Source organism: Dermacentor andersoni, chromosome 1 (assembly GCF_023375885.2).
Source record: "Dermacentor andersoni chromosome 1, qqDerAnde1_hic_scaffold, whole genome shotgun sequence".
Taxonomy (NCBI): Eukaryota; Metazoa; Arthropoda; class Arachnida; order Ixodida; family Ixodidae; genus Dermacentor; species Dermacentor andersoni.
The window spans coordinates 23,341,646-23,402,593 of NC_092814.1; the positions used below are offsets into that span (position 1 = coordinate 23,341,646).

At 44.1% G+C, this 60,948-nt stretch overlaps 1 long non-coding RNA gene across 1 annotated transcript; it reads left to right on the forward strand.

Moving 5' to 3' along the window:
- Positions 1-30,439: 30,439 nt before the first annotated feature.
- Positions 30,440-47,681, forward strand: LOC129380410 (uncharacterized). The gene is made up of 3 exons (XR_008608419.2): positions 30,440-31,411; positions 34,677-34,871; positions 46,072-47,681. It is a non-coding gene; the product is annotated as an uncharacterized lncRNA (long non-coding RNA).
- The last annotated feature ends 13,267 nt before the right edge of the window (positions 47,682-60,948 follow it).

The following is a 60,948-nucleotide window of genomic DNA, read 5'->3' on the forward strand; positions in this document are numbered from 1 at the left end:
TCACATAACACGTTTGTTCAGACTTCATGATGCGCTCAGCAGTTTAACAGTAAGAATTCCCTCATATGCATTACTGATCCTAGGCGACTTTAATTACCTACATTAAATGGTGTACTGATTCTCCCTCAGTAGTTAATTGTTCGTCCGAGTTCTCATCTTTCATCAATATTTGTTTGGACTTAACGCAGTTAGCTCTTAAACCAAATTTGATGCACAACAGATTCTGCTAATATCTTGGATTTAATCCTGGCGACAGCGCCCGACTTTGTTTCCACTATAACTTACCTGCCAGGTCTAAGTGGTCATTGTAAAATGCAGTTTGATTTACGCGCGTCTGTTCCTTCTATTAAATAGTCCAAACAAATTCGCGATTACAAAAATGCTGACTTCGATGCTATTAACCAAGCGTTAGAATTGTTTATCACTGACTATTTTCCTAACTTCCACTCCAAAATAATTGAAGGAAACAGGTGCCAATTTAAGCAGGAAATACGTTCGCTCATTCATCGATTCATTTCAATTAGACGCGTCATCTCTAACTCATAGGCACCATGGTTCAATGCACGTCTTAAACGTCTGCTAAATAGAAAGGAGATACTTCTTTGGCGCACCAAGACAGCCAATAATGCAGAGCGTTGGCACGCCTATGTCACTGCTGACTGCGAATACAAGCAAGCTATCGCACTTTCTAAGAGCGAATTTTATCAAGTTGCTCTGCCTTCAATTCTTCATGATAACCCGCGGAAATTTTGGAATATAATCAGTGGCAAGAAGTCATCTTCGATTGAATTGTCTGAGGAAAATGGTGTTACTATAGCCCCCGATGACTGCTGCGAAGTATTAAGCAATGTATTCGTATCATTCTTTTCTGCGATGTCACCCCATGCTTATCCTGGCATCCCGTTTGCTGATTACATCCCTATGAACCCTGTTTCTTTTGATGCTGTTGGTATTGCTAGATTGATTACAAAGCTAAAAATATCTTCTTGTGCAGGAATCGATCATATCAATTCCAAGTGTCTTAAAAAGACGGTGATGTATTCTTTTTTAGTACTGTCGCACATTTTTGCTCAGTCACTAGAATTATCCACCTTGCCTAATGATTGGAAGCAGGCGAAGGTGGTTCCGCTGCATAAATCAGGACCCACTGACTTTCCATTTAATTATAGGCCCGTATCATTAACCAGCGTACCCTGTTAGCTCGTGGAACATGTAATTTGCTCGCATATTATTACTTTTCTGGAATAAAACTCGTTTTTCACTATCAGCATGGCTTTAGAAAAAATTTCTCATGCGGCACTCAGCCCTTGGTTTTTACTAGTGATCTATATAGTGTTGCAGACAAAGGACTAGCAACTGATTGTATATTCTTGGATTTCGCGAAAGCTTTCGACTCTGTCTCTCACAAATTGCTTTTCGTTAAGTTGCGTAAACTTAATATCGATGCTAATATCTTGCGCTGGATTCAATGCTTCCTTTGTGACCGCCTGCAACAAGTATCTGCTAACGGACATGACTCTTCCATCGCTTATGTGCAGTCTGGTGTAGCTCTGGGGTCTGTTTTGGGTTTACTACTCTAATATTTATTAATGGCCTCCCCAAATTCGCTACTTCTTCTCTAAAACTTTTCGCCGATGACTGCCTAGATTACCGCGTCATCACTAACGCCTCTGATCATGCTGCCCTGCAATCCAACATTACCGCCATATCTTCTTGGTGCACTGATTCTTTAATGACTCTTAATATTAGTAAATGTAAAAGCATGCGTGTCTCACGGACTTCCACTTGCCCTGTTTCTCTCTACTATACCTTTAATAACACACCATTAGCTTCTGTAGCATCTTACAAATGTCTTGGTATACATATCACTAGTAATCCCTCGTAGAACGTACATCTTCAATACATATTTAATAACGCTAACCACATGCTCGGTTTCATACGTCGCAATTTTACCAGTGCGACTGTTCACTCCAGTCACAACTTTATAAAACATTGGTACGTCCCAAGCTCGAATATGCCTGCTCCATTTGGGACCCTGGTCAAGTTAAGCTAACAAATCTTGAATCACTTCAGAACAAGGGCGCCCGTTTCACTTTATCAAATTATGCACGTCGCGCAAGCGTATCTTCAATGAAACTGACGCTCGGTTTGCCAGACCTCGCAGTACGTCGTAACTTTATGCGCTTATGCCCCTTTCAGAAGATTTACGGCACGAACCCGACGACGACGCTCGACGCCATGCTGCCGCACGTCACTGATGAAGAGAATGTTGACGTCGCCACATATCTCCAGCGCGCCGAAGAAGCCCGACAGCCGACACTACAACCTCCGACGATGCTACGTTCAGTACCAGCCTGGCGACCGTGTTTGGGTTTGGACCCCGATACGCCGACGAGGACTCAGTGAGAAACTATTGCGACGCTATTTCGGACCCTACAAGGTCAGATGACGTATTGGCGCACTGGACTATGAGGTCGTGCCAGACGGCATTTCGCATTCACAGCGGCGCCGCGCACGACCTCATGTGGTCCATGTGGTGCGTCTTAAACCCTTTTACGCACGCTGACGAATTTCCTTATTTTGTTGCTTCTTTGCTATTGGTGCTTTTGTTTATTACTTTCGTTGGTTTGCAGCATCGGGTCGATGCTTTTTAAGAGGGGGGTATTGACACGTGTACTTGTTTATCTTTTCCGGGTGACTGCTTCTCACCGCCTAACAAATGTTATCGCACAGCGCAGGACGCGCCTGCATGCATCGCAAGTTTCTGGAATGTTATCGATGGTTCCATGCGCTGTCTGTGACCGAACCTTGAGTAATTTGATTGCATGTGTGCGCGACGCGAATAATATAGAACTTTGTGGAAGGCACGCGATTACTATGGAACATTCGACGACTGATGTATAAAAGCCGACGCGCTTGACCCGCTGATTAGATTTTCGACGATCGCCGACTGTGTTCGCCATTTTCGTTGAGCATTGAGTGTAGCCTGTTTTTTTTTTTTTCTGGGCACAGGTTCGCCCAATAAAGTTAGTATTGCCATTCACAGTTTTGTTGCTGTGTCCTCAACCGTCACACCACGTGACTATAACCCGAGCATGATTGACAGTTGGGATTAAGTATTTATTTATTTATTTATTTAGTTACATACCCTCAAGGCCCGAGGGCATGACAGCGAGAAGTGGTGAGTACATATGAAGTCGTTGTCAATCTTTAAATTTGTGGTGTCACAAATGCCAGCGATGGAGGCGGCAGTAAGGTTCCAGTTGTCGGCCGTGCATGGTATAAATGATTGAAAGTAAGAGTTGGAGTTGCATGGTGGTACCCCCACCTCCATTTGGTGATGGATGCGAGGTGATATGTAGGATGGGTGAAGGAACAACGCATCTTTAAGAAAGGGATTAGTGTATCTTAAACAGCGTCATCTGTGTTGTTTCTTGCACTGCCGTGTTGTAAGCGAACGTTACGTACGGCAGGACGGCATCCCAGGTCTTGTGTTCGACGTCGACGTACATTGCTAGCATGTCGGCGAGGGTCTTATTCAGGCACTCCGTAAGACCATTTGTCGGTGGGTGGTAGGCAGTTGTCCTCCTGTGCCTTGTCTGACTACTGCAGAATGGCTTGGGTGAGCTCTGCTGTGAAGGCCGTTCCTCTGTCGGTGAAGAGGACTTCTGGGGTGCCATGTCGCAGCAGGATGTCCTCGACAAAGAATTTCGCCACTTCGGCTGCGCTACCTTTCGGCAGAGCCTTCGTTTCAGCGAAGCGGGTGAGATAGTCCGTCGCCACGGCGATCCACTTATTTCCGCTTGTTGACGTCGGAAAGGGTCCCAACAAGTCCATCCCGATCTGCTGGAATGGTCGGCAAGGAGGCTCGATTGGCTGCAGTAATCCCGCTGGCCTTGTCGGTGGCGTCTTGCGTCGCTAACAGTCTCGGGATGTTCCGACATAACGGGCGACGTCAGCGGTCAGGGGTGGCCAATAATACGTTTCCTGTATCGGCGATAGTATCCGGGAGAATCCGAGGTGTCCAGTGGTCGGATCGTCATGTAGGGCGTGCAATACTTCTGGACGCAGCCCTGACGGAACAAGAAGGTAGTTGGCGCGGACTGGTGAGAAGTTCTTTACGAGTAGGTTGTTTTGAAGTGAGAAGGAAGACAATCCTCGCTTAAATGCCTAGGACAATGTTGGTATGCCCTTCGAAATACGCGACGAGGTTTTTCAACTTCGCGTCTGTTCGTAGCTGTTCAGCGAACTCTTCCGCTCTTAATATGCCAAGGAAGGAGTCGTCATCCTCGTCATCTTGCAGCGGCGAGTCAATGGGGGTGCGTGATAGGCAATCGGCATCAGAGTGTTTTCGTCCGGACTTGTAGGTTACGTGATATCTTATTCTTGTAGTCTTAGGCTCCACCGCGCCAGCCGCCCTGAAGGGTCCTTTAAATTGGCTAGCCAACACAAGGCGTGATGGTCACTGACGACTTTGAATGGCCTGCAATATAGGTAAGAGTGAGATTTCACTGTAGCCCAAACGATGGCGAGGCATTCCTTTTCGGTTGTAGAATAATTGTCTTCCGCTTTTGACAACGACCGGCTAGCGTAAACTATCACACGTTCAAGTATATCTTTTCTATAGACTAGGACGGCACCGAGGCCTAGGCTACTGGTGTCAGTGTGGATTTCGGTATCGGCGTCCTCGTCGAAGTGCGCAAGTACTCGGGGCTACTGCATGCGTCATTTGAGTTCTTGAAATGCGTCGGCCTGCGGAATATCCCACTTGAACTCCACATCACATTTTGTTAGATGTGTCAACGGCTCAGCGATTCGTGAAAAGTCATTGACAAAGCGCCTGTAGTAGGCACACATGCCAAGGAACCTACGCACTGCCCTCTTGTCAATGGGCTCCTGGAACTTTGCGATGGAGGCTCTCTTCTGCGGGTCGGGGCGGACTCCAGACTTGCTGATGACATGGTCTAGCAACAGAAGCTCATCGTAATCGAAGCGGCATTTTTCTGGCTTCAGAGTGAGCCCTGATGACTTGATGGCCTCTAGTACTGTCGCAAGCCGCCTTAGGTGATGGTCGAAATTTTCGGCGAAGACCACGACGTCATCCAAGTAAACAAGACAGGTCTGTCACTTCAATCCTGCTAACACCGTGTCCATGACACGCTGGACCATTGCAAGAGCCGGGCAAAGTCCGAACTGCATGACCTTGAACTCGCAGAGGCCGTCTGGCCTGATGAAGGCGGTTTTTTCGCGATCTCTCTCGTCGACTTCTATTTGCCAGTAGCCAGACTTGAGATCCATCGACGAGAAGTATTTTGCGTTGCATAGCCGATCTAATGCGTCGTCTATCCGTGGTAGGGGATATACATCCTTCTTTGTGATCTTGTTCAGTCAACGATAATCGACGCAGAAACGTAAGGTTCCGCCTTTTCCTTCACCAAGACAACAGGGAATGCCCACGGGCTTTTCGACGGCTGGATGATGTCGTCGCGCAGCATTTCGTCGACTTGTTCTCTTATAGCTTCACGTTCTCACGTTGAAACTCGGTAAAGGCTCTGGCGAAGTGGTCGAGCGCACTCTTCGGAAATTATGCGATGCTTTGCGACTGGTGTTTGTAGAATCCTCGATGACGTTCGAAAAGCAGTCTTTGTATTGTCGGAACAGATTTCTGAGCTGTTGCTGCTTAATCATGGGGAGACTTGGATTTATGTCGAAGTCTGGTTCAGGAACTATGGTCGTCGGGGTAGATGCGGCAGAATCCGAGATGACAAACGTATTGCTGGTTTCCAGAATTTCCTCAATGTACGCGACCTTCGTGCCCTTGTTGATGTGCTTGAACTCCTGGCTGACGTTTGTCAGCTCCACTTTAGTTTTTCTTCATGCAGTCAAGCGATCCCTCTTGCGACGCCTTCTACGTCGGCAAGTGTTTTGGTACCAATGGAAATGACAATGCTGGAGCGGGGCGGGATGCTGACTTGACTTGCGAGCACGCCCAAGGCATGGGGACTACGAGAGCTCTCTAGCAGTATCGCGTGATCTTCGACTTCGACTTCGACTTCGACTTCGACTTCACGTCGATGATTGCGCCATGTTGGTTCAGGAAGTCCATGCCGAGAATGACGTCTCGTGAACACTGTTCGAGGATAACGAAGGTTGCATGGTAAGTCCAGTCATTAATGGTGACTCTTGCCGTGCAGATTCCAGTTGGCGCGATGAGGTGTCCTCCAGCGATCCGAATTTGAGGGCCTTCTCATGCAGTCTTAACTTTCTTCAACTGGGCCGCGTTGGGCCCACTCATGACGGAGTAATTGACTCCTGTGTCTACTAAGGCGGTGACTGTGTGACCGTCGAGAAGCACGTCGAGGTCGGTGGTTCTTTGTCTTGCGTTACAGTTAGGTCTTCGCGTCGGATCACGGCTGCCTCGCGTTGACCTGTGGCTGGAATGTGGCGTCGTCAGGTCGTCTTTCGTCGCGCATTATTTACTTCCAGACTTCGTCGTGACGGCGGCGTGTCGTTATGTCGTCGAGGTAGTCTCTTCAGCGTTTTCGTCGGTGGCGGAGGATCTTCGTCAGTTCGACGAACAGTAACCGCACCCTCATCAGTTGCTGCTTTTAGTTTTCCGGATATGGGCTCGCAGACCGGTCCCGAGCAGGGCCAGTGTATGGTAGGCGCTGCGGCGACAGGTAGCGGTCTGGTGACGACGAACGGGATGGTCGTCGAGGGCTCCACTGTGTGGCGGCGAGGTAGTCGGCGATATCACGAAGTCGTTCGCCAAGCTGTGGTCGCGGTGCGTTAACGGCGAACCCTCGCAGTGCCGTGTCCCGGTATGGGCATCGGTGGTAGACGTGACCCGCTTGTCCGCAGTGGTAACAGAGCGGGTGGTGGTCAGTAGTGCGCCAAATGTCCTTCCTCGCGTAGCTGCGCTGGGCGACGGGTGGGCGTGCTGGCGGCGGTGGCGGTGGACGACGGAATTGTGGCGTTAAAGGGCCCTGGCGCAGCCGCGCAGTGGGGCCTTGACGTCGGGCGACGGTGGTGCTGCGGTCATTCTGGTTGCACCTCAGGCACTCCAAGGAATCGCTGAACCACATCTTGGACGATTTCTGCGATTGAGGCCACTTCAGGCTGCGACCTCGGGTACAACTTCTGCAGCTCTTCCCGTACGACCACTATGATAGTCTCGCGCAGATCGTCGATGGCCAGTGATTGAATTCCTGCGTAGTTTGTAGAGTTCGTGCGGCAGTTGAATTGCCGGTTCGGCATTTCGAGTGTCTTCTCGATGCTGGTGGCCTCGCTAAGGAACTCTTCTACGGTCTTCGGTGGGCTTCGTGCCATTGCGCCGAAAAGTTCTTGCTTCACACCACGCATGAGTAGGCGGACTTTCTTGTCCTCGAGCATATCCGGGTTGGCGTGGTAGAACAGACGGCTCATTTATTCCGTAAAAATGGCAACGTTCTCCTTAGGTAGCTGCACTCGGGCGTCCAGCATAGCTTCGGCCCTTTCCTTGCGCACGACGCTAGTAAAGGTGCGCAGGAAGCCACTACGGAACAGGTCCCAGGTCGACTCCCGGTTCTCAAACCACGTTCTGGCGGCGTCTTCTAAGGCGAAGTATACATGCCGCAGCTTGTCGTCTGAGTCCCAGTTGTTGAAAGTCGCGATTCGTGCGTAGATCTCCAGCCAGGATTCCGGATTTTCAGTCGAGGCTCCATGGAAGGTCGGTGGGTCCCGAGGTTGTTGCAGGATAACGGGGGACGCTGGGGCAGCCATTGGGGTTGTCTTGGCCACGTTCTTCTTTGTCGTCTCAGGTAGAAGTCCGTGTTCCGGGGGTAGCTGTTGCAGTCGGCGACTTGCTCGATGATCCGGGACGACGTATGTTTTGTCTTTGCAGTCAGGGCTTGGATCACGGCTTTGTGCGGGCGTCCGGTACATGAACGCAAAGCGCTTCCACCAGTTGTCACGTGGTAGTGACGTTTGAGGACACAGCAACAGAACTGTGAATGGCAATACTAACTTTATTGCGCGAACCTGTGCCCAGAAAAAAACAGGCTACACTCAATGCTCAACGAAAACGGCGAACACAGTGGGCGATCGTCGAAAATCTGATCAGCGGGTCAAGCGTGTTGGCTTTTATACATCAGTCCTCGAACGTTCCAGAGTAATCGCTGTGACCCGCGTGCCGTCCACGAAGTTCTACATTATTCGCGACGCGTGCACATGCAATCATATTACACAAGGTTCGGTCACAGACAGCGGATGGAAGCATCGATAACATTCCAGAAACTTCCGATACATGCAGGCGCGTCCTGCGCTGTGCGATAACATTTGTCAGGCGGAGAAACTTGTCGCCCGATAAATACAAAAAAGTGCACGTGTCAATATCAACTGCTTATTTAGCTACGTTTCTCTTATTTAGTCCATGTTCCAACAAGCCGGGACACTTCTCGTTTTTCCACTTTGAAGGATCATATATTTTCCTCGTCATCTTCTGATTCTATCACTGGAGTAATTGATTATTCCATTACTGACCACTATCCTCTGCTCTTCTGTTTAGGTGTCGGAAAGCGTACGCAGTGTCACCAATATACCTAACTACTTCAATGAAACATTATTTATACAGTAGCTGCAAGGCACATTTTGGAACAGCGCTTTTCAAGAAAACTGTCGTGAGATGGCATATTGGATATTTTTACTAACAATAACGAACTATATTAATGACTATACATCTCATGTGTCCTTTAAGCATAGATTCTCGTCTCCTAGAAATTCATAAATTAAAAATGCGTTGCACCGCTCTATAATAAAAAAACAATAATCCTCAGATAGGGATGAAATTGCAGCCATTCAACACAGCTTTGCGAACTAGAGTTAGGAATTATGGCAACATCCTTTCTGGCATTCTTAAAGGTGCCAAACGGGACCATTATGAAAGAAGGATAATTCATAGCGGAACGAATACCAGACATATTGGGAGATTATTAAACAATTTGTTAATATTACAGAGTCTGAAACGGGCACAAAAATAATTTACAACAATGTGGAATGCACTAACGAGACTGACATATCAAATGTTATTAGTGATTGTTTTGCCGCTTGCCAGAACACGCTGTCGCCTAGTGTTCTACGCCATCTCCCACGTAGCCCTCAGTCATGTTTCCTTCGTCCGGTTCCTTTAGAAGATTTAAAGATAATTTGTTCTCTTAATGCTACTGAATCAGGCACGTACCCAGGGGGGGGGGGGGGGGCGAGGAGGACCCGTCTCCCCCCGAAATTAGGTGGCATAACCCCCACCCCCCGCCCACGCCACCACCTCTCACACGCATTCCTAAAGCGCCGCCAAATCAATCTTGAGGCTTAAATTGACAGCTATTCGGCGTTTAACATTTCGCTGCCTTTTATCTCCTTTAGGATGGCAGTAGTTGTCGGCATCTCCTGGGACGTGAAGGTCAGTTTTCTCACCGATTCGGTGCCTGCGAGAATAAGGCGAGATGCGTTCAGTTGTCACCATCTATTGCAACGGTCACGCGCATCACTGTTGCTTTGTTAGTCCAACGTTCTTTGTTTAGACTGATCCAGGGACCCGGAAACAGATTCAGTTCGTAGTGAACTGGGCTGTAGGGGGCCGGAGAGAACGCCAGTTGCATTTTACTTTTCCTTATGCTTCATTATTTCCTCGAGTGACGGCTCGCCGCTACGCTGACAGTTCCTCGGAACCATATACCCGAGATATAAATTAGACAAGGTGGAAAATAAAATAATGCCACACAGCGTCCATCCTCGAACACTGTATTAACTATTAAACCCACAAGCAATATGAATGTAACCCGTTACCTCGTCTGGTTATCCCCGAATTGCATGGCACTTTTCGTGCAACATTGGCAACTGGAAACAAGAGTTGCAAGAAGTTGACAAATTTAGCGATCTACTAAGGGAGAGAGCCAAGGCAACAGCCACACAGAAAGTAAAAGCGAAAATGAGCAAATTTAACCGTTGTTTGAAAATAATTATGGATCAACTTATTTTTATTTAAAATGGAAGTAGAGAAAACGCCGCCGGAAGTGGAGAACAATTCCGTGTGTTTTGAATGACGCTTCTACAGTTATCAGTCGAGCCGCCTGACGTAGCCACTTCTCTGCCGTGTTTATGTGGGTGTTTTTATAACCTTCCGCGTGGGCGCAGTACGTCTAGAACCGCAGCGTCCTGCGATCTAAGCGGTTGTGCGGGACTGGGGGCCACGTACCGTTACACAACTTCCCAAATAACAACACGAGTTGGTTTTGGCACTTAACTTAGTAGAGCAGTAAACGAGGGATCCAAAAGAACTGTGATTGTTGCGCAAATATGTATTTTTGTATAATTCTTCCAGATGTAATTCAAAAAACGCTACTAAAGTCTTTATTTTACGCTTTCGCTCGATTACTTGTTCTTTGAAGTGTTCTTCCTTCGCTTCTTTCCTGCGCGAGTCCATTTGAAGTGGTTCTTGTTTGTCAAGTAAAGGATAGGTGTATCTCACAGGCGTACCTGTGAGATACACCTTATTTCATTTCTCTTTTGCGGTCTTACGCGTCTTTATGACGAACGGCGGGCATTATTCACATTTATGCGAGTAAAAGCAACCCCCCCCTCCTTATCATTTTCATAGAAAGAGAGAGAGAGAGAATGAAAAGGAAAGGCAGGGAGGTTAACCAGATATGAGTCTCCGGTTTGCTACCCTACACTGGGGATGGGGGATAGGGGTTAGAAAGATGACAGAGAGGAAAACGCTAAAAAATAGGAAAAAAAACACGCACACATGGAGGCACACACACAAGAGGCGTTCCAGTTAAAGTCGTTCACACAGGCCGGTAGATCGCAAAAAGCGCAATAGCGCCTGCACGGCCTTCTTCTGTGACGGTAGGTCCTTTCGATGTTGTAGAATTCTTTTCTCAGATAGCGCTTGGTCGTCCAGTTGGTCAAGTTCGTGGCGAAGGCATGCCCTCTGTGTACTGTACTGCGGGCAGGCACACAAAATATGGCCAATTGATTCTTCATGGCCGCAGTGGTCACAGGTTGGGCTGTCGGTCATCCCTATTCGGAATGCATAGGCTTTAGTAAAGGCAACGCCCAACCAAAGTCGATATAAAAGCGTGGCGTCTCTACGGCGAAGCAGTGATGGCGCTCGAAGACTTACTGTTGGATCAAGTGAGTACAGTCGCGTGTTTCTTAAATGTGGCTCCTTCCATTGCGATGCGGTGCACTGCCGAGCAAGTAGGCGGAGCTTCCGTGCTGCGTCAGTTCTAGAATGAGGAATTGGGACGTGGCGCTCCTCAGTATGGGCTGAGCGGGCAGCGTGATCCGCCCGTTCATTGCCGATAATCCCGCAGTGACTTGGAAGCCACTGAAAGGTTATCTCATGGCCTGCTTCACTTATATGTTGCAACGTCTCTGTAATTTGGAATATTAGTTGTTCGTGTGGTCCGCGTCGTAAAGGTGACAGTAGAGACTGCAGTGCCGCCTTCGAATCGCAGAATATTGTCCATTTATGTGGTGGTTCATCACCAATGTGATGAAGGGCAGTAAAGAGCGCTGCGAGCTCTGCTGCCGTCGATGTTGTCGCGTGGGTCGTCTTAAATTTGATTGTTGTAGCTTTCGCTGGTATGATGATTGCCGCCGCGGAGCTACTTGGAAGGACAGATCCATCAGTGTAAATATGCGTAGAATCACGGTAGTTCTCGTACAAATGTAGTAGCGTGAGCTGTCTAAGGGCTGGCGATGATAGATCAGCTTTTTTCGAGATACCAGGTATTGTGAGGTTGATTTTTGGCTGAGCGAGGCACCATGGAGGAATCGAAGGTCTCGCAGCCGGGGTGAAACAAGCTGGCAATGATTCATCATATGCGGTTATCGTCCTGCTGAAAGATGTGTGTGGTCTGTCCGCTGTTAGGGAGGCCAAGTGGTGACGAGGAGTCCTGGTCAGATGCCTTATATGTGTCCTGAGTACTTCAATTTCAATGTGGGTCCTGACAAGGTGATCTCCAGCGATTGCTATCGTAGCCACTGTTGAAGCACTCTGAGGCAGTCCTAGACAGATCCGGAGCACTTGACCCTGAAGACTTTGTATTGTGCGTAGATTTGTTTTACCTGTGTTGTTTATTGCTGGCAAGCTGTATCGCAGAAATCCTAGGAAAAGCACCCTGTACAGTTGCAACATCGCACTTGGCGACATTCCCCAGGTCTTGCCAGCGAAAAACTTGAGGAGGTGACAGATGCCTGTCAACCGTTTTTTCATGTATGATACGTGTGGGCTCCATGACAAGTCCCTGTCGATTATGACACCTAGGAACTTGTACGATCGGACCCGTCGTATTATTTGGCCATTTATCATTACACTGTAGTTGGCCATGGGTTTGCGCGTAAATGGCACTAGTGCGCATTTCTCTGAGGAAATTTCCAGGCCTCGATTACGAAGGTAGAGAACAGTTTGTGTGGCGGCTCTCTGAATTCTCGCTCGCAGCTGTAGGCGTGTTACTGCAGACGTCCATATGCAGATGTCATGCGCGTACATTGATAGCCTGACTGTACACTGTAAACGGAAATGAGCCGAAAAAGGCATTTTAAGGGAGGTGACCTCCCTTGAGACTACGTGCCTGAAAACCGTGCTCCCTTAGAGTGGTGTAGAAATGCTCAGCGTCCTCCATTTCTCTCCCTCGCAAAATGCGGATGAAAGAAGGAGACAGAACCTCAATTCTACATCCTTTTTAAGAGGGAGTTTAGAGGATACAGGCCTCCCTTTAGCGTAAACGGAGTTCTGTTTCTTATTTTATGCTTTGTTTTCTTTTCTTTTACACATCTGTGAGAAGGAAACGAGAAAGGAGAGATATATTGTCCAAGTGGTTCTTTTTCTTTTTTTTTCTTTCTGCAAATTTATACATTTCCGGAGTGCAAGCCAACTTATTTAGGGCGATATAATAGACGCTTTGTTCGCCTCGTCGACCACAATGTCCTGTCGCGCTGCCAGAACCCCCGGTCGGCATCTGACGAGCTGTCTTCGGAAGCGAGACCATGCAAAACTTCGACGGCTTAGGCCGCAGAATGTCCTCGCTTCTGTTCGTCTTCCCATCAACTAAAAGTGAAACTGCTGAAGGCAAAGCCCGCAAAGCGCCACTGTCGTCGGCGCCGGTGACGGCACCTGTTTTGCTCATCGTAGTTCTGCGTGTGTGTCTATATGCGTGCTTACGAGGTAATTTTGGCGGCCGTCGGAGAGTGTTTCGTGTAGTGTGGAACCTCACAAGAAAGCTACCTGCCCCACTGCACAGCACGGCGGTGATCGGCCACCGCGTAGTCATCGCTTTGACGTGATCTGTGTACTACAATACACTTTTGTGGTTCGCGCGGCCGTGCTCGGGTATTCCCTCCTGCGCCACGATATGACAGCGGCTAGTGAAACCTCACCCACAGTCCTCACAAAATCGGACCGCGTACGGTGTCGACTGCTTTGGAAACGGCGCGTTTCGGATTACCGCTTGCCCAGTTGCCTCATGTTTGACGCGGCTTTTTCAAGCTGCGGTGGTGAGTAAACGGCGCTGAAGCATTGCGCTATGCGCATAATGCTCACACCTTTTATGTCGCGGTGTTGAGACTTACCGGTCCTTTCAATAAAACTCAAGAAGCCAGTGCCGCACAAAAAGGAGACGTTTCAACTTTTTTCTTTCTCTTTTTCGATTTAATTGTCGTGTTTTACGTGTCAGAACCATGATCTGTTCCTGTGACCTCGTGCTTAATACTAAGCACAACTCCAAGGACGCTTATAGCAACCACGGCGGGTCAAAGAGTATTGGAGTTTCGTCATCAGGTGTGTTTGATAACCACTTCGCCTTAAGTGTCGATATAGGTTGTGACAGCCCACTTGAAAAACACAACAGGAAATTTTAGTCTGTCGGTCTGTTGTCCGTAGTGTGACGTCCTGTAGTTCTTGATCAATATTCAATTAAATATTGACAGAGACCTCTTTAAGGCTATGTAAATTTGTTTGTAGAAAAAAGAAAAAATAAAGGGAAAAAAAAACCGCCCCGCAGGGGATTCGAACTCCGGACTCAAGCATCCAGAGCCCAGCATCTTACCACTACGCCACGCCAAATATGCGCCTTGGTGCATATTTCAGCTATACAAACACTTTACGTTTATGTTTATATTTGCATTTTAAGAGTCAACATGCGCTTTCATTCCACCGCGTCAACTGCCGCATCTCTAGAAAAGTAAAAGTGTTCTTACCATCGACAGGTACATTGTGTAGTGCTGGAACATCGATTTTGCTGTAGGATATACATATTAAATAAGAAATACAGGAATAGACAACGGTGACCGGGGACACTGTTAGGTTGTTACTGCTAATTTCGACAGTTGTCTCTCGCTCTGCACTTTTGAGCGCGCATATAATTCTGTGTTCAATGCAAGATAGCTACATAAACATTCGTGGATGATTGTTCATTCTGACAGCATACTGGCATCTCTCGGCAGCGCTGTACCAGAATAATGAGACCCGAGCGAGACAGCTTTTCACGCAACTTTGTGGAACAACCCAAAACTTCTTTTTCGCTTTGTAAAAGCTTATGCAATATTTCTGGGAAGTTAACAGTGTCAGTTTAACGGCACATGTAAGTCCACAGGCCTGTGTGCCACATCTTACCAAATAACACAAAACGGATACGCAGCCATTCCCGCAGATGATATGATTTTCATCAGCGGCCGATTTTGAGGAGGCCGGTAGGGCATTTATGGTGCTTCGTCGTCACGGCACAATTATAACAATTGGCCACGTCGACTTTGATACCGGTGTCTGTGCTATCAGCATTGCCGGCTTCAGAGAAGCACGATTGAATACCGCGCAAGAGAAAAGTACAGGGTACACCACCGATGCGAAATTGACATACAATTTTAAAGCGTCGCGACTGAAAGCGCTTCTGTCGCGGCGTCAGAAATTATGTCGCTGCGACAGAAAGTGGCACATTTCTAACGCCACGACCGAAAATGTGTAGTCCCGACAGAGAGTTCCTGTTGCGACGTCAGAATCGCTGTTGCGATAGAAAGTTGTTGTTGCGACTTCAGAACTCTTGGTCTTCACGACAGGATGATTCTGTTGGGACATCAGAATTTCTGTCCTAATGTCAGAAATGTCTGTCGCGACTACTGAAACATCAGGAACTTCTATCGTACAACAGAAATTTCCGTAGTTGCGACAGGAATTCCTGTTGTCTTTTTCAACTGGGAGCGATTTGCGTCACAGCAACATTATTTTTAAGGCGGCAAATTACTGTTATGCAGCATGAACAATGCGAACAGCCAGCCTGTTTCTGTGTTAAATGGAGGCACGCAGTGTGTGCACACAATTATGTTCATTTTGTCAGTTTTGTGAAATAAGCTTCAAACTGCATGCATTTTCACTGGGAAATCTGTACCAGCACTTCCTTGTATCAAGTTGTCTATGCACAAAGGTTTGTGCATTAGAAATCACAGTTTCAGGCAGTTACAGCCTACGATTTCTTTTTTTTTGTATACAGACACTAACTGTGTTTTCATAGTCATGTATTGCACGTTTGACCAGTGCTGAAAAGGACAAATGGAATAAATTCAATTAGGCCTGCGAACTTGTTTGCTTGGTCAGGCTTTGATGTATTTTAGTAACGTGTTCATGTGCAGATGTCGTGTGAATGCATACTTGGACTTTAGTTACGTTTCACTGCATCAAAAGAAACCACCCAGCCAATCTCAATTTCCTTCCTTGTTTCTTGCCCTTGGTGTCCACATACCTGAATGTATTCTGAGTTTTTGTACCAAGACAACAGCAGGGCATCACACATGCTAGAAACATTAAGACAAAGAATAAGGAATGCGGCACAAATGATCCACAGAGTCACAAAACAAAAAAGAGGCTTCAAAGAAGCGGAGGCAGTCAGACTTGTGCGAGCATTAATTATTAGCAGGGTGACCTATAGCCTCCCCTTTCAAAAACTAAATAAGGCTGAAATGTCTAAAGTGAGCTCCATCATCAGGGCAGCTAGTGCTCCCAAAAACACATGTGCCAAAAAGCTGGAGGCTCTTGGTATTCACAACACATATGAAGAACATGACACGGCATGTGGTCATGCCTCAGAGAGAACATCTGAATTCTACAAAACAAGGAAAGGCTCTGTTACAAAAGGCAGGATATCCCCTGATAGCGCAGTATGGCTGAGAAAAAACAGTTTTGCTACCCAGACAAACAAGAGAGGAAATTCTAGTTTCACGAATCCCAAAGAATATGAGCACAGAACACCACCAAAGCAGAAGAAAAGCGCAATCAAAGGCTTTACAAAAGAAATGTGAAAGAAATCCAGACGTATACTACACAGATGCATGTAGAGTGGCAACAGACAAATTCAAAATAGTGGCCTTCAATTGGTCCACAGGGATAACAACTTCCATTCGGAACCCTTTAACCTGCACCGTGGAGGCAGCAGCCATAGCGCTGGCCTTTCGAGATGCAGAAGCAAAAGAAACAATCTGCATTGGCCATGATGGACTCTAAGGCAACATGCTGTTCGTGCATGACGGGTACCATACCATACAAAATTCACAGAATTGCACCAGGTGGTAATTTGGTGCCCGGTGCACTCTGGACTCGAGGAAAATGAGAGGGTGGACCGAACTGCTCGAGCAATAAGCATCCGAGCACTAGTCAGTCCTTTCAAGGAACTCCCATTGACCCACACGACACCTTCGAAAACCAGGAAAAAGAGAGACAAAAATACAGCCGCCCGCACTCCAACCTTATGGAAGAACAGGCCAGGGATTCGCGCTGTGTACAGACTAACACATATCTACACCTACAAATACTCACTAAGGTACACCCTGCATTCTATGAAAGTATGTGTTCTTGGTGCGAGGAGCTGCCAACTCTTGCCCACGTAACATGAACGTATAAACTACAGCCTCCAAATTCCAATTCGCCCCTTACGGCGTAAGTGCCAAGTAACAGGCACTGGGATGTTTGGCTTGCTAGTGAAGATGTAGAGAGCCAGAGAGCTCTTCTCGATCAAGCCCAGCAAACCACAGAGATCAGTGGAGCCCTGGACTGAGGGACGCACCGACCGCCCAAACGACTAAGAGAAATAAACTTTATACTACTATTACTTGCCCTTAGTGCTATCAGCCATCAAGTTTACCTACAACTACAAATGAGCCACATGTCACTTGATTCACTCAGTTTCCATTTCACTCTTTGTAGGAGGGCATGCATGACTGATTGCGTATGTGCAGCATTTTGTTGCCACAGAGGGGTATGTAATATGGAAACCGACATAAACATTAATACACTCTGTAGTAACTTGTTCTGAATTGAACTTTTAAAAATAAAGAGCAATTTCAATAAATGACAACATGTGTTTTTTTTTTTAACTGGGTGAGTAGTGTGCTACCGTCTGGGATTTTTTTTATTCCACGTGGTAGAGGTGTGTGGCTGTCACTGTACTGCTTTCAAGCTTCTGCATCAAGTGTGCTTGTAGCACCTGGGACTAATTCTCAAAGCAAATATGCTTCAGGTAATTGTGAATTCTCGTCAAACATGACATGCATATTGCTGTATTTGTCTTGGAAAATTTATTCAGAAAAGCAGCTTTTATAGCTTCAGTAAATTATTCATTGTGGCCAATTCAGGTGACCCTTTCCGAGATTGACCAGTAATTTTACAGCAGTGGCTTTCTATCATTCAAGTATTCAGTGTGTATACTGCTTCTTTTCAGATATGTTAACATCATACAAGTCTGCATTCCTAAGAACATAAACAGCCAGAGGCCACATTGCAAAGACAGGGATCTGAGTATCAAGAAAAGAAATCAGTAATAAAGGTAGCAAGAAGTACTCACAAGCAAATGTTTGTTGTCAGAGGGATGCAAGAATAATACAGCCCATCCAGGGGGTGCGCAAAAGCCAGATAATGGCCACAAAAAACAAAGCCTACTCATATGTCACAGCCATTTTAATCAATATTGACATTTAACTCCAGGGTATGCATATTGAAGCCTTGCTAATTATGTAAATTTACTAGCACTACCGTCCAGTACTGCTGTGCTCCTGAATGGTGGCTCACATTTGCAGGCAGCAATAGGTGCAGCGACATCCATCATTCGTGCATCACTCATTTTGGACAATACACACCTTGCTGCAAGGAAAAGTAGCCACAATATAGCTTTCTAACAATTATTGGCAATTAGTTTGAGAAAGGCGTTTCCAACCACACCAGGCTAGACCGGCATTGCTTTGCAGCATGCTCTACACCGGGAACGGAACTCCTTGCCCCCGAACCCAACATGTCTGTTTACCTGGCATAGGACAATGTGCAGACAATGCTCACCACCCCCCCCCCCAACACATGCACCAATATATTCCTGGCTGCCGGCACTGGTCCTTGTTACAAGAAATAGAAGTACGGATCCTTGGTCTTGATGTTCGCCAATCCGGAACAAGATCAAATTGGCTAGGCAAAATAAAGAAGACACCAATGTCAACCTTCCACCTGATATGAAGGATTGCATCTAAATGTGGAGAAGATTGTACCGAAATAGCCAGTAATGGTGTTTGGTCTGTACTCCAGCCACATATTATTTATCAGGCTCAGTTTTACTGGCCCTCACTGAAGCAGAGGGACCAGATTGAGATCATTATTCAGAACGTGATGAGGGCAATAGCTGCTCTCCCTCTGTTCACTCAAGAACATGCCCAGGTGAACACCACGGCAGCATTGCTAATTCAATGTGAATGAGCATTTGAATTAAAGAGGTTGCATGTTGCAGTCACTTCTGATTGCTTGGGTGCAAGAACAGACTTAAGGCCATGGCACGGCTGTACACTGATGTTCCTTTGGACCAATGTATTTTGTACAGACGCTGCTATTACAAGAGATGGAAGCATAGTATCAGTCAGCCTTAAGTACTTCCCTCTTTATAAAAACAAGGAATCTACAATGGATGTCTGCAACTCTACTTGAGCTTCATACCATACATGACAAGAGTCTGCAGAATGGGGCTGGTACACGGTAAAGTCACACATCACACCAATGAGGCAGTCTCATTTTTATCAAACTTCACCCAAATACAGACACACCAATTCCTTGAGTGCCATTTAGCAGCTGAAGCAAGACAGTAAAGCCACATAGCTTTGTCAGAAGATACACAAGCTTCACAACTACTCACTTTTAATGCTTGCTTACACTAGGTACAGGGACACATCTCTGGCCTTTTCAATGCCATGGCAGATAACAAAGAACACAACAACATCAAGAACATGTATCTACTCGCACCTCTTGTGCCAGGCTCACTTACCGTCTTTCTACCCCGAAAAGTTTGCTCTGATGCGACACATGCTTTTACGCTCAAGTTTGACAGCCATTGCTGCATCAATTTTGCAAGCACTGTCAAGGACGCAGTATTCTTAACTGCAATTTATTATCAGGAAATACATAATTTTAATAATGTGAGCACAGGCATCTTGACTCACTTATTATGAATGGAAAGAAATGTCACTGCTGCCTGAATGAAAAGAGTAATCTTCTGCAGTTGTAGAGAGTCAGTGTAGCTTCATGCAATACTGTTTCACAGCAAGTTTGTACAAAGTATCATTACAGGCAGGGAATTATAGGCCTAATCGTGCTTTTCACTTGCTCTGAATGTGACCTTAAACAAAGCATTGTGTGTAAAAAGGGCAAATGTTCTTTGATATGAAGCATCTATCAGCGAGTAGCATTTTGCCTTTTGAGACTTTTTAGCATCCATGGGGGAGAGATTAAATTGCCAGTGTATCTCTATAAGTCATGCCTCTAAAAATTAAGATGCACATGGTGTTTAGGAAGGTAAATTTTTTTAAACCAGGGAGGGACGTACGGAAATAACTTTAATGAGAAAAGGATCTGCAAGGTTTCCAGCCCAGGCTCAGGCCACCCGGGCATTATGTGCGGTGAGGCATAGCCTTTCCACTGCTGCCCGGGCCCACTGGATAGCCCATAGTTGGTCGTGTAGTTCCGAGCTAGCCAGAGCGCTTAGCTATCGCTCCTCGAGAAGGTCCTGTTCTATCTTGTCCTCTAGATATATCGATCTGATATGTGTGCACTTCCATGAGATCTGTGCATTGTCTGCGGGTTCGTGCTTGCAGAGCTTGCAGCTCGCGTCTGGGTATTGTGTTGAATTTACTCTGTCTAAATGTACTGGGTTTCGGAATGTTCTGGTTTGCAACCTCCTCCAATCTGTTTCTTGAAACCTGTCGAGTTGTTTGTGGGGTTGTGGGTATGTTTCTCCTCGTTTCGTATAGTGTGTCAGTATGTCGTGGTACGTGACCAGTCTGTCCCTGTTGTCTCGTATCGCTACTTCGCTGTCGTTGCCTTCCCGCAGTCCTTCCCCTTTCCCCGGGGGTTGCGGGGTGTTGTGCCGTCACTGTCCGAGACGCGGTGGGTTAGTTCTCGCGCGGCTCGGTCGGCCTTCTCATTGAGGTTGGAAGGGCCATTCATGGTTACTTCTCCCATATGTACTGGGATCCATTTGAGGTATTTGGGTCATGTCAGAGAAACACAAATGTATTGTTCCAAAATGGTACAGTGTTACTCCGCTGCTAGAAAGGTGATTTAGAAGAGCTCTCTAACTCCATTGACTAAATTTTCAGAGGTGATTGCAATGGGTGATTCCCCTGTTACTCTGGTATTGCTAGTCTGGTGCTTACTGACAGTGATATACACAGCATGCCAGCCTTGGAGCTCAACTTTCAAGAGCCAATTAAGAGGCATGTCATGGGTGATTTAATAAGCTTATTAGGCTTCTTTTTAAACAAACAATTAATTTATTCTTTATTTTTGCTGTCATTTTGATGGCCTGTCTATGCTTTTTGTTTTCAAAGGCCATATTATTTTCATAATTATGGCCTTCAATGTTTAATTGTAATATCCCTTATAATCCACAGTGATCACCCGTAAAAGAGAAGTCAATATAGAACAAACAGTAGATGTGGGTAAATGTATGTGCATTGACTTGAACAGTCACCTGCAAAAGTTTAAAGTCAGGTTGCTCAATGGATTGAATAATCTCAGTTGGAAAGCAGCACTAAGTGTGTTCATATGCCCCCCACTCATCCAGTATACGTAAATGTAACCAAATGTAGTATATGTAACCAACACACTCTCAGACTTTAGCGCACTAAGTTAATATGTTGTGTTATGCTGTTGAGTTGAGACTGTGAACGGAACGATTATTAAAATGAGCAAGCTAGAGACAACTATTGCAGTGTTTATAATTTGTGGTAATTGCAGCATGATATTGCAAAAGAACAATAAATAATGCTCCTCTCAATGTTTCTATCTATGCCTTTCGTTCATCTCTTAGTCTCTCTGAAATTAAGCAGCAGGGCATGGCACAAGCACTGCTGCTTACGTTTATAATGGAGTCATCAGTGGGTTTCAGACAGAGGCAACTCCTATCCCTTATGCACATATGTTTTGGTATTTTCAAGACTGATCCTGTCATACCAAAGCCAAGGCTCACTGGCCCCTCACGGTATTGAAGCTTGCTCACCAATTACTCAGAGTGGATGATATATTTTCTGGATTTTGTCAGGTGCCATCTGTCTTGCCCTAATCATGGTATGAAAGGTAGGTCCTGCTGGTCCAATGCAGCTATCTTAATAAAAAAATATTATAATTTGCATGTTTCTTCTCTTGGCCACCGAAGTGCATCATCCAAACCAAACACAAACACTTTTCTTCCTAGGCGCACTCTTGAAATCAAAGGCTTGTAGCCACATGCAGAAGAAAGTACAAAACAAATTATGCAAATTAATGCTCTGCAGTGTGCAGATTATGCAATGTGTACAGTAACTAAGGCTGCACCTCTAATGCATTAACTGTATTCAAGATTATGAAAGCTTTTTGCTAATTAAGCCATGTTCTAAAATTGGATTGCATACCCTAGCTGCATATGTGACTAAAAATGTGGTAGCTCAGTTGAAAAAGCTACAAGTGGCATTCCTGTGGGGTATGTTTGTTCACTTGAAAAGCAGATTTTACTCAGTTGGTCATATGACAAGAAATTTTGTTGTGTTCTTAATACTTCATTCCTACATTGCATATTACACTACACCCTAAAGGTCCACGCAGCCCACATATATCATCATTAAATTAATAAAATGTGAATACCATGTGCACATTTGTAATGTTCCTCCTCAGGCGAATATGTACGGTACTGTACCTATATGCCGCCCTCATCATTCGTCTACACGCTAATAGGAAGTTCGTTTACATAGTTGTGTGCGAGAAAAATACTAAACAGCACTTCATCGGCATGTCGTCGGCGAGCATATCTCATGAGAGCCTCTCAACTGTACGTGCCAATTCGACCGAGTCATACATACATACATACGGTGCGATTCGGCAAACATGAACCTATCTTCAGGGCCAGTATGTCAATGGATTCCTTTCTCGGGGTTATCGTTATTATTATTACCTACCGTCCATATAAACGACCTATCGGTGATAGTGTACGCGCAGCACGGCAAGGAAAGGCCCTAGCGAGTACGGCATCTCGATCCGGCCTGCCTGCTCTATCATAACATAGCATAACCGTCGGAATAAAGTGATCGCAATCGCACCTATTGTGTAACACAATAAGAAAAAAAAAGCTAATGCCAACAGAGCTGGGATACGGAAGCGATCGACGTTTCACGTACCGTCAACACGCTAACTTAATTGTTGACAAAACACGATTTTACTACTAGCGTTGGCCAGACAGAAAGCGTTGTCGGCCGCATATGCCAAACTCGGTCCAAGGATGCTCGGGGCGGCAAGACTCGGGCCCGGGCCGGGCTTGGACCTAGGAGCGTCTGGCCGGGGAACATTCATTGGCGACAGACGGGAAGTCAGCGAGTCGTGGAAAGTTCTTGCGCGAGCGAAACGCAAGCGAAATTAAAATATGTTACAGTGTCCACCGTCTACAATCGGGCAGCGCGAAGCATTGGGCCGCGCAACAGCTACGCAGTTAATCTGAACCCTCGGGCTAATCACAGGTCACATACCGAACCCCGCGTCGTAAGAATGGGCTATTTTCCCATGCCCTTCACCTGCGGGGTGCCCTCACGCAGCGAGCGTACTACCATCCAAAAGTCAATCTATTATTGCCCGGCCGGCACCGCGTACGGCGGACGTGAGGTGGCACACAACGACGGGAGCTTTGCCCAAGCCGGATTAGCAAACGTTAAGAAACTGCCGTATTGTAATAAGTCGTGGTTATCAGCGCGTGAAATGACAAGGAAGAGCTCAATCATAACCTACGCTTATCCACGCCGGCCTGGTCGCTGTGGACGCGGATATAACACATAGCGTTACAGAAAAGTGTTCACAAACCATTAACAGCCCTGCTCGTGTATTTAATAACGTTTTCTACTCATCGTACCTTTGCGCTAGCTGTTACCAAAACTAAGATAAATCCTAACCAATTCGCCCACCTTGCTGTCTTGCTGACATAATATGACTGGTGAAAGTTATTCTAGTGCATGCACATATATCGTATTCACATGTGCATATATTGATTGTTTACTTCAGCATAAAAAAAAAGGATGCTCAATCTGTATAATTTCACATAATTACATTTTCCTTCCTTTCTTTCCTTTTTTTTACTGTTGCAGTGGGTTGAGTACAATATGTACAAATAAAATATGTCACTTTCGCACTACTCCATCTTTTAGGAACAGCAATTGAATCAGCAATCAGGATGACAGATATATTTATTTTCTTATTAATTTTTTAAAATTTGTAGTCAGTATGAGATAGCTCACACTAAGCTTGCTTGGTTTTTAACAAGCTCTTGGTCAACAACGACACATATGTTTGGGACTCGGAAATAAACTGTGCAGTGCGTCTGTCTCAGCATGCTTTGGAATGACAAGCGAAACCTTCATCTTATGCAAGTGTGGAAACTGACAGCTTATGCAACCACACACCCATAACACGTCTACAAACCTGTCATTCTTATGCACTAGAGGTTGAAGTGTGATGTCAAAATATATGTCACTTTCATCACTCATTGATTCATGCGTGACATCTCTTCTTGTACTAATCAAGACGTGGCTAAACGATACCATCTCCTATAAAATTTTTCTTTTCACATCTGCATGCAACACTTTTTGTTGTGAATGATGCAACTGCATAGAAGGTGGCATGCTCATAGATTTAAAAAAATAAATTCTTGCAGTTCCAACTGGCATTCGTTCATTCCTAGAGCACATTTTCATTTCACTTCAATGCTCAAGCAGAATGTTCTCATAAGTGCATACTACTGCCCTCCGGATGTAAATTGTGCATTTTCAAGCGAGTTTCAAAACATTCTAAATGAAGTGCATATGCTATTTTGGCATTCTACTGTGATCATTTATGGCAATTTTAATTTCTCCATTATTAACTGGACAACAGAATCTGTCACAGCTGCTCACGCTCAATGGCATATTTTCCTTCATTCCTGTCTACACTTCATGTTACCTCAACTCATTACTCTCCCAACCTGTTCATCATGTACACTGGCCAATATTCTAGATCTCATCAGAGGTAGAAAAAAATTAACATTCAAATATGCAAAGCCATCAAAACTGCCCTGGGCCTACCATCTACGGCTTTGACTACGAGACTTCTCATGACGGGCATACACAACACCTGGCAAGAATTAGCCGAAGCTCATAAAGCCAGTCAGTTAGAATGACTTAAGCTCATGCCCACCGGGAGATCAGTGCTGCAACGGCTGAGCTACAGTGAAACCTTTATAGGCCACCATGGACCGAAAAGAAAGAATTCCTCCAAACATCTGCAAATCCCTGTGCATAGCACCAATTGTACCACAAGGAAAGAAGACAAGCCCAAGTGGATGCCCTACGGCAAAGACACAGGCAAGGTCCGGATGCCAGATACACCGGCACAGTCAAATACCCGCAAAGAAATGCTTACGCCCTGAACGTCACAGATTCTAAGGGCAGAGAGCTAGCATCTGCCACAGTCCGTGCACAAAACTCTGAGACTGCAGAAGAGACGGCAATCGCCCTAGCAACTACCACGTGCAGACGCAGCTGTAGTTTTTTCCGATTCTGAAGCAGCTGTCAGGAACTATGCTAAGGGTCTAGTGTCGACAGAAGCACTAAAGATATTGAAGCACGACAGCGCTTCGATCCGCTACACCTGCGTGACCTGGGTTCCTGGGCATGACGGGCTGGAGGGGAACGAATCAGCACACGCCGTGGCCCGAGGCCACACCTGCCGGGCCAACCCTTCCTACTCTCAAGATGCCGGTCTGCATCAGCAGGGGCAGAGACCGTACCCATCACCTACTCAGCGATCCTTCAATATCATAGGCTGGAACGCAGGGTGCACCCACCACCTCACCCAAAGCTCACCGAAGAAGAAAGTACCACACTCAGAAGACTAGAGAGTAACACTTACACCCACGGAATACTCATGCACAGACTATACCAAATGCTACAAGGAAATACTCATGCACAGACTATGCCCAATGCTACAAGGATACCACTGCCCAATGTGCAGCTTACCATACACCTTGGCGCACCTGATCCTCGAGTGTCCATGGCATCTAGATACAGACGCATCGCCTTCACCGAAAGAATATAACGCCAGACAAGAAAGCGAAGACCTCATTGAAACGTGAGAGGCCAAGCTCGTCTCCGAGGGCCTGGAGCAACAATGACACCTCGTCGCCAAGGCCAAGGAGGCAGCGAAGGCCAGAGGGTTCCTGGAATGAGGAGACCTCCCACCTAGAGTAGAACAGGGGCTTAACCCGGGATACTGTTTCAAAAATAAATGTTTATTCCTCCTCCTCCTCATCTCGACTAGCGATCCTCTAATCTGTTCCGGCATTACTCACCTGGACGGGCTGTCTGATCATGCAGTTATAGTAGGTCTGCTTAACTTCTCTTTAACAAAAAAGAAAACACTACTAAACACATTAAGTGCTACAATAGGGCCAACATTACTCGGCATAATCGTTAATTAGCCACCTTTGCAGACACAGTCGAGCTATTGAAGAGAACTAGGTTATGTTTAGAGCCACCTTTGCAAATCTTATCAAAATGTTCGTCCTTTTTCTCAGCATTAGATGCAACAAAACATTCAATAAACGCCTGCAGCACCTCATAAATAAAATGAAGCGCTCTATAGAATGGCAAATAAAAAAAAAATCCAAGACATGGCAAAGATACATATTATGTGACAAACAATGCCAGATGCTACTAAAATCCACACGTCATCAGGTTTACAGCTATGATTTATTATGAATAACAGTGATTATGGCACGTAATAAACCCCTATTCACAGCCTGACATAATCCTAATTCTGGTGGTGATGTAGTTCCTGAGTTATAGTGTGTGCAGTTACTAAATGACATGTTTTGTTGAGTGTCCAAATGTGAAGACATCACTGCATGCCCTGACTTCCCCATGCAATCTGACATGTCTGAAATTGTTATTAGTGGGTCGGGCATTTTTACCTTACTAAACAGATTAAAAACTTCATCTACAACAGGTCACAGCAAATTTAATAACAAGCTACTCAAGAATGTGTCCCAGCTAGTGTCGCAACATACCCCCTGGGTTCATTCTTAAGACTGGTGAGTGGCTAAAGTCATCCCATTCTACAAATCCAGCGAGTGTTTATCACCCCTTAACTACCAATGAATATCATTAACCAGTACAATTCGCAAACTTATGGAACACATTATTAATTCACAAGTCATCGACTATTTCGAAGATCCCAGTTTAACATTCAACTACCAGCACAGGTTTTCATTTACATTACGACTTAGCATGAAACCACCACATTTACTCCATCTTTGCAGCAGCTCACCACTCTCTTGGCATCATCAAATTAAACCTAAAGCATGCTTTTGTCAACATACATAAACTTGCTTACACTGCACTAATCCACACAAAGCTCGAATACGCATCGCTAATATAGCACTCTGGCAGGTAAACATTGTTGACGAGATTGCATTTGTTCAAAACTGGGCTGCTCACCTTCATATTTTCCGACTATTCATCTTACACTTCCGTATCATTATTAAAAGCACGTACTGATTTACAAGCACTATCCCTTCGCCACAAATCAGTGCGTCTTTGCCTGCTTGACAAACTTTATAATCGTACTTCTCTTCACAATGATTTCTTTCAGTCACCACCTGTCGTATTTTCATGCCGGGATCACCACCTCATATTCAAGCGTACACCATCTCGCACGTTACAATATGCATGCTCCTTTATACCCTGCACCATCACTGAAGGGAACTGCTTTCCCTCTGATATTGCCACAGAATCTGACATTAAAATTTTACGACGTGCTACGCACTGTTAATTAGTTGCCTTTTTTATTACATTCTTGTTTAGTTGTTTTTGTGAGTTACTAATAAATACCTGTATTAATATCGTAGTTTATGTGTGCATGCATATTTTCAACATTTGATTTTGCTGTGTGCATAACTTTTGTTTTGCAATTCTTATGATTTCTTACATTCTGTTTCTTAATACCTAAACAATGTTAGCATACCTTTGTTCTGTACTTTGTCCTATTATTTGTTGTAACTATTTCTTTGTAATCTCATTTATGTTTGTACTCCCCCTGCCCCTATTATGTGATGGGCGCAACTGATGCCTTTAAGGGCACCGTTGAGCGCTGCAACACTGCTACTTTGATGTAGCAGTGTTGTGAGGCATTTTGCTACCCTAGGTAAAGTCAAACTACTGCACTCCTCTCCACTCTAGCACCAAATTTAGGTGCACCATGTGAAGAATTTTAAGACACATTGTAAGGCATTATAGTAACTAATATGGGAAGAAAGTTGGTACACAGGTTTCCAGGCATCACTTCATTGTTCTTTCAAAAGTCAGTCATCCATAGTGCATTTGAAATTGGATATTTTACGGAATCCAACATTGTCCTTTGCCATTGGTGAAATGTAAATGTTAAAGTGGGGTGAGGAACGACTAGATGCGATGTGCCCATCTAGAGCTGCCAAATCTAAGTGGCCACTTGTTTTTCCTACAGCACAATATACCTCTGCTTGGTTGTGTTGCTGGTCAGAAATATACATACAAAATAACAGAAGGTGCTGCTGTGCCAATATATTCACAAAAGTCTTACATGATTATACAGGTGCCATCCATTAGCATCAAAGCATGACTTGCACAACAAGCACAGTATCTTCAGCGGAAATTGTAGTGTTATATCTTGCATACAGAAATGCAGAAAAGTGTAAACAAGGTGCACTGTGCTAAAATTTGTCTTGTGAATTCCTACTGTGCCAACTGTGCAGATTGATGACATATAGTTTGATCTGGGAGCTAGCCCAATGCACATGTACACAAAGGAAAATGATTCACCTCTTAAATATGTGAAATGACGCCCAGGTAGGCACAGTAAATTTTCAACTTTGTATGCTTCAGTGTTATGCTAGAAGAAAACGTTTTTTTAGTGTGTTGCTGATTCACAATTATATACCAACTATGCATACAGGAGAATAATCTGCAATCTTTTAGGCTGCGTGTTAAAATACCATGTATACAAACCCAGGGAAAACATGGGGAAGGCGGGAAATGGAAATTCAAGACGATGAGCAAACCGAGAACAAGATGAAAGCAGGAGCCAACGTTTCAACAAGTGGACTTGTCTTCTTCAAGGCGACATATGCTTTCCTCGCCACAGTTACAGATATTAAGAATCAATTTGGTTGATGCCCAGCCTGATACTCCGTGATTATACTGATAGATATGCATACAATTGTTTATCCTTTTTCTGTGGATTGCATTTCACCTACTAACAATTGAAAGATATCAGTCAACGTGAGATGCAAATAGTGTTGTACTTTGCGGAAGGTATGTATATATATATATATATATATATATATATATATATATATTTATAGCACCAGCAATTATGTTACGACCTTTGACGAGTCATGTGACGTGCTTCACACACCATACTCGCCGCTGGGTTGTTGTGCTTTGAGTGCCACATGTTTTTCTGAGCACAGGTTTCACCGATAAAGATTTAATGCTGTGAAGTGATGTTTCCAGTGCCTTATTCTACACTGTCACGACAACGCAACAATGCTCTGAAGTATATATTTATTGATTTGACAGCAAGAATTCCATAGACATTTTCTGTAGCATGAAGGAAGGAGATGCAGATATGGTAGCAGATCTGAATCAGTATTATTATTATTATTATTATTATATACATATTATTACTGTATTAATCATTAATATACATCATTGTACTGTGTGGTAGTACAATATATAGTATACCGCTCAACACAGTCAGTGCTCAAAGTTAGCCAGGGCTCGAGAGAGTTCGGCCTCTCTTCCATTTTCTAAGCAGGGGTTCGGCCCCGTCTTTGCAGGTCAACTGTAGCACTGCGGCACCCATTCGACAAGCACTGTAGGTGATTTTATTGCCAATAGTGCCTTGTGAGGGGAAATTCCAACTCTCCAATTTTTGGAATAATGACTTAAATAAACAACAAATCGGTTTACTACCTCTGTCCAAGCGGCGTGATTATGAATGCCTTAAATTGTTGCATAATTCAAATAACACCCCACACTACTCATTCAAGAACAACTATCTGCCTCCTGATAATTTGAAACCTACCAGGAATAGCCACAAACTTAACCTTGCACCATTTCAACTGCATACTAACCTGTTTAAGTATAGCTTTCCTCATACAATTGAAAAATGGAACTTACTCCCAGGTGAAACTAGGTAAATTAGAAAAATCTTTGTATTTACTTGATTCATGCTGCGTTTATTATACTGATTGTATCTTTTATATTGAAGTTATCATGTTTTTTAAGGCATTGAAGTTGATTTGTGCAGAAAAATATTTTGTTATATGCAATGTACAAGCCCACTCCTGCGATAGCCCAATTGGACTACAGTATGTGAAAATAAAAATAAATAAATAAATAAGTGAATAATCAGTTGATAGGGCATGAGCAAAGACAGAGCAACAGCTATTGTCCTACTTCTGCATGCATTTCCCCAAGGCATTGCACATGACAGTCACCACCCTTAATTGCTCGACTAATTAAGATTCTTGGCACAGCTAGCATACTGTTTCATGAGTCAGTTGAGTGTGAACCTACCTGTTCGTGAATTATTGAAGGTTCACCTTGGTTTCTTAGTTTACAAATTAATTTTAATTCGTTTATTTTTGCATTACGAGTACAGTGCTATACCATGCATGTACGTACACTTTTGCAGTAAGCAGGTGTGAAACCATGAAATATATTCTTGTAGTGCCCTGAGGTTCTAGGTCCTTTCGGCTCCCCTTATTACCACCGGTACCACTATAGCCGTTGCCACCAGTGGTGCGGCCGGTATGTCGATCGATACCGCCGGAATGCTTTATTGAGCGATATATGTGTGAACGTGACACGCGCGGCTTGCCCGTAAATCCGTTTCACTTGCGCGTGCCGCGTCAACAGAAACACGCCGCTTTTCTTTCTTTCTTTTTCTGGTGGAAATGGGGCACAACATCGAATAAACGAAGCTGTGCACAACACGTTTACAAACGGACAAACACGAAATAACAACCACTCTGACTCATCATTAACATGTCTAATTGACCAACGATTTGGCGGCTGTCCATTGTATTTGTTAGGTTGTTAATTATGCTGTTTCTCACTGGTCAACCAAGCGAGACTGTACTAGTAATCATGCAAGCCGTTCGTTTTCTTGCATTTCGTGACTTGCTCGTCCGGCTCCTTTTGCCGACGAGAAGCAGCCTATTTCTCGCTTTATCCCCAGCAGCAATACTCTACAAAACGAAATATTGTCCCTCCATTTAAACCCCATTCAACCAGGTTTAATGTCCTCGACATTGAGCCACAATATGTAAGGAATATCGTTTAAAGGCCGCAGGCCAGCTGACAATGGACATAAATCGGAGGGGCCGAGGGGCCAAAGAAACTAAACTAAAACATTGTTTGCCGTGAGTATTTTCTAAACAGCATGTGCCTTATATCTTAAATAAATAAATATAAAATAATCTAGACGGACATATGTTAGAACTTTGTTTCGTTTTGTCCATTTTCAAACTCTTCTAGGTGGCGCCCCAACAGCTCATCGAAATGCACGCAGCGCGAATTCGAATCCACAGCGAGATTTGAGCGCGGAAAGCTGTTATGTGCCAGTATGCTGGGGTAGGCTTGACAACTCAAAATTTTCTATTTGTACTTACGAAGCAGCAGTATTTGACAGAAAAGAATAATACTTTGATGCTCTTCTCACGCCTACAAGCGAGGGCGGCGTGATTAACAACACAGCGTAATGCGCAACGGTGAACGCCAACGAACTGCGTGCCGCCACCAACCTGGACGAAGCATTTTGGTAAGCTCGTATTTTATTTCTTGTTTGCAAAGTTTGTCGCAGGCAAACAATTTCTTTATTTCTAGAAGGATCGCATTTGACTTCGCTATCGTGAGTCTCACGACGTGAACAACGGCTTCTGCGATATCCAGAACGTATTGATGTGCTCAGTGCGCATGCATGATGTAAGACGATAGAATAAGCAGAACTGTGTAACCTCTATATCGTACAAGGGGGAGAAGGCGCGAAGATAATATGTCAGTTGAATAAAAAGGACACATCTCGTTTGTACGCGTCCTTTTGTTTTAGTTACTGTATATTTTGGTAATGTATCGTCATATGGGTTTACCAGCCATGGCCGGACTTGGTGCTCTCGTTCTCGCGTGCAAATGTCCCAGTTGGCTGAGGTGGCACTGTGAACAGCGCCAGACAGGGCGCGATTCCCCCGGTTCTTGAGCCCCTGGCCAAAAACTTATTTCTGGTATAGGAAAAATTTTCACAGCTGTGCACTGTACCCACCGTGGTTGCTTAGGGGTTATGGTGTTGGGCTGCTAAGCACGAGGTCGTGGGATCGATTCCCGGCCACGGCGGCCGCATTTTGATGGGGGCAGAATGCGGAAACACCCGTGTACTTTGATTTAGGTGCACGTTAAAGAACCTCAGGTGGTCAAAATTATTTCGGAGTCCCCCCACTATGGCGTGCCTCATAATCAGATTGTAGTTTTGGCAAGTAAAACTCCATGATCTATTTTTTTACCTCCGCACTATGTGTTTTGAAATGTTCTCCCTTGTTTAGGCGTGTTGGTACAAGCCTTTACCGTAGTTTTAGCTTTAAGATTTGACCATATTCTCTCGGTGCGTAATGCCTTTATATACAACAACCGCGGATAGAAGTTGCGACTGTTTGAGATCGTAGCGCCTTTCCTCTAAGTTGTAGTGATTAGATGTCATTGGAAATGTGTAAGGTTGGAAATGCTTGTTTTCATCCTTCACATTCTAGAATACAAATTTATACTAGGGTAATTAAAACTTGCAAAATGCAGTGTGAAACTTCATACTAAACTTTATTTATTCAAAGAAAATAAACAATATTTTCAATGTCCCTTTATAATAGCATCATTGTGCACTGTGGAGGTGAACTGGTTCGAAGGCACAAACTGACTGAATGGATTCTTGTCTTGCTTTAGCATAACTCAGTTTGAGTATGGAAGAATAAGTACAGGTGACAGGATGAGCACTAACTTCTAACTGGTCTTATTCCACGACCCTACTGCACATTATATGCGCCGCTCATAGCACACATGAGAAAAACAACTGAAACAACAACCTTACAAGAAGCAGACGGCTGCAGTTCACTGAAAACGTGCCGACCAACTTAGAAAGTAAAGTTCCTTGCCTGATAACGATAAGGAGGGTGTACTCACGCACACCCTAACGTATTTGGCAATGGCATTAGCCTGATCCGTAATCTCGCGCATCAGTTGAATGTTACTGCATCCTATGATGACACATTCTTTAAAAAAACTAGTTTGCATCCACAAGTCTTGCAATGCATGGCAAGGGGCCTACTTCGTTAACTTTTATGAAGGTTGTAACTATGCTCGCCCAAGCAATCGTTGATACCGCATCAGAACGGCAAGTTGGGCCAGTTGGTTGGGATTCATACTAAGGTTTGTTACAGCGCAACCTAAGACAAGGACAACAGAAGGTACAAAACAGCGCCGTGTCGTCATTTTGTACCTTCTGTTGTTCTTGTCTTAGGTTGCGCTGTAACGAACCTTATTATGAATCATTGATACCCCTTCCCGTCTGTCTAATGTAGACGCCCTTGCACAACAAGGGAAACTTGTATACCATAGCTCAAGTGCAATTAACATGCCCGTTCATGTCTTTTTTTCCAACCAGTGTGTCAAAACAGATATAAAATACTCGCAAACATGCAATGACCACTACGTCACTTCACATTTATTCTGCGATATTCTGCTATCTCAACTGCAGGTTGCCAAGAATGAAAAATTACCAGAGTGCACTACTCGAATGGTGTTCACTGTATCTGATGAGTGTCTTGATTTACCTAATCGATGAGATGTCAGTGAAAAGCTTTGTATGATGGTTACAAATGGCCGGTAACAGCATTTAAGACAGCCTAGGATTTGTGAAGGCACGAGAATGAAAGCCCGTAAAATAAATAAAAGGTGAAAATAAACTGCCCTTACCATGACAATGCTTCTGCGCACTATTGCATCAAACTTTACAAAAACTTTGTCAAATAGGTCAAATAGGGGCACTGGGAAAGAGCAGCTGCAGTTTTTTCTCGACATGTCAGCAGTTTTGGCGTGCAAGTACAGTCCCTACCAAATGCGAAGTAGCGCGATCTTGGTAACAGTTCGCTTTGCGAACCTTTACAAGACTGTGCCCCAGGTTTGCACATTCATAATATATGCAGTGCACTGATGACACTGTTTCTGTCTGAGACCACTTATATTACTGATGCGGAGCGCATTGTCACGTGAATTTCTAAAGAAAAATTCGCTTGTTTGTTTGTTTGTTTGTTTTCGGAAAAAAAAAAAAGACCACACATGAACTAGGTCGTTGTAACGCTGTTATCGGTCATTTCTCGGCGTATTCCACAACCTTTGCATTGGCACCATATTCGATAAGTAAGGAAATAAACATTCATTACAAGTACATATTAATTGCTTGTTCACAATGGAAAAAAAGAAACTTGAGTAGCACAAACATAAACCTATCAACATAGAGTGGGTGATGTTCACGGAAAGCACTCATTAATTTTTTTCTTGGCCACAGTTAGTTGTCACATCCAGTATGTAATTTAATGGTGGTTTCCGAGAAACCTGTACAGGTCTCCTTCGTAGCTTCATGCTAAAGTAGGGTGGGTGAAAATTTTTCCTGTCATGAATTTTACTTGCCTTGCAGGCTTCCACAGAACTGATCTGCCATAATCAAATAGTGCTCTGTAAAGTAAAATAAGGAACACCTTTTCTTCATATACCTGTATTTCACTCATTGACCTTTACCAAGCTACTCATGTAAACATGTATTTACTGCTCGAAAACGGGCAATTCATGCTCCAGTGTGTCAAATTTTCCACCTCCCAGAGCTGCTCCAAAACTTCTTTGACTGCTTCCATCCCTGTATGAGTGGCCCATATAATGTTTAATGAAATTATCACTGGCATCCCAGAAACTTCAACATTTAACATCCGCCTGCCAAAGTGCCTACATCTCAACATTTTGGTTAGAACTGATCACTTTATTTGCTGCAGGACTGAAGCTGTCTTGATATCCACAATACATTGGACACTACATGCAGGATTATGAATGGATACCTGAACACTGCTTGAAGGAGCAAGCTCTACAGCATCACTTATGCTCCTTTCCATGGGTTGGCAAGAGGAACCGTGGCACGCAACTCTACAGGCACCTGTGCTCTTCACTACCTTCGGAGGAGAGATGCATTGGTATGCTGTACATATATTTGACTGTGGGTTCCAGCTGCATTTCTTGCATTGTCATTCGATGTGCAGGTAGAGGAGTTACCTATTGGGCGCACATGTTGGTTAACGATACAAAAAGGAAGGTGCTTCTTTGAACACCGATGACCCTGTCCTCCACTTATTTATTTTAATTTTCTTGTTACCTTATTTTTGCTGATTATATAAAGGTCGCAGGCAATTAAGCCAAGAAAAGCGTTGGTGTAATTAGCTGTGGTTGAAATTGAAATGTAGAAAATATTGAAAGAAAGTCATGAAAGCAGACGAAAGGACCTTGTCTCTGGTGGTGACTGAACCCACAACTTTTGCAGTACACACGCGATGCACTACCAATTGTGCTAACTTGGGTATTTATGGTATTTATGCCCTGGGAGTGTTAGCCAGCGCCATTTAGAGCCATGGTGGGCAGATGTGGAACATCTTTTTTTGCACGATGGTGTCGCGTAACACCTGAACTGAAGAGAGCAGGCATGTGACTAATAAACCCATGCATGCTACCTAAAGGCATCAAAGCTATGAGGTTTCAAACCCTCGCATGAATGAATGAGAAGGAAAACGGGCTTCATTTTTTTAAAATCACGACCATATAAAGCCAGCAGGCAATGAAGCCAAGAAAAGCATAGGGGTAACTAGCTGTGGTTGAAACTGAAATGTTGAATTGGCTCTGCGGCCATCTATCAAATTTCACCGCAATGCATTATCATAACTCAATGGGCAGCACGTTTAAAAATTATAATTCAGAAGACTGCCAGAATTTCAACAAATGAGCAGTTAGCAAGAATGATAGTGTATGCCCTTCTAATATTCTTCGTATTTATGGCACTTATTCGTAACTTTTCCGCTGTCTTATATCAGTGTTTTAATTCGGACCAAAACTGTGCTATAATGTAGCAAAGAGGTTATGGTCTAGTGGCGTAAATGTGCATGTTAATAAGAGGGCAAATCGCGTTAACGTTAACTGAGAGTTGCTTAAACTTGGGCAGCCTTCCGAAATATACTTTTTTTGAAGTTGCTGTCCATTGAGTTACACTGGTGCACCGTGTCATGCGAGCTACCACAACGAGATGGCGCTATGTACACAGTCATGTAAGATGCGGAACAACGCCTCTGGGAGAGCGGACCAGACCGTGTAAGCCGAGCCGGCATGTAGCCGTGCTTGTTTTGCATACACAACCTAGTAAACAGTTCCAGTTAACACTTACGTTTTGTCAATCACGTATGCTCGTCACCCGACCATGACATGGAGGTTGCGCAACGATGGGATACTCGACAACGCTGTGAGAAATGCACCACGCAAGTAGAAGTCTACACCTACAGCGCACTGCGGTGAATACGAAACTTTGCTACCCATGGCTTCACCTACAGTGTCCACAGCCCAGCACGCAGCTCCACTAAACTCGTTCGTCGTCAAACTGCCGGAAAAACTTGATTTTCGGCAGCCCGAGGAGTAGAAACGGTGGCTCACGAGAAGGGAGTGCTATAGAGCTATCTCCAGACTAAAGACGACGACGAGGCGCAGGTGAACACGCTCATTTATGCCATGGGTCGTGAAGCCAAAGACGTCCTAGCCTTGCTCAGGCTCTGTGATGCTGAGAAACTCGACTACAACACAGTAATGCAACTGTTCATAAAAAATTTCCTGACACGGATGAACATGATATACGAGTGTGCAAAGTTCAACAGCCAGAAGCAAGACGTGCATGAGACAGCCGATATGTTCATCACCGAACTCTTCAGGCTAGCTGAAGCCTCGGAGTACAGCGCCCTGAAAGAGGAACTGATCTGTGATAGACTCATGGTCGGTCCCACAGACACGTAGGTAAGTGAGAAGCTGCAACTTAATGCTGAGCTTACTCTGGAAGCCGCTGTCAACGCTGCTCGCAACATGGCAACAATCAAACAGCAGCAAAAGGACCTACGGCCACAGCTACAATCACTTGAAGCTGTAGACACCATGCACAGCTTCTCGAAGAGCAAAGGAAATAATTCGTAAAAACCAGCGTGACCAAACTGCGCTGACATGCAAGTGGTATGGCTCAACAAGACACCTATGGTTCACCATCACACACTATGTGCACAGCGAATGGCAAAACATGCAGTGCCTGCAGTAAAAAGGAACACAGCTGCCATATGCTTTTCTGCTTCCAAAAAGCAGAACAAAATGCACATACCAAGCTGTTTTGGAAGAGGTTTACTTGGACAATTAACTGACCAACAGGATCCTGGGCCATGAAAAATCAATGTGATGGTCAATGGCTTCAAGGTAGACACTGGTGCAGATGTGACTGCCATGCCAACAAGCCTCTACGACGAACAAGTCACGGGAAACCTGAAGCAAGCAAAAGAACAGCTGCTCGGACCCGGCAGGACCAAAAAAAGCAACGGTTAGACTGCTACCGTGTGCTGAAATGGCTGGTTGTGTCAAGAACAAATTTATGTAATAGACAAGCTGCATGACGCACTTTTTGACGTCCCCCCGCAATCAAATCCTTCAATGTCCAACCAAGTCTCCTTGAAGTAGCGGAGTCAAAAGGCAAGGTCAGCGACCCAGCCAACATTTTATGCCACTACCTCTACCTGGCTACAGACCTGGGCCTACCTTCTCAGGACCGATTACAATATATCGCTACTCCCTGATGCCAAGCGGTGTGCTATTATGTACTCGGGGCGAGTACCTCTGCTCATGTTGCCGAGTGTCCAAATGTGAGTTGGAGAGAACGGAGAGCCTGGGTGTCATCATAAAGGTCGAAGAAACCACAGAGTGGCATGCACCTATGGTAGTGGCTAAAAATGAAGGAGGCGAGCTTCAAATCTGCAGTGAATTTGGAGGGTTAAAATAGAACATTCTGTGAGAATGAGTCTTAGTGCCCACCATCAATGATTGCCTGGCCAAACTCACCGGAGCTGCCTGGTTTAGCAAACTTGATGCTATAGCCGGATATTGGTTACTGGTTACCCGAGTCCCAGAGGTACAACACTTTCCTGACGCCAAGTGGCCATTTTAAGTTCCTCCGATTGTCCTTCAGAATTTCCACAGCAACTGAATTTTTCCACAGGGAAATGCTAAGACTGCTAGAAGGCCTGGACGGCCAAGCATGTCTGCAAGACGACATAATTGTGTTTGGCCGAACGAAGGCAGAACATGATGCACGACTGCACAAAGTACTTCAGCACCTGCAAGGAGCTGGCATCACCCTAAACGCAGGAAAGTGTGTACTACACCAGCAGTAAAAAATCGGCACCCCTTGGTTAACCCCCTTCTCGTTCATTACATAACGAGGGTCTCGAATCTGGCAACATTGGTGCCTTCAGGTACTACGTGTGGGTTTATTGACCAGTTGCCTTCACCCAAAAAGATCACATACTCGTGATGCCTGCGACAGAAAGGATGCTCTACATATCGCCAAGGTTTGTGAGTGGTGGCACTGGCTAACAATCCCAGGGTTAATTCTAGTAGTAACATAAATACCCCAGAAAATAGATGGGAAGACGGTGCTGTGTTAGCTCGATCGGTAGAGCATCACACACGTAATGCGTAGATGTGGAATTGTTCCCCACCTGCGGGAAGTTGTTTCTTCATCCACTTTCAGTTCCATTAAGTTATAATTTCTTTATTTCAATTAGTAAGTACAAGTAATTTTCCCTGTGTTGTCCTTGGTGCCTTTGTTTGTTGGCGTCTTATGATTAATAAAAATCGGGCCCCTCGGTTAACCTGCTTTCTTCTCGTTCATTACATAACAAGGGTCTCGATTCCGGCAACATTGATGCCTTCAGTTGGCATGTGGGGCTTTATTGACCAGTTGCCTTCACCCAAAAAGATCACGTACTTGTGATGCCTGCAGCAGAAAGGATGTTCCACATCCACCGCGTGTGTGCCATGTTTTCTAAGAAAGCAGGAACTATTCATATAATCTCTCTGGAAGTTCATAAAAGAGGGGGAGGGAGGAAAGATTGCAAAGAAGGGAACAGGGTCAAACAAATTGAGGTGTAGCAACCTGTGTAAACCGAAAGCAAAAAACATTCATACACATACTTGTGAGAAATAGAAAAAAAAAGAATAATTACACAGTCATTCTTTGATATTAAAAGAGCTTCTGATATCAGTTGTGAATTCATGTTTCTACTTCTGCGAAGAATATATTTCAAGTCGTGGATGACAAGTGCATGTGTTACAATGCTCACCTACATTGGTCTTACTTTGTTTTTATATTCTGCAAATGTTCTCTTGCCCTTTCATCAGTGCAGCGTCCAATTTGGCTTGTGTAGAGCTTACCAGAAGTAAGAGGTTATTTGGTAAACCATTCCAATGGCACAATTCATGAACGGTGTTGCATGCCTTTTGTTAAAAGCAGCTGTATTTTTACACTCAAGCGTGGGAAAAAAGCTTAGATGGCTTCTTCGGAACCAGCAGCACGAATGGGGCCCCATATTTGTCATTAACCTTCTTCAGTGAGCGCAACTGCTGTGCTCATGAGGCAGTGCCTCTGGCTGCTTCAAACTACGCACTGTTACCTTTGCTGCTTTCCACTCCTGAAGTTTTCGCAGTAGGGATTCTGAGATTCCGATGATGAGAGTGAGGGAGGCCAGCTGTTATGAACATGCCAACGTGAGCAAAAAATCTATTGCGCCTTGTGTTAATACAAATTTTTAGAGCCTATTCAAGGCACATTGGGCAATTGTGGGCTTAACATGGATTTAGGCTGGTTCATACAGTAGCTAACCTTTCTTTGCTCTTAGTTGGTAACTTCAGGAAACATGCGTTAGGGTGAGCATCAAATGTTTACCTAAGATATGCAGCATATTGTCAATGGGTTAATGAAGTTGAGTCTGATGAAGTCTTGTCCGGTTAGGAAGAGTCAAGGGAAAAAACAGAACTGACACCGACCAAAGTGAAAAATTATTTAAAGACACGTGGGAGCCTTGCGTACAATGCTTTCACCATGCGTGTCTCATGTGTAAAGGTTAGTCCTTTTCCGTGCCCATTAAAGACATTTCAAATGTTATCTACCGTATTCTCATGTGTCATATTAGAGTTAGGTTGTAAAAGAATCAAGATATCGATGTATGTAAAAACACTTAGAACCACGGCGTTGTCAAATACCTAGTGATGTAATGTCACAAAGCACAGGAGCATTGCGATTATCACATCTCAAAACCCCTACTGCAAAAGCTTAAATTCCAAATGCAATGAAATTTCACTTTGGCTATATTGGTAATAAATTAGTAGTAACTACTACTGTAGTGATCTTGGCAAAGCTGCGGGGCTGGTATCTAATTTTCTTTTTGATATTCTTTTAATACTGTATTAGCAGACGACACATGAACCTGGTGGTTAGTGGCTATGACGAGAGTCCACATCGCCTCCAGGTTTTTATCACTGCAGGCAGCTGCAGGTGGTCCCTTATCTCGTAGGCCACACTAAGGTGCCCTGCAATCTGAGTCATGCCTCACTGCCAGTTACTGGTAATTGTGGCATTCATTTCAGTCTCGGTATCAAGATTGCTAGAATGCTGTTTTGTATTTACACTGTTTGAATCATTTTTTTATGCAGCCCTAACTTTTGTTGTAGTTGGGCTTTAAGGGCTGTAAAACAGCAAAAGCCAGCAGTGCGCACACTTTAAAGCAGCTGAAGCAGCTGGAAGTACTGCCTCATGAGCACCAAGTGATGCACTCACTGCAGAAGGTTGCTGACAAGCATGGGCTCTGAGTTGGGCTGTTTGGTGTTGCGCTGCCAAGCCTGATGGTGGATAATCAAATTGTAGCTGTGGCAGCTGCATTTTGATAGGTGTGAAATGCAAAAATGCATGTGTGTTTTGCACTGTATGCACAGTAGAGTAACCAAGGGGGTCAAAATTATTCCAGAATCCCTCGTACTTCATGCCTCATAATCATATTGTGGTTTTGGCAAATAAAACTACAGAATTTGGTTCAATATATTAGTTGGTGCCCTTTGATGTTCCAGTTCTAATTTTCTTGCTTATAAAAGCTCTGTTCTTGGTATAAATGATGAATTTGTTATTACAAAAGGCTAACGTTTAATCTAACTTAACTCATTAATTTCCTTTAGTGTCCCTTTTCCATGCATTAAAAGCATGGAACACTAATACATTTGCATTAATTTTTATTTGACTCGTGCTCAACAGCTAGATGCCATAGAAGAGAACTACTACCGTGGGCTTCAAGTTGATAGGTTGCCGTATAAAAGCTCGTCTTTTCTTTTAGAGATAAAAACACCTGAGCCTAGTTTTCTGTCTTTATATAGACTATTGAGATAGGCAAACACCACTTGCATGATAGATCAGTGATTAGTTATGTGTTCAGTTTTTGCCCCCACCCCAAAAAAAGAAAGTGAACTTGTGGGATCGTTCTCCACCTGTGGCAAGTTGTTTTTTCATCCACTTTCATTTCGATTAATTTATCATTTCGTTATTTCCCCTATGTTGTCCTTGGTGTTTGATGGCTTCTTATGATATTACTAGTAAAAATTGGGCCCTCGGTTAACCCTCTTTCTTCTCATTTATTACATAACGAGTGTCTCGAATCAGGCAACATTGATGCCTTCAGGTAGCATGTGTGGGTTTATTGACCGGTTGCCTTCACTAAAAAAAGATCACGTTCTCGTGACGCCTGCGGCAGAAAGGATGTTCCATGTCCGCCGCCAAGGTCTGTGAGTGGTAACGCTGGCTAACACTCCCAGGGTTCTACAAGGAAACATAAATACCCCAGAAAGTGGATCGGTAAACGGCACCGCGGTGCTCAATTGGTAGAGCATCGCATGCGAAATGCGAAGCTTGTGGGATCGTTCCCCACCTGTGGCAGGTTGTTTTTTCATCCACTTTCATTTCCATTAATTTATCGTTTCATTATTTCATTTATTAAGCTCCAGTAATTTCCCCTATGTTGTCCTTGGTGTCAGTGTTTGTTGGCTTCTTATGATATGACTAATAAAAATAGGGGCCCTCGGTTAACCACCTTTCTTCCTGCAATAACATGTTTCATGGAGGATAACAAAAGCACGCTTTACTTTCTTTAAAAGAATATGCTTCATGTACACAGTCTCTGCGTCCTTGTCTGTTTGCAACCTAAAAACATGAAAAAGAGCTAGTAAAAGGCAGCAGAAAATTTTAAATGAACTGCTTCACAAAGAATAGCTAATAAAAATATTTTAGAAATTTCAGTGGTTTTCTGAAAATAAAATTGGCTTGGAAAAGGTTAATCTTGTATGGGGCACTAAGAACAGTAGTAAAACAAATTAGTCACCTAACGCAATCTGTGTAATGAATTGAGGATAAGTGCTCTATAAAAAATTACATGTTTTCGATGAGAGATGGTGATTATTTTCCGACACATGTCGATCTTTATTTGCTAATGTGGAAAACCACAATTACTTCCCTCTCAGCTCTCTCAGGGCTCTGCAACTAACCTCATGTGCTGGAAGATAGGGAAACACCCACGGCTCATATGTTCAGCCATGTGGCTACTGTAGTTATTTGTGCAAGTTCTGGGTTCACCCACTCCCTCATTGAAACACTGATAATGATTACGGTTACTAATACTCGTTTCCATCCAGGAGCCAAATCAGCTTGTAGTTGATGCTAGTCCTGTTGACAGGTCTTTATCCTTGTTTCTTCCTGCTATCATACTTCTAAGAATAAATAATCTTGCATACTATTGCTGAAAGCTGGGAGAGTTGGTTACTGGCATTAGGAAACATAGTTACTACACTATAAGATGAAACACATGAAATGCACAGGATGAGCACTACGCATGAACTTGTTTTAGTACATGAGTGCGATTATATGCATGCATGAAATGCTCAAATTTGCAGCAAAATTTGACTATACGTGACATATAACATACATCACTCATTCTATTTTGTATGTACCGTACATCTTTTTCAAGTAATCAATCTTTATATTCGAGATTTCAATAGAAGGTGTGCTATTGCATTTATCGGTTTGTCTGGGAAGGCCCTTATATATCAGTGTGCAATTTTAGCCTTACATTTTCTGAGTATGTTGTGCTGTTGTATTTTGCCATGTATTGACATCTTTTACAATGTCCTGCAAGTGTTTCAGGCCTTGCTAACACGCTAACCTGCGCAGAATGCTCAGCCTGTCTTTGAGGCACCTTTGAGTGCCTTTAATGCCTTCAGCAGCAAGTGTTATACCCGTCACACGAGCATGCCAAAGGTCCTTTGAAGTTAAGGAGCATTGAGCTTTCAAAGACATTAGTTCAACGGATATATGTCGGTGCTACATGGTCTCCAGGTAGTCTCCGTTGAAGCTTTTAACAGAAACCGTAATCTATCCTTAGCGCTACCATCACCTTGAAAGTAATAAAAAAATATGGCCTAATGCGTCTTATAATAAATTTGTCACATTTTCTTCAGCAACATTTATTTTTCCTAATACATAGAAACATCAAAACAAAATGCACACGTAGTAAAGGCATTACTTTATCACAAACAGATGTATTTATTGTAATGATGGCCACCATGTGTACCGCTTCGTACACCGCACATTGACGTCGATTATTCATTGTTGCCTTTGCTTCAGCTGCTTTGTTTCGTTCGTTGTGGCTAGGTAGCGGTAGGTACACGTAAACGCTGTAAAAACTAAAAAACAAAAGTGACAAGGAAAGATGTGCAGAAAAAAGCCAAGGAGACTGGGATGCCTAGCAGCCACTAACCAAAGAACCAAATCGCACATGGCAACCGTGTTGTGTCGAGGTTGCTGCTGACGACAGGCCGTGCCGGTGTTGCTGTACCGGCGCTTTCATGATGGAGATTGCGGGTGTCCCGAAAGTGTTTAGTACTTTAGTAACAGTATTCAGTACTTATAAGCTCGTTCTGAAGAGGTAAAAATTGAACTTCCATATCTTTAGATTATTTTTTCTACTGTCAGACGCCCTCTAGGCTTGGGAGTATTGCCTTGAGGTTTCAAAGGACGAACGCGCACTCCTTTGACTCAAAGCCCCCTTCCAGTAGGGCTCCTTTGCTGTGCCTGTGTGACAGTGCACATTCTCCCTTAAAGTAAAGGATCTTTGGTTCAAAGGACTTTGAAAGTGCCCGTGTGACTGGGGTATTATGTAGGATAGACCAGGATTTGTGGTAATGGCAGGCTGCAGGAGCATTGTGCACAGGTGTAGGTGGTAACAGCATCTGGATATCTCACAAAACATAGCAAAACATGCCAAACTGTGACTGTACACATGCAGTTTGCAAATATAAGGCAGGGAAGTGCAGATTTGTATACTAGGTCTTTTCCATCCAAGAAACCAATAACTGCATTAACAAACCTTCTACAGGGGTCTTGAATAAAGAAGTTGGTTACTTGAACAATATGATGTATGACATGGGTGCATCATGAATCACATAGTTTATATGTCGTGTATTGTGAAATTTCCTGCGAATGTGTCGTTTTTATGTATGTAATCATTGTTTAGTGAGGTTGCTTGATGTCCAGCACCCATTCTCTGCATATCATGTTCGTATTTTGTTTTGTCTTAGAACTGTAATTATGTTTCATAAAACCTTACATTGCTAAAATTAGACTTTGGGGCAGTTTGGTCTTTTCATCCACATTCTTGTTTTTGTCATTTCCCTTACCATGCAAGCATTTTTCTGGAGCACTTGCAGTATTTCGTCATGCTCTTGCGTTTACAAGCCAGATGTCTGTCTCTGAACAGCTCAAACCACTTGTAGCATGCAAATCTGATGCATCATCAGTAGAACTCCGTGGTGAATGTATTGCTAAAAATATTTTTCAGGGGATGAAGCACTTCTATAGCTACAGAGTTTTGCAGCAATAAAGAAGCAGAATGCTTGCATCTGTGTAATCTATATATAATATTTTCTTTGTATCATCTTTTATCTGACTGTCTGTCAGCATGGTAACATTGCATATTATCTTCTTAACATTCATGAGTTCCAAATAGCTACTATAATCTTTTTGTCCTCGCATTTTCTGCAATATCCTTCACCGGAAGGACAACCAGCAGTTCACTTGATTTACCACTTACAGGCAACAAATTAACCATAATAGTAGTGTCATGCCTATTGCTTAAAAGCTCCTAAACGATTTTGCACATCTGAAAGTTCCTTGAATTCATGCAAGCAGGTGCTGCTTATATGATGGCTGAATGCTCATGTGGTTGGTTTTTAGGCCAATGTGAAAGAAAAACGCCAGTACCTATGTGTTGCTTTATGATGTTGACCTGTATTTATTATTACGTTGGTGAACTGTGTGTGCACTCTGAAGATATGCACATTACTGCTGGTGTTTTGTATAATCTGTGTATAATACAACAACATATTATCAAGAACACATTCATTTTATTAGTTTTTGTAATATGTTGTCATGATTTCCTTTCTTTGTCAGTGCTGCAAGGCGTCCTAATACCTAATTAAAGAGATTCTGCAGATATAAAGAGTTGATTCAAAATTTCAGAAACTTTTAATCACTGCAGCTATAGGTTTTTTTAATATAAGCTTTCTTCACTACAAAATGGGGGTTCCTAAATTGGTTATTTGCGCCTATAAACCACCCAAGCTGGATGAAAATACTTTTCAGAAATTGCTCGAAGGTCTATTATACTTAAGTCAGAATAAGAAGATACTCTTTGCAGATAAAAAACATTAATGGTCTATCTCACATAATGAAACATTCTGGAAGGCCTTGTGGTCATTCGTAGAAACACTTGTTTGTAGCTTTGTCAGTGCCGTGATGTTTCAACCTTAGCCTACAAGATAACGATACTCGCACCATGTGAAATTTTCGCGAAGTATTCTGTTTGTGCATTCTGCGACTTAAAAGGAAGAGGTCCGGACACTGACCAAAATGGTTTAAAGTACTTATTTGAATTTATTTGAATTTGAAAACGTAAAAAACTATTTTAAACATTTTGGTCGGTGTCTGGACCTCTTCCTTTTAGTATGCATCATCCCGACCAGACGGGCTTTCGTCATACTCTCCACTTCATCCAGTCTGCAACTGTACAATGGGCTGTAATTTTTCCTAAAATCTGAGGTGGCCAAGATGCACTTGGAGTGGTAGCATTGAATGGCCCAGCACTGTTGAATAATTGGTGATGCTATGTTTAAATATTCATGCGGTGTCTGTTTGCAATACAATCGTACATAATCTATTTACGTTTGGTTTTCCAGAATGCTCCCTATCAAGCACTGCCATCTCAACAGTACCATGGCTTTTTGTGTGGATTCCTTCCCTTTTGAAGGCCACCACTGTTTGCACAGCATCACAGCCTGCCTGCCTTGATCTTGTGGAAGAAGAAAATACAAAATGCCTATTTTTTGAAATGCATCCATGGCTCCATGCAACACCACCTGTCGTCGGGGTGTCAAGGCTTTTTGCAGAGAAAATGTAATGACGCCTTATGTGTGCCCTGGTGGCAAAGTGTTTGCCTCTTTGTCTGTGTAAAAATTTCACACTTATGGATACTGTTAAGGGTTCCTGTATCATATTTTCTTTCACATCCTAAGAAATTTTTGTTTCATTATAAAACTAAAAATTATAGTTGAATTGCTGCTTTGTGTGATATGCAATATTCAGCTGAAGGTGATCAGCAGAGGTCGAACAAGTGTTATATCAGGTGGAGAAATTTTTTTGAGAAGTGGACTTCTTCGTTAGGGTAACAACCGTTTTCCTTGGCAGTATTTATATAGTTCACTTTTCTCCACTCCATGGATATCCAGCAAAATGAGTGAGTGCATAGAGAAGGTGAGGTAAGTTTAAATGCTCACCATGGGGGTTTAGTTGGGGTAGCAAGGTGTGTAGAAGTATGGGAGTTTGGCAGGTTGCTGGCACCAATTTCTATGAGTGATCTTGTTGTTTGTGTCTGTCAGTTATATAATACGAGGCGTCTTCTGAGGCCAGAAATATTGAAAAAAAAACTCCTTATATTTGTGGAAATTCAGTATGTGCCCCTGGGGCTACTACGAGCACTTGGGGCCACTGGGTAGATGCAGCTCTCCAATGAACTTTTTTGACGCAAACTTGTGTATGTACACTGGGTGTGTGCCACTGCATATGTGCCACTCTTTAATGAACCTCTTTGATGCTGACTTAGGTCATGGGGCATCACAACACAAACCTATGTAGCGACATCTGTGTATGCAAGTGTGAGCTGGAATTGTCTGCTTGGATTTTTTCCCTGACGACGACTAGTCCCCGTGTTGAATTAACTTCGGCCTGAGATATCACCTATTTGTCTACTGTTATCACATTATGCCCATTTTGCTGTGAACTTGTCATGTTCTCTAGCTGGCAAGCTTGAATTTCAGGTACTGCGCGCTAAGGAAATTGATTCAGAGTGGGTGGTACCACCTCTGCTTTTTCTTTGCAGCTGTGTGTTACATGAGAGAATAAGTTGTACGCAGATGTCTATTAGAAATAGCATAGGTATTCAAAGGTACTTTCATTATCTTCTAGGTCATTGGTGCTGTCTGGCCTCCTTTGCATCATATTTTGTAGCATGCTTTTTACATGCAAAAACAAATGTGGCCTGTTCTAATGCATGCAAGGACTGCCCAATAGCTCATGATGTTTTGAGCCGCTGAATTTCAGTCTTGGCTGCACTTGTGGATTTTCAACTGTACTGAAGCTTGCAATATGCTTGAATTTCCTGTCAAACTGGTTTGCTTGTATGTATCCAATTTATTGAATTATTTCACTTTCATTATGCTAATAGTCATTGATTGTACTATCATGCTGGCACATCTGATTCTGGAACTGCAATAAATTTCCAGACATTTTATTGCTTTGTCATGGTTTTTGCACTCGTCAGACACAATCTACTAAACACACACACAAAAAGAACTCCCTTCAACCTCGTAAAATTCCCAAAAAGTGCATAATAAACTCCCAGACCTACCTGTAAAAGCTCTAATAAGGAGCTAAAATGCACTCCCAAAACATCTGTTTAAACCTCCCTTAGTAAAACAGCTCCCTAAAGCTGTAAAAATTCACTCCCAAGCATTCTCCTATATGTTCCCATAAAAAGCAAAAATCGAACTCTCAAAACTATCCATAAGAGCTCCCTTAAGCAGAGCTCCCAAAATATGGGAACGGTTGCTCCCAGGTTTACACCTAAGCACTCCTACAAGGAGGTAAAATAATTTCCCAAAGGTATCCTTCAAAACGCCCTTAAGAAGCCAAACGTTTCCGAAAATATGTACGTAAAAACTCCCATCGCTTCTCCTATAAATTCCCATAAGAAGCAAAATAAAATACCCATGTCAACTTGTAAAAGCTCCCAAAGCTCCTCATAAGAACTTCCATAGTTCTGGTGTTCAAAAGAGGAATGAAAAACTCCCAACGTTCCCCATATAGACTCCTGCAACCACTCGGGGGTTGGTGTTCAAAGGAGAATTAAAAACCTCCCATAATTCTCCATATAGACTCCTGCAACCACTCAGGGGTTGGTGTTCAAAGGAGAATTAAAAAACTCCCATAATTCCCCATATAGACTCCTGCAACCACTCAGAGGTTGGTGTTCAAAGGAGAATTAAAAAACTCCCATAATTCCCCATAACACCACCAAACACAAGGGTGTGAAAAAAAACTCCGTTCGAATGGAGGAAATTGTCCTCCCTTAAGGGCTGAAGTTATGCAACGAGGCCAAAACTCCCTAAAAGGGTCAAACCTGTTTACAGTGTAGTTGGCACGTGCTCAAGGAGAGCAATTAGTGTTAGATTAAATAACACAGGGCTAAGTACACCGCCCTGGGGGACGCCGCGGTAGCTATAATGTAGACAAGTATGGTCTTCTTCGGTGCTTACAAAAAAATTTTAATAGAAAATTTTCATAGAAAAGTTACCTTGGGTACCAGTACCTAATGTACTAACCGCTTCTGTGTATTATATGCTGATGACACTACCATTTATTCATCGCAGAAATCGCTTACCGCGCTTCAAGACACACTTAAAACTTATCTTAATAGTGTGTATTCTTGGCGCACAGATAATCAACCTCAGATCAATCCTTTGAAAACAAGGTTTGTACTATTTCATAACCCACAAACTTTTATTGATCCTTGCATAGCTGCCTCCCCAAATAATTATCTTATACAAATACCTGATAATGGTAAATTCCTGGGTGTTACTCTCGGCAAACAACTTAAATACAAAAGCCATGCAAAATCGCTAATAAAAAATGGTTTCATTTTATATCCGCATTATCATTAAAGCACGTGCATTTTTCCAACCTAATGTTATCAACTCGTTCTATCATGCTTACACTAATAGTCATTTATCATGCTGCTTATCTTCATGGGGTAATACATATGCCATTCATCTCAAACCACTTGAACGTCTTCAAAACGAGGCAATAAAATCAATGACTTTACCTCATTCCGTTGTCATTCTTCAGATATCTATAAAATATTCGCATCCTAACCATTCAACAGCTGTTCTATAATAAGTTGTCACTCATTACGTTTAGTGTCTTCCATCGTAAAATATCATTGGACAGCCTCCCTTATGTAAACCTCATCAACAAAATAATACTAGATTTTCAGAGCGCAATAACCTTCTCTTACCTAAATTCATACCCAACAATGGAAAATTTACATTTCGCTTCTATGGTATTGCACTTTGGGACTGCATACCTGTTAATATTGCTGTGACAATATTATGCAATCTATTTCATTGCAGTTTTTTAAACACATAAAAATATACTGTTAGCAGAACCATCTTTTCATTTGTGATACATTACCATAATTATTACATTCGTTTTATTTTATTTTTTTCTATATTACTTTTATTACTGTATTGTTATGCTTCATATTTTTGTAAAACAAGTTGTAGTTCTCATTGTTAGTAACATGTAAAATAGTGAAAATTTTCACTTTTTTACTAGACAATTCTGTTTGAGTATTTACTTTGATATTATCGTATAGCGCTGTTTGAATGCTTATCTAATTGTTTTCTATATTATGTCTTGTTCCCTACGGGTTGCATTAATTGACGCCTTTTTCCCCCTGTTAGTTCTTCCTGCTCAAATATTCTTATGTTCCAAACAATTTATAGGAGGTCCTACTGGCAGTTTCTTACTCTGGGACCTCCTGATGCTGTATATAATATGTAAGCCCCCCCCCCCCCCCCCTCGCTATTTTTTTGCACATGCAATAACAACAAATAAACTTGAACTTGATCTCGCTTGTAGAGACACTTTCAAAGAGCTCCGAAAAGACGGAATTGCTGCCCCCTATCATTATCTTGTGAGCGCTTGGCTTTTCTGTGCGCACGACTTTTATCCTTCATTGCATTTATTAATTCAAAGGAGAACCAGTGAGGATAATTTGAGCGTTTAGGTACGTACTGGGAGATATATCTCCGCATGCCATCAAGGATAAGCTTCGTGATCTGTCGAACCTGCTGTTCAGCATCGACTGTGCCAGTAACCTGAGACCAATCAGCGTTGGAAGTGAAGTCGTATAGACCAACGTAGTCATCGCGCTTGAAAGCAAAGTGTTCGCCTCTGGTGGTACCGCTGGTGGTGCTGTGTCTAAGGGCTGTTAGGATCGGCCTGCAGGTGTACTGCTCTGCAAAGCTATTTCAGCCCGCTGCACGTGCTTCGATCGACCCGCGGTGGTGGCGCCCTTCAGAGAACCGGTGAGGACGACAGCGCTAACCGGCCATAAATTTCCTTCAGAGAACTGCGGACTACGGCAGCGCTAATCCACCATGCGCCTCGTTCGGAGAATCAGTGACGGCAGCAGGGCGGGCCACGTTTGGCGCCCAACGTATTGTTGGTTGATTTGCCTGGTCTTCACGGTCTCTCTTGGCAGCAAGAAGAGCTTCCCTAGCAAAAGGGTGCTTTGCGGTACATGGGCCCCAGGATTCGTCACAGTCTTCTGACACTCGTGGCGACTACAGGAGAAAGGCAGCTCTGGAATTTAGAGGCGCAAGACAATGGGCAACAGGCGGCCGCGCTGCGGGGGTCAGCTCGGGGAACCGACGTGCCTTTCAAGACTCAAGATAATGGACAACCGGCGGGTCGACTACGTTGACGTTTGACGCTGCGAATCGTTGGTGAACTGCCGTTTTTCCCTCACCTAGGGATCTAGAGAGCACGGAGTGTTTATAAGTGGCTGTTTGTCGGCTGCTAGGATGTGCTCGTCATCGTGCTCTGTGATCGTGCTCGTCGTCGTGCTCGGTGCTCGTGTTCGTGCTCGTGAGCTGTGTGCTCGTTTGCTGTATGCTTCGTCTTGCGTGGCCCATTTGGGAGCCACGCTAGACTGTCGATGTATCTCTTGTTTAAAATGTGAATACTGTAAGTAAACCATGTGCGCCTGGTTCCTCCCAAGTTCCTCTCTACGACCCAGAACCCCTTCAACTGGTGACAGCCGCGAGATCGTCCGACAACTCTAATAGGGCAGACACAAAGGCCGTTATTTCTAGTAGCGGATGGAACTTGTCGGGATGGACATGAGGGATGTCAAAACGGGACAGCTGTACATCCTGCGCATTCGTAAGGCGTAGGTCGAACGTGTTACCACAACAACTCGTGAACTAATTATGCTGCTGAATAGAATGAAAGGCTAGAAAGTCCAAAAAGTAAGCCGCGTTTGTTCTCTATGCAGTGGCAACCCTGAAAAGATATATGCATGCAACAATCAATGCCCGGTGCCGTTAAAATTGTCCAGGACAAGTAAGGTGCATTTACTATGGGAGAATATTACGCATTCGACTGATGCAATGACTTCACGAACGATTACAGCTAAGCGACTTGGCAGCGCATAAAAGTATACAATTAGCAATTTGTCTGTACGCTCTAGACTGATTTCAACCGACATAGATTCCTGTATGGTTTCAACATCCATGCACCGAACACATTTCAGGGAACTTAAAGCACCAATCAATACACCGCCACCTTTTTGTTTGGGCCCACTAAAGTCTCGGTCACTGCGGAAGACATTGTATTGAGGTGCGCAAAAATCACAAGATTGTACGTCACTGCACAGCCGAGTTTCGGTAATTACAATTATAGGACAGGAGGGAGAAAGAACATCGGCGTAGAATAGAGATACTTTCGAACGAAGGCCGCGAGCGTTTTGATAGAAATGCCCACATTACACGGCACTTGGCAGGTGAGGGGATTTATTTGAAGGATGCAGCATATCGCCGCGCAGTACCCCATGGCATGTCTTGAAGAGGCAACCAATTGGCCACATTGGTGGATCATTCAGGCGCTCCAAGTCTTCAGCGTCGATGGCTACGTTAACAGACGAATACGAGTGGTATTTCATTTTAAGCTGCCGGAAAGAGAGGGGAGAGATGTGCGCAGTTTCAAGGTGCCTCGTGAGGTGGGCAGACGTTGCATCGGCTCGCAGACGAAGATAGCCTTTGGTCGCTGCGATCTACGGATCAAGTCGTCGTCGTCGGGGCTCCAGTTGATGCAGGACCTTTTTTTTTCTTCTTTTTAGCAGTCTCATCTGTCTCGGTGGCTTTGCCAGCGGAGGAAACGAAAGCAGGCGGCATAACTACTCCAAGTTGTTCATCTGCTTGTTGATAGTCTCTAGATGACGGCTTGGCTGAAACGAAAGAAGGTCGCACCTCGGGCTGGACAGGCGGTTGCCCTGATGCGACAGCCGCACGCCGTGACAGCTCGTCACTCAGGCCGAGGGAGGTGACGACTATGACCTGTTGTTCCACGACTCGTAAATGGCCGTTGTGCAGTTGGGAAACCTCGTCACTTAGTAACGAGATCCTCTTCAGCACGGTGGGGGAAGGAGGAGCAGACAGGCCTCGTCGCCACCAAGGTCACCCGGTTGAGCAGTGAGAGATAAAGGGGATCCGGTTTGGGAGCTGCCACTTCCACGGAAGAAGCCGCTGGGTCGTCTTCACTAGACCTACCACCCTGCTGGGACAAATCCCGCATGTTGCAACAAAATGAGCGCAACGCGGGCTTGAGCGGCAGTAGTTCTTCGTCCGACCAACTACACACTTCACGTATGCACGTTTTTCCCTGCTAGAACACAGAAAAAACTGTTGCTTGTCAAAAAACGGGCGTCATCAGAGCACACATGCGTCCTTGCTGTGTACCTTGCTGCAGGGATAATATTACTACTACTAATAATAATTATAATAATAATAATATTAGTAATAATAATGAACCAATCAATTAAACGTTTATTATAGTGCTTCTGCAAGTGGACCAGCTAGTGCAAACGCTTCTTCTGAAGACTTTGTGGTGGCGTACTAAGTGCAGAGTTATGGATAAGACGCAATATACCGAAAAGAGAAGTGTGGTATACCAAACAAAGGGAGGTACAGAAACAAACAAGATATGAAGTGGGCGTAAATGTGAGTTAATCATACAACATGATGATTTAGTATTGTAGAAGACACAGAGAATGAACTCTAATAATCAATCAAGTGTTTATTATAGTGCACAGGAACAGCTACGATGCCCTCGCACTAGTGCACTTAAACAGACATGCGCGAGATAAAATGTGCAAACAATACAAATGCATAATACAAATGCGGTAGACAAAACAATGTGATATAGAGAAACAAATACGAAAGCAGAAAACGAGGGGGCGGGTGCAAAAGTGAGTTAATCATAGAACGTGATTATCTACATGTGTACAAAACACAGGAAATGCACTCTGAAATGTCAATAGGGGCAGAATATTTATTACATGTTTTTTTTTTTTTTTTAGTAGAGCCATAGGACAGTCTCTTATCCAACAAGCCCGCGCAGAAAGCGCGGTATGCTGCCTGGCATAATCCTGCGGCACGGAAAATTGCACATGATCAAGAAGCTTTGGGCAATATACAATGCCATGGACCACTTTATAGAGGAACAGAAGGTCTGATTTAATACGACTTGATTTTAGAGGTGTGAGTAGAGCCTTATTTGATAGGGCTGAACTATGATGACTAGAATGGCAAAAGCAGTACTTGAAAGTAGATATCAGTTTATTCCGAACGCGTTCAACGAGATCAGAATTAAATTTCCACGTTCCGCCGCAAACTGCAGAGGCACATTCTAGTAGTTGAGGGCGCTCTGTAGAATCCAATTTCAGAAAGGCAACAGGGGAGTGGAAGTCACGCGATATACGACATGCATTGCCAAGAGCGCGGAGGGCACGTTGTTTCGCATATTCAGCGGGTGAAGACAACATTAGCGTTTTGTCGAAGCACACACCAAGATCTTTCATTTCATCATCATCATCATCATCATCAGTCTGGTTACGCCCACTGCAGGGAAAAGGCCTCTCCCATACTTCTCCAACTACCCCGGTCATGAACTAATTGTGGCCATGTTGTCCCTGCAAACGTCTTATGTCATCCGCCCACCTAACTTTCTGCCGCCCCCTGCTGCGCTTCCCTTCCCTTGGAATCCACTCTGTAACCCTTAATGACCATCGGTTATCTTCCCTCCTCATTACATATCGTGCCCATGCCCATTTCTTTTTCTTGATTTCAACTAAGATGTCATTAACTCGCGTTTGTTCCCTCACCCAATCTGCTCTTTCCTTATCCCTTAACGTTACACCCATCATTCTTTTTTCCATAGCTCGTTGCGTCGTCCTCAATTTAAGCAGAACCCTTTTCGTAAGCCTCCAGGTTTCAGCCCCATACGTGAGTACTGGTGAGACGCAGCTGTCATATACATTTCTCTTGAGGGATCCTGCCCTAAGTAGATGTATTCCCTTACCACTTCCAGTGCCTCGCTACCTATTGTAAATTGCTGTTCACTTCCGAGACTGTTAAAGATTACTTTAGTTTTCTGCAGCTTAGTTTTTAGACCCACCCTTCTGCTTTGCCTCTCCAGGTCAGTGAGCATGCATTGCAATTGGTCTCCTGAGTTACTAAGGAAGGCAATATCATCAGCGGATCGCAAGTTACTAAGATATTCTCCATTAACTCTTATCCCCAATTCTTCCCAATCCAGGTCTCTGAATACCTCCTGTAAACACGCTGTGAATAGCATTGGAGAGATCGTATCTGCCTGCCTGACGCCTTTCTTTATTGGGATTTTGTTGCTTTCTTTATGGAGGACTACGGTGGCTGTGGAGCCGCTATAGATATCTTTCAGTATTTTTACATATGGCTCGTCTACACCCTGATTCCGTAATGCCTCCATGACTGCTGAGGTTTCGACTGAATCAAACGCTTTTTCGTAATCAGTGAAAGCTATATATAAGGGTTGGTTATATTCCGCACATTTCTCTATCACCTGATTGATAGTGTGAATATGGTCTATTGTTGAGTAGCCTTTACGGAATCCTGCCTGGTCCTTTGGTTGACAGAAGTCTAAGGTGTTCCTGTCCCCTTTCTTATGGATTAGGATTATGTTAGCGTTCTTCCAAGATTCCGGTACGCTCGAGGTCATGAGGCGTTCTATATATAGGGTGGCCAGTTTTTCTAGAACAATGTGCCCACCATCCTTCAACAAATCTGCTGTTACCTGATCCTCCCCAGCTGCCTTTCCCCTTTGCATAGCTCCCAAGGCGTTCTTTACTTCTTCCGGCGTTACTTGTGGGATTTCAAATTCCTCTGGACTATTCTCTCTCACATTATCGTCGTGGGTGCTACTGGCACTGCATAAATCTGTATAAAACTCCTCAGCCACTTGAAGTATCTCATCTATATTAGTAATGATATTGCCGGCTTTGTCTCTTAACGCATACATTTGATTCTTGCCTATTCCTAGTTTCTTCTTCACTGCTTTTAGATTTCCTCCGTTCCTGAGAACATGTTCAATTCTATCCATGTTATAGTTCCTTATGTCAGCTGTCTTACGATTGTTGATTAACTTAGAAAGTTCTGCCACTTCTATTCTAGCTGTAGGGTTAGAGGCTTTCGTACATTGGCGTTTCTTGATCAGATCTTTCGTCTCCTGCGATAGCTTACTGGTATCCCATCTAACGGAGTTACCACCGAATTAAAAAAACCTGAAAACTTGTGAGAAATCGAATGAATGGAGAGGAATAAAACAGGTAAAAATGATGAAGCTGAGGTTGAACTCGCACGCGATTACCTTCACAGAAAAAAAACGCGCTTAATTAAATGTAAAGAATAACGCAGGACCCACCTCAGCTCAACATTGCAAATGAAGCAAAGGTAAAGGCGATGGTAAGCAAAAGACTCCTTGCAAACCGATTTTGGAAAACAACGTTTTAGTTCAAATCAAGACACTAGACTGAAAGAGATTCTCGAAGCATTTGATATCATGATGTCTAGCGCTGAGTGTGTCTGTACGCCGTCTGTTTCGCTTTTAAAGGAGAAATGGCTTTTCTGGAATGCCACTTGTTAAAATTCGTAACTTTCCCACGGGGTTCGTTTTTTTTTTTTTTCGTGAAGGTAATCGCGCGCGAGTTCAAGCTCAGCTTCATCATTTTTACCTGTTTTATTCCTCTCCATTCATTCGATTTCTCACAAGTTTTCAGGTTTTTTTAATAGTGTCATCTTCGCATTTACTTCGGTTGATTGTTGTTTTATCATTCTAACATCTTCGCATTCTTTCGTCCCCTTTTTCGTCACTCGTGTTGACTTAGTTCTAACCATGTTTTCACCAGCGCGCGTTCTCATTCCCTCACTTATCGCCTACACTTCCGTTACAGTTAAGAGACATGGGCCGTCTTCGGTTCTTTTGCCCGTTCAATATTTTTTTTTTCGTAGCATAGATTGGTTCACGTTTTCCCTTGTTTATTCGGCGCAAACAGTGTTACACAATTAGTGTGCAGAATTATCTCTTATGTTATCTGCACAATGTGTGAGTGACGATGTGCTCACGTGCCTGGGGCCTCGCTTGAAATAGCCTATGCTTCGAATACCAAGAATAAATAGTTGGCAATCTGCGCTCGTGGTGTATTGTGTGTTCCCTCCGCTGGTCCTCGCTTTCTAGCGCAGTTTTAACCTTCCTTCAAGTATGAACCAACTAGCCAGTAAGAACGTCCTACTAAGCTAAAACCTAAGCTATAACACTCCTACATACAAGCCGGAAACAACTCTTAGCAATCAGTCCATTTCTGCAGTAACCCAATGTTAATTTTTTGGAGTAACATTACATTCCAATTAACTTGAAGTACAAGGCCCACATTGATTTCCTATGACAGAAGTTTATATATGTCATAAGGATATTACTCGAATCTCGGCATTATTTTACCGAGTCAACTTTGATGAAATTATATACTTTTCTTTCATTCCCAGTCATTTCGATTATTGCACCTCGACATGGTGAAACGCCTGTCCAACCCACCCAATACCACTGTAGCACATTCAAAATCAAGCTACCTAAGTAGTCACCTTCAGTCATTACCGTTGCAATGTGTCACGTATCCTCACCCAGAACTAACTATCAATACAACAACTGGGGTGCTATGCAGGATGCGCCGAGTTTCTCGTTCACCCGAGTTTTACCCGAGTTTGCTTGACGGCAGTCAGTGAACGGAGATAGCGTGAAACGCGCAAAGGCTGCAGGCAAAAAAATATGTAGACAAAAAGCCGCGTATGACAACATGAGCGCACCCTGCGCGGCACGCTGCTTCCACGTTTCAAGCGCAGACGGCTGCACAACGAAACTCGCCAGCGCCGCGTATTGTTATCAACGGATTATCGCAACTTAGCAATACCGTGACTGTCCCACTGTCTGTCTGCAGACTTGCCGTGAGCCGCTTGCCACGCCTTTTCCGGGCGCGTCAAGGGCGTGCCTCCTCTTTCGGCAACTATCTTTATTTATATCCTCGATCGAACGCGAATAGGGTACATGCAGCGCATTCTTGCACCTACGCTTTCGCTCAAACGAATACGTTAAAATACAACAAATAAAATAACGAACATTTTTATTTCTTTAAGTGTCTGTTTTTCGTTTTGAATGCTAGAAATTTCTGATGACAAACGGAGATCGAGCAAATTATTCAATTTCGCCCTTCTTGCCGCGAGTGGCGACAGTGAGGCGAAAGCTTAGAAGCGGATACATTGAAGCGGGTCGCACGCTTGAGGCAGTTCATACGGTGAGAAGTCGCCTAGGGGCGCTACAGTGCTATTCTCGATAATGTCAGTGATCACCACTCTTTCTCTATTAGGGGAATAGAAATGCAGCGCCGTGGTACGGCTGTTCATCGCAGGCGCCTTAAGGCCCCCGCTTTAGCAACTAAAAACGAGACACTAGTCATAAATACGGGAGCAATGGCTGTCGCTGCAAAATGGTGGTCCGTGGTGCCCGTAGTGACGCAGTTTAGTGAAAATGTACCGGTTTATCTTTGTGCGCGAAGCCTCGGCAATGCATTGCGAAGAAGTGCGTGCTTCCCATCGACACAATTCATCGCTTGTCATCGCTTGCCCAGTGAAAGTGCCTCTGAGCGCATGTACGCAGTATTTGAGTGTTTTGTGCGCACCAAGGTGCTTGCGGATTACTTATGCTGGAGCCAGCAGCGATCGCAGAAGGATATTGTAACGACACCGCAGCAATCGCATTTTGGCAGGTGAGGGCTCTTGTGTGCGGTTATGAAATGAGACTTCGACCTGAGGAAGGTGGTGGAACTGTTGTGTGCGCAGTGCTTGTGATGAAGAAATGCCATTGCACTGGGTCTAGAAGAGCGAGCGATTCTCGGACGCTGATCCTGTTTACGACGTTGTGGCTCCGATACATCACCGATGACAGAGCAGCCATCTAAAACGACTGCTGCGATACGCACTCCTCAGCATCGTCGTCACCCTCGGCGCATCGACGCCTTGCAAGTAGCTACAGTGACGTGCCGATAATTATTTACTGTGCGCTACGTCGCCACAGTGCAGGCAATGAAACCGTGCTGTGGGGCCATCTCAGCCCGAGAAGCCAGCGACAGTGAACGCTTTGTTTTTGATAGTAGTGCGCAGTACATCACCGATGACAGTGTGTTGTGCGTGTTTTATGTCGGTGGTGAATATTGTTGATGCCTCTCAGCTCGGCACCGCGTCGCTGTTGCCGAAAGATAAGTTGGGCGTGGCCCAACCGTGGTGGGTGCGCGCACAAGAGTTACATGCCTCGCGCGGGGCGTGACCTCTGGCTTTGATTGACAGGCGAACTCGTGCTAAACTCGTACATCGCGAAACCCCCTCCGAGTTCAACTCGGGAACATGGCGGCGGCAGCAGCGGCCTGTGTTATTGCAGCCAGCGGCAGCAAGCGTCAGTATGACCGTCTGGACCCGTTCGCGTACATGACCGCCGTGGAGTTTCAGCGTCATTTTGGCCTGTCGAAGACATCAGTGCGCTGGCTGTGCGACGAGCTAGGCGAAGACTCTCGTCTGTGGAGACAGCGTGGCGGGCTTCATTCGCTCACCGTTGAAGAGCACGTCCTCTGCGTCCTCCGTTTCTACGGGACTGGGAGTTTTCAGGGAAGCGTTGGCGCCGAGCGTTACATTGGACGTCATCAAACTATTGTGAGCCTCTGTGTCAGAGATGTCTGATGCACTTATTGATGCGGCAGTGCGGAAGCGGTGGCTGGCTTTCCCGAAGACTGCGGCTGAGCGAGCATTTATAAAAAGACGCTTCTTACTTCGCGGAAACATTACGAACGTAGTCGGGTGTGTCGACGCAACGTACGTAGGAATTAAGGCGCCTTCAATGTCAGCGTTACTGTGATTAGCATTGAAGCAATGTCTAGACGCACCATATTGCCAAATTTGTCACTTCTCTGTAGCCGACTTAAATTTTGTGTTTCCGACGTCACACATGCGGCAGCCTATGATACTGACTTTTTCGCTGGTTGCTGACCTTTTACCGATTGTTCTACTTGTCTATCAGGGTGCCTTCCAAATGGCTCACTTTTTTGGGGAAAGAGGTTAATGAAGTATAAATAGATAAATGGATATCACAAATTGTGTGAAGTACCCTGTGAATGCTAATCTCATAAAGAACTTGGTTTTTTTTATGAGATTACTTAGTACTTAGTACAAGTTACTTAGTATGCATAATGCTGAATTTTGGTCATGCGTCATCTATAGGCCACACTATGAAACAGCAAGGCATTGCACAATTTGTTGCAGTGCGAGATGCGGATGTCGTGCCAAGCCGGTTGTGCCTATGCATTTATGGCAAAATGAAAATGCATTGAGAATCTTAGTGTGCTGGCTTGCATGAAGAAAATACTTCAGAGTGTTTGCTATGCGCACTGTTGGTGCATGTGCCAGTGGTTCAGTGTATTTCTTTTAGGGAGGGGCAGCGTTATTCTGTATGGACAAATCGTATATTTTCGTCTCATAATAGGGCTCTAATTATTCAGCAGTAGGACAATGCAGATTCAATGCTCTGCAGAACTCGGTGTGCGTGAAGATGTCGTGAACCACCAAGGCAAAATTACATATCGGGAGAAATGTGGTGCAGATGCCAATGAAAAGTGGGTCTTTAACCTGCCATGATAAAAATAAAGATTGCAGAGTGAATAGACCTTTTGTACAGCTTTAGAGCAATGATTACAAACTGTGACATGCTCAAACGTGTAAAAGCTTGCCGCAATGCCAAAGTAGGATGAGCGATATGCAGTATATTTTGGCATTGAACATGTCTTGTAAATGCTATTTTTATTGTAAGCCTCAAGCCTCGCTGTCACGCCTTTCCCTCCGGCACTCCCTTTACTGAAACGCAGCACTGTCTTTCTATTGGTGTCATGATGATGATGGTAACGGCAGCAGTAAGGCTGGTTAATGCTGGCCCCTTTGATTCCTGCGAGTTTAGTGGTACAGAATATGGCACGTGCATACACCTGTGCAGCAAAATTTTATGCTTGCGGTGATTTGTTGGAGAGCTAATTCGTGTTGGGACATTTCAAAGATGTGCGCCATTGTGGCTTTATAACTAGATCATTGGTGAGGTTGAAGACTCGTTGTATTGGTATAGAAGCTTGTAGCTGAATTGCACCACAATTCGACGGGACACAACAAAGAGAAATACACACAGCAGAACGCTCTGCTATGTGTGTTACTCTTCTTTGTGTGCCATCGAATTGTTGCGCGGTCCAACTTCAAGTAGAGCATTGGGCCTCTTCGGTGCAGGACCGAGGAAGAGAAATACACACAGCAGAACTCACT